This window comes from Papaver somniferum, chromosome 8 (genome assembly GCF_003573695.1).
Source record: "Papaver somniferum cultivar HN1 chromosome 8, ASM357369v1, whole genome shotgun sequence".
Classification (NCBI taxonomy): Eukaryota; Viridiplantae; Streptophyta; class Magnoliopsida; order Ranunculales; family Papaveraceae; genus Papaver; species Papaver somniferum.
Genome location: NC_039365.1, coordinates 113,982,241 through 114,054,329, shown reverse-complemented (window position 1 = coordinate 114,054,329; position 72,089 = coordinate 113,982,241). Strand labels below are relative to the sequence as shown.

General features: G+C 38.3%; 3 protein-coding genes and 3 pseudogenes across 3 annotated transcripts; 3 read left to right on the top strand and 3 right to left on the bottom strand.

The window, feature by feature from the left end:
• The first annotated feature begins 23,249 nt into the window (after positions 1 to 23,249).
• Positions 23,250 to 31,891, top strand: LOC113302687. The gene is made up of 10 exons (XM_026551628.1): positions 23,250 to 23,412; positions 29,352 to 29,380; positions 29,580 to 29,664; positions 29,765 to 29,974; positions 30,317 to 30,442; positions 30,551 to 30,608; positions 30,698 to 30,771; positions 30,947 to 31,035; positions 31,131 to 31,203; positions 31,467 to 31,891. The coding sequence occupies exons 1-9, from the start codon at positions 23,323 to 23,325 to the stop codon at positions 31,198 to 31,200; spliced, it is 831 nt and encodes a 276-aa protein (XP_026407413.1). The 5' UTR covers positions 23,250 to 23,322; the 3' UTR covers positions 31,201 to 31,203; positions 31,467 to 31,891.
• Positions 31,892 to 32,386: 495 nt separating this feature from the next.
• LOC113302686 lies at positions 32,387 to 36,012 on the bottom strand (annotated as a pseudogene).
• A 159-nt stretch (positions 36,013 to 36,171) lies between these two features.
• LOC113302684 lies at positions 36,172 to 43,267 on the top strand (annotated as a pseudogene).
• On the bottom strand, positions 43,066 to 44,155 carry LOC113302685 (annotated as a pseudogene).
• A 9,653-nt stretch (positions 44,156 to 53,808) lies between these two features.
• On the bottom strand, positions 53,809 to 55,896 carry LOC113303050. Its single transcript, XM_026552039.1, has one exon. The coding sequence runs from the start codon at positions 55,642 to 55,644 to the stop codon at positions 55,048 to 55,050; it is 597 nt and encodes a 198-aa protein (XP_026407824.1). The 5' UTR covers positions 55,645 to 55,896; the 3' UTR covers positions 53,809 to 55,047.
• Positions 55,897 to 57,008: 1,112 nt separating this feature from the next.
• LOC113305940 lies at positions 57,009 to 60,471 on the top strand. The gene is made up of 6 exons (XM_026554931.1): positions 57,009 to 57,111; positions 57,290 to 57,447; positions 57,902 to 58,107; positions 58,222 to 58,707; positions 58,997 to 59,216; positions 60,439 to 60,471. Exons 1-6 carry the CDS (start codon positions 57,009 to 57,011, stop codon positions 60,469 to 60,471), a joined length of 1,206 nt encoding a protein of 401 aa, XP_026410716.1.
• The last annotated feature ends 11,618 nt before the right edge of the window (positions 60,472 to 72,089 follow it).

Here is a 72,089-nt window from a genome sequence, read left to right as displayed (position 1 = left end):
ATGCTAGACACACCTCCGCGCCAATGGCATGCCTTGCCAGCCACACCTCCGCGCCAAGGCATGCCAACTATGCCAGCTGCACCACTGCGCCAATGCCATGCCATGCCATCCGCACCTCCGCGCCAAGGCATGCCAACCATGCCAGCCGCACCACATGTGCCAATGACATGCCAACCATGCTAGCCGCACCACTGCGCCAATGGCATACCATGCCATCCGCACCTGCGCGCCAAGGCATGCCAACCATGCCAGCCACACCACATGTGCCAATAGCATGCCAGCCACCTTGCTGCGCCATACCATGTCGGCCTTCCCTATGCGGCTACCAAAACGAAGGTGTGCGATGATCAACGGCAAACCTTCTATCTTAGATGCAAATCTTAGCCGTCCAAGGTCGCCAAACAACGCATGGTAACCTTTAGCCTAAAACCCTAGCTTTGGCCACGCCAAACCGCGCCAAGGCATGCCATGCCACATGTGTCAATGGCATGCCAACCACCATGCCGCGCCATACCATGCCGGCCTTCCCTATGCGGCTACCAAAACGAAGGTGTGAGATGATCAACGACCACCCTTCCATCTTAGATGCAAATCTTAGCCATCCAAGTTCGCCAAACGACGCATGGTTACCTTTGGCCCAAAACCGTAGTTTTGGCCACGCCAAACCGCGCCAAGGCATTCCACGCCACATGTGCCAATGGCATGCCAACCACCTTGCAGCGCCATACCATACCGGACTTCCCTATGCGGCTAGCAAAATGAAGGCGTGCGATGATCAACGGCCACCCTTCCATCTAAGATGCAAATCTTAGCCGTCCAAGGTTGCCAAACAACGCATGGTAACCTTTGGCACAAAAACCTAGTTTTGGCCACGCCAAACCGCGCCAAGGCATGACATGCCACATGTGCCAATGGCATGCCAACCACCTTGCCGCGCCATACCATTCCGACCTTCCCTATGCGGCTACCAAAATAAAGGCCTGCAACAATCAACGACCAATTTTTCATCTAAGATGCAGATCTTAGTCGTCCAAGGTTACCAGCTAACGCATGGCAACCTTTGTCCCTAGTTTGGTCGCGCCTAAACAAAGCCAAAATCCTAACTTTTGGCCGCTCCTAAACTAGGCCATATTAAAGCCATACTGATCATGCTTTCATGCCACTGGATACCAAAACGAAGCCATGCAACAATCAACGGCCACTTTTTCATCTAAGATGCAGATCTTAGCCGTCCAAGGTTACCAGCTAACGCATGACAACCTTTGTCCCTAGTTTGGTCGCGCCTAAACAAAGCCAAAACCCTAACTTTTGGCCGCGCCTAAATTAGGCCATATTAAAGCCATACTGATCATGCTTTCATGCCACTGGCTACCAAACGAAGGGTTACAATAATCAACGACTACCTTTCCTCTTAAGATATAAAATCTCGACCGTCGAAGGTCACCACCGAGTTGGCAATTCTCCCAAGCTCAACTTGCCAGACAACAACAACATGCTACATGTTTTCCACGAAAACGCTCGAGACATCAACACATGTCACAAACTGGGAGATGTTAATTGGGTATTGGTTTGGCGGTTTACAGCGTGCGGCGTACACTACGCCCGTTATAAGACATTGTCATAAGGATGAGGCGGTTAGTAAATACACGGAGTAATGGTGAAACGCTTTCTTTGATGGAACATCAGGCGTTACCGGTTACCACCTCCTCCCATTTACTCACCCGTTTTCCATTTCTTAATGAGACCAGAGTACGTTTCACTTCGACTGGTATAAATAGGCATTACCTATTTCCACCGAAAAACAAGTTCAGGTCAGGAGGATACAACACTCAGAAAATATTTGCTAGCTTTCCATCTGTTATCTTTCCACTTTCTGATACAAGTCGTGAAACAACTACTCTTTCAAAATCAACTATTCTGGTCTCAACACTCTCTTCGCTTCCCTACTAGAAACAAACCCTTCTCCTTCACTTTGCGACCGAAGCAAGTCTGGAACGTCCATTTCTTGGTTTAGGCCGGATTTATACAGATTGATCTCTCGAATATAAAGTACTCCCTTGCAATACATTGTATAGTGTTCAAACTCGTTTCTCACCGACACACCCGAAATTACCAAAATCAGCAGAAATCGTTTTCACCCTCAAACAAATGGCGACCACAGTGGGAGATCAATCTCTCGGTTGCAATATCAACTTCCAAATTTCCGATATCACCTATCACTTATAACTCCAACATGGTGGAACTCAGATCAGGATCAGCCGCCGAGAACACCAACGCAGAATCTGTCCCTGGTGTTAACACTACTTCCAACGGCATCACTAGGCCGCCTACTGACCCCAGCAGAACCGAAAGCACCCCTTCAGATGTAACACCACCAATCACCAGGGCCAGAGACGTTGCCGCCTCTAATATTCCTGCGCAACTTGCTAATCCTGGCAGTACTGAGAGCGCTCCTTCAGGCGTTACGCCGCCAATCAACAGGGCCAGAGATGCCGCTGCCGCTACCGCTCCTAACGCTTCGTCAAGCATGGCACCTCCAACCGCCACTAAGACTCTGATTATCCCACCAACGGGATGAGAAACCGGAGGAACTAGAGGAAGCCGACCCTATATCACCATCGCTGATTTGATGGAACGGCAGGAAGTTCTCGCTAGAGCCCAGATGGACATGGTCTCGACACAGAAAGAAGTACTTGTTTTTCTTAAATCCCTGACAGAACGGCCGTCGTAGGAGTGACGCCCTCCATAGCCAATAAGAGACGCCTCCAACACCCCTGGCGCTAGCACATCGACGGAACGCATCTCCACGGACGAGGAGATTCGTGCCAGAACCCCATTGGAAAGAAATCAGCCGTCCAATTTTGTCACACGAGAGGATCTGGAGCAACTTCTCCGGAATTGAATCAAGAATGATGAAATAGACATGCATCAGCATCAACCTCCTTACCCACCTGAAATACAAAGAATTCCTCTTCCAAGAGGATAATCCTCTCCTCAATTCACCCTGTACGATGGCACCGGAAATGCACATGAGCATGTCTCTCGATTCTTGGAGTCCCTAGGCGAACATGAATACAATCATGTTCTTCGTCTGAGGGAGTTTTTGAAATCGCTTACCGGAAGAGCATACACATGGTACAACAACATCGCGCCAAACAACATCCCCAACTGGGGTGGCATGGTTACCGCATTTTACAAAAAGTACTTCTTTGTGTCTGAACAAGTTACCTTCTCGGACCTAGGAAGGATGTACCAACGGGACAACGAACATCCAAATGATTTTGTCAAGAGATTCAGGGTTCAAGCACTAGACTGTCATGACCCAAACGTGACCGAACAACAGCTGGTTAATTCATGCATCAATGGTATGGCTCCCATTTACCACGCCTTGCTATAGAACCTGCATTTCCAGACATTCTCTGAGCTCCATGAAGATGCTAGGCGATCACCAATGACATCACCAACATTATTAGAAAGAGCTAGACCAACCAGAGCCGAAGACGTGCGTGAAACTCGTGGTAATAGACGTCTCACCAACAAGCGTTACAACGCTGGTCCCTCCTCTGTGAGCGTAGTAAACGAGTGAGGAAAAAGGAAGGCCCCAGCTGCAGACCAGCAGCATAAACGTGAAGTACCAGTACGACGAGCAACTCCGCCACGAAAGGCCGCCGCTAAAGCTCCCATGCGTCATCACGAAGCTGAAGGAAATTCCCTGGATTTCCCGTTTCCATTGAGCAGGTGATCGATATATTAGAAGCATGGATTCAAGATGATGTTATCAGACTACCATCTCCAAAACGCCCACCTACTGAGGCCGAGATGGCAAACCCCAAATACTGCCACTACCACAGATTTGTTCATCACCCAACCAGTGATTGCAACAGACTAAAACATATTTCCGAAGAAAAGATAGAGTCAGGGGAACTTCAGCTAGGAAACGAGGGAGTACATCGAGACCCACTTCCGGTGAGGAATTGTGGAGTCTCTGGGGAATCCGTGCACGAGATTATACGATCCATGATGCAGCAATTGTGCAAAATTATCTACCTTTCTAAGGTACAGCGCCAAGATATCTTCACGGCTCTCAATCGTGTCGTGTCGGGCAAACGGCTTTATGAAAGCCACGCCAAGAGCCCAAGCTCTCTCAGGAAGCGGAATCGAAAAAGACAACTGGGGACTGCTGACCACGTCATATTTAAGAGGTATTGAATTCGATGACACGCTAATCGACGTGGCCTCTGACTTCAACATTGTTACCTTCAAGACTCTGAAAGCTGCGGGATTTACGAAACAAGAGGTTACCCATTACCCATCCATGATTGAGAGCCCGGGAGGGGAAGCCTTGAACGCATACGGCTACATTAACCTCGAGATCAGGATGGGAGACGCTATAACGCATAGAAAATTCTACATTGTCAAAGAACTAGGTTACGACATGATATTGGGGCACTTGTGGGTACTCGACAACAAGACAAAATTGGGAACATCCCCTCTACCGATGTTAATGCCCGAAAGAATCTTCAACAAACCGTCTCACCTGCTGCCGCATCGACGAGCTACCGATGGAACTCGGTCACCTGGAGAAGACCCGTTGGCACTAATTCATAGGTTCCAAACGCAAGTAAGTTTGGCCGAACGATCTTCTTTACAACCAGTCATTTCTTCTCCTATTCCGTCATGGGGACTCAGCGCGATTACCGGCGCGGACGCTCTCAAGAGATGTGAGTGGGGCACTGGGCCATTCAAACGCTTTGCAAAGAATTTGGAAGCTGCAATCGAAACCGACGAGACCAGGATTCAAGCGGTTACATAACACCCGAACTCGTTTCAAATCGGAGATATGGTGGTTAAAGCGAACTCGTTTCAAGTCGGGAAGATGACGATGAAGATACCTGTTTGTACCGATTCACCCAAGGGAAAAGAAGACGAGCCATATCTGGTGGTAGACGTCCTTCTGAGGGGTTACTGCAAGCTCACCAATACAGACAAGCTGGGAGGTGTGATAATTCACTCATGATGGCTCAAACCCTCCAATCCCTAAAAAAATGTGATACTCTCTTCCAGCACTCTCCCTTTAATATTTTCTTCAGCAATTTCTCCTTCCGCTTGATATTTGTATTTCCCCGAGATGAATGAACCGTTTGTATTCTTCATTAGGGTTTCATTTTTATTTAAAAGCATACCTTTCTTTCCGAATGAGTTTTCCGAATTTCAGAAAAAAAAACATACACCAAATAAATCCCAAATCATGGAGAAGCCATTAACCATCCAATCACAACCAGAAACATCAACCCATTCTAATGGACTTGGGTCTTTCAAGATGAGAAGTTTTATCAAAGATAGAAACCGCAAGGGGGATGCTAATTGAAGAAACCCTAACTTCGCCACGAATACAAGGAAGGTAAAAAAAATAAGTCTGCAAAACATCAGGACAACTAAGCGACGAATAGAAATAATAAAAAGGGAGAAACTAGTCATTGAAAGTTAATGCGCGAATTGCCAATGCGTCGGTCAGAGCTCTTTCAATCAATTTTTCCAACAGTCTTTCGGGCAGCGAAGATTCCATCCGGAAGCCACATCAACAATAGAAGCCTCAACATCCCACCTGGAAGTCGTCTCAGCAGCAACAACATCCGTCTCTTTACCGACATCCGCATCAATAACCGACCCAGCATATGCCACCACGACTTCCCCAATGTCACAAACAACAGTTTCGTCGTCTACTCCGAAAGTTGTTTCAGTTTCATCGACCGCAGCATCATCATCTTCCTCGGAAGTCTTCTCAGCGACCTTTCGAGGAGAATTTTCCGATTCATTTACATTAGAACCAAGGGTTATGACACCGTCCTGGACAAGGAAGCTACATTTATTTTTCCCTAAAAATTTCACAAACTCGGTCTTTCGCCGTTTCAACTGAGAAGCAAACTGTCCCGCCCTAACAGTGGGTTGTGAAGAGGTTTTGTTGCACCAAAGCCTCCCAACGCACTGGGATGCTTCGCCGCCTTCTCGTTATTCCTCCAAAGATATGTCCCGAATAATTTCTCCAGCTTCATGAAACAGAGATTCAATTATATTCAACGCCTCCCCATGAGAAGATGACTAGTTTTCGCCGATTCCAAAGTTTATCCCCAAAGAGTTGAAGGCACATCTGTCACTAGAAGATCCTATTATGCGCTACAAAACCAGAGAAAGGATAGAGGATAGACACGACTTTAGGACAACCTGTGCGAATGAAGAATTCAAGATCATCTCTTATATCCAGTAGAGCGATGAGGTCCCGAAAAGGAAAGCCTCCTACTAGCCGCGGATTGAGGCGTGACATCACATTCTAATGAAACCGTTTTCTACCAACGAACATGAGGAAATGCATGGACGTGAGGTGAATTAGGGTTTGGTGAAAAAACGTGGAAGTACATGTTTAAGACACGCTTGCCCACGTTGTTACTTCTCTGCCGCCAGCACCGAGACTTGAAAAAACAAAACCGACAAGGTGACATGAAGAGAAGGAATAACGCTCCATTTCTACGGGCAAAACACTTGCGGGGTTTTGAATAAGGAAAGGAATTCCTATGTGAGTCAAATAAGGAAAGGAGGCAACCATGCCCGCAAAAACAAGCCACCACTGTGCCAAGACGTCTGCGCCATGCTTGCCTTACCAAACCGCGTCATGCCTTGCACCATCGTCCGCGCCATGCTTGCCTTGCCAGAACCGCGCTATTGGCCCCACCATGCCAAGTCGTCCGCGCATGCCTTGCACCACCGTCCACATCATGCTTGCCACGCCAAGCCATCAACCAAGCCCATTCCCACACTTGCGCCGTACCGAGCCCAAGCCAACGCAATGCCTGCGGGCCCCTTTCAAACCGCACCAACACCAACAACTCGCCAAGCCAGCGTCTCGATGTTTTCCATCCCAGCCAAGGTGATGCATGGCCAGACCAAGCCGACGATCTTCATATCACCACTTCACGGTCTACACCACAAATAGAATCTATGCAAGGACGCCAAACACGAGGATCATGAACTCTCCTTACCTCTTGAAAAAAGGTTAGTCGGAACTTTTTGACCATCTTTTCACGACCTATCGTTTCGATTTTTGTCCCTGCTTGTCACCATCTTATACTTACCTCGCAACAATACTCATGTTCCGAGCTAAGCAGAGGACTTAATGTTGATGATGGTTTTTAGATTAGGGTCAAAATCGTAAAATTGTATATCTGAAATGACGTCACTATGATCATTAGCACATTTATTGAATCAATCAGCATGCCTACGTAAGAATTACCGGGGTACCCTTTTTTTTTACATGGGTCATGTTCCATGGCAGAATCATTAACACTAACTGACATCATCTATGCCAAACCCTAATTCTCATGCTACCGCGCCAAGGCATGCCAACCATGCCATCCACATCTCCGTGCCAAGGCATGCCAACCATGTCAGCCACACCTCCGCGCCATGGCATGCCAACCGCACCATTGCGCCAATGGCATGCCATACCAGCCGCACCTCCGGTGTCAAGGCACGCCAACCATGCCAGCTGCACCATTATGCCAATGACATGCCATTCCAACCGCACCTCCACGCCAAGGCATGCCAACCATGCCAGCCGCACCACTGCGCCAATGGAATGCCATGCCAGCCGCACCTCCGCGCCAAGGCATGCCAACCATGCCAGCCGGACCACATGTGCCAATGACATGCCAACCATGCTAGCCGCACCACTGCGCCAATGGCATGCCATGCCAGCCACACCTCCGTGCCAAGGCATGCCAACCATGTCAGCCGCACCGCTGCGCCAATGGCATGCCATGCCAGCCGCACCACATGTGCCAATGGCATGCCAACCACCTTGTCGCGCTATACCATGCCGACCTTCCCTATGCGGCTACCAAAACGAAGTCGTGCGATGATCAACGACCACCCTTCCATCTTAGATGCAAATCTTAGCCATCCAAGGTCGCCAAGCATGGTAACCTTTGGCCCAAAACCCTAGTTTTGGCCACGCCAAACCGCACCAAGGCATGCCATGCCATATGTGCCAATGGCATGCCAACCACCTTGTCGCACCATACCATGCCGGCCTTCCATATGCGGCTACCAAAACGAAGGCGTGCGATGAACAACATCCACCCTTCCATCTTAGATGCAAATCTTAGCCGTTCAAGGTCGCCAAACAACGCAGGGTAACCTTTGGCCCAAAACACTAGTTTTGGCCACGCCAAACCGCGCCAAGGCATGCCATGCCAAATGTGTCAATGGCATGCCAACCACCTTGTCGCGCCATACTATGCCGGACTTCCCTATGCGGCTACCAAAACGAAGGCGTGCGATGATCAACGACCACCCTTCCATCTTAGATGCAAATCTTAGCCGCCCAAGGTCGCCAAACAACTCATGGTAACCTTTTCCCCAACACCCTAGTTTTGGCCACGCCAAACCGCGCCAAGGCATGCCATGCCACATGTGCCAATGGCATGCCAACCACCTTGCCGCGCCATACCATGCCGACCTTCCTTATGCGGCTACCAAAACGAAGGCGTGCGATGATCAACGACTTCCCTTCCATCTTAGATGCAAATCTTAGCCGTCCAAGGTCGCCAAACAACGCAAGGTAACCTTTGTCCCAAAACCCTAGTCTTGGCCACGCCAAACCGCGCCAAGGCATGCCATGTCACATGTGCCAATGACATGCCAACCACCTTGCCGCGCCATACCATGCCGACCTTCCCTATGCGGCTACCAAAACGAAGGCGTGCGATGATCAACGGCCACCCTTCTATCTTGGATGCAAATCTTAACCGTCCAAGGTCGCCAAACAACGCATGGTAACCTTTGGCCCAAAATCCTAGTTTTGGCCACGCCAGCATGCCATGCCACATGTGTCAATGGCATGCCAACAACTTGTCGCGCCATACCATGTCGGCCTTCCCTATGCGGCTACCAAAACGAAGGCGTGCGATGATCAACGACCACCCTTCCATCTTAGATGCAAATCTTAGCCGTCCAAGGTAGCCAAACAACACATGTTAACCTTTTGCCCAAAACCTTAGTTTTTGGCCACGCCAAACCGCGCCAAGGCATGCCATGACACATGTGCCAATGGCATGCCAACCACCTTTCCGCGCCATACCATGTCGGCCTTCCCTATGCGACTACCAAAACGAAGGCGTGCGATGATCAACGGGCACCCTTCCATCTTAGATGCAAATCTTAGTCGTCCAAGGTCGCCAAACAACGCATGGTAACCTTTGGCCCAAAACCCTAGTTTTGGCCACGCCAAACCGCGCCAAGGCATGCCAATGGCATGCCAACCACCTTGCCGCGCCATACCATGCCGGCCTTCCCTATGCGTCTACCAAAACGAAGGACTGCAACAATCAACGACCAATTTTTCATCTAAGATGCAGATCTTAGCCGTCCAAGGTTACCAGCTAATGCATGGCAACCTTTGGCCCTAGTTTGGTCGCGCCTAAACAAAGCCAAACCCTAACTTTTGGCCTCTCCTAAACTAGGCCATATTAAAGCCATACTGATCATGCTTTCATGCCACTGGATACCAAAACGAAGGCCTGCAACAATCAACGACCACTTTTTCATCTAAGATGCAGATCTTAGCCGTCCAAGGTTACCAGCTAACGCATGGCAACCTTTGGCCCTAGTTTGGTCGCGCCTAAACAAATCCAAAACCCTAAATTTTTGGCCGCGCCTAAACTAGGCCATATTAAAGCCATATTGATCATGCTTTCATGCCACTAGCTACCAAACGAAGGGTTACAATAATCAACGGCTACCTTTCCTCTTAAGATGCAAAATCTCGACCGTCGAAGTTCACCACCGAGTCGGCAAGTCTCCCAAGCTCAACTTTCCAGACAACAACAACATGCTACATGTTTTCCACGAAAACGCTCGAGACATCAACACATGTCACAAACTGGGGGATGTTCACTGGGTATTGGTTTGACGGTTTACAGCTTCCGGCGTACACTACGCCCGTTATAAGACAGTGTCATAAGGATGAGGCGGTTAGTAAATACAGGGAGTAATGTTGAAACGCTTTCTTTTATGGAACATCAATTCCAGGGTTACCGGTTACCACCCCTCCCATTTACTCACCTGTTTTCCATTTCTTAATGAGACCAGAGTACGTTTCACTTCGAATGGTATAAATAGGCATTACCTATTTCCACCGAACAACAAGTTCATGTCAGGAGGATACAACACTCAGAAAATATTTGCTAGATTTCCATCTGTTAGCTTCCCACTTTCTGATACAAGTCGTGAAACAACTACTCTTCCAGAATCAATTATTCTGGTCTCCACACTCTCTTCGCTTCCCTCCCCAAAACCAACATTTCTCCTTCACTTTGCGACCGAAGAAAGTTTAGAACGACCATTTCTTGGTTTAAGCCAAATTTGTACAGATTGATCTCTCGAATCTAAAGTACTCCCTTGTAGTACATTGTTTAGGGTTTAAACTCGTTTCTCACCCACACACCCGAAATTACCAAAATCAGCGGAAATCGTTTTCACCCTCAAACAGCTATATAGAATTACTATCCAAGGAACTGAGAATTAACAATTAAAACTATGTAGTTAAAGTTTTTAATAATCAAACGTATAATACTATTATAATCTAAGATCTCACGTGGTTTTGAAACTCTTTATAATACCATTATAACCAAAAGATCTCATAAATTAATAGTACTATGCAACTTAAAAATAAAAAAGGAAAATCATAGTAATATTCTACCTCAAAACCCCAATAAAGATTTCCAGTAGCGCCATATCCATTCTGTACTTCACCCGCTATACACTCGCCACATTCCTTACATACAATCTCATATATTTGCGTTAAGAACCAAGTGCCCAACTCAACTTCTCCTTCAGGCTCCAACTCCTTATAATAAAATAAAAAATCACGCTTACTATATAGTTGTATAAATATTTGATATTAGAGACATTATATATATACATATATATAATAGATTGTGAACTCCAAATAGTGCAAACCATATGAAGTGCTTCCCGTCGAAGATGATGTAATTAAGGAAATGCAATGATATATCTTTGTTTGGAAATCATACTTAAAACTCAAGCGGCCAACTCAATTCCTATTCCAGGCTCCAACTCCCTATAATTAAATGAAAAATCACAATCACTATGTAGTTGTACCAATATCTGAAATTAGAGACACTAAAAAGAAACATAATATATTAATATAAAATAGATTGCCAACTTTAAATATTACAAAGTGTACGAAGTGCTTCCCGTCGAAGATGATGTAATCAAGGAAATGCATGCACATATATATATATATATATATATATCTTCAGAAATCATATACTTGTGTTAAGAATCAGTTGCCAATCTAACCGCTCTTCCAGGTTCAAGTCCCATTATAATAACATTATAACCAAAAGATCTCAGAAATTAATAGTACTATGCAACTTAAAAATAAAAAAGGAAAATCATAGTAATATTCTACCTCAAAACCCCAATAAAGATTTCCAGTAGCGCCATATCCATTCTGTACTTCACCCGCTATACACTCGCCACATTCCTTAAATACAATCTCATATATTTGCGTTAAGAACCAAGTGCCCAACTCAACTTCTCCTTCAGGCTCCAACTCCTTATAATAAAATAAAAAATCACGCTTACTATATAGTTGTATAAATATTTGATATTAGAGACATTATATATATACATATATATAATAGATTGTGAACTCCAAATAGTGCAAACCATATGAAGTGCTTCCCGTCGAAGATGATGTAATTAAGGAAATGCAATGATATATCTTTGTTTGGAAATCATACTTAAAACTCAAGCGGCCAACTCAATTCCTATTCCAGGCTCCAACTCCCTATAATTAAATGAAAAATCACAATCACTATGTAGTTGTACCAATATCTGAAATTAGAGACACTAAAAAGAAACATAATATATTAATATAAAATAGATTGCCAACTTTAAATATTACAAAGTGTACGAAGTGCTTCCCGTCGAAGATGATGTAATCAAGGAAATGCATGCACATATATATATATATATATATATCTTCAGAAATCATATACTTGTGTTAAGAATCAGTTGCCAATCTAACCGCTCTTCCAGGTTCAAGTCCCATTATAATAACATTATAACCAAAAGATCTCAGAAATTAATAGTACTATGCAACTTAAAAATAAAAAAGGAAAATCATAGTAATATTCTACCTCAAAACCCCAATAAAGATTTCCAGTAGCGCCATATCCATTATGTACTTCACCCACTATACACTCGCCACATTCCTTACATATAATCTCATATATTTGCGTTAAGAACCAAGTGCCCAACTCAACTTCTCCTTCAGGCTCCAACTCCTTATAATAAAATAAAAAATCCCGCTTATTATATAGTTGTATAAATATTTGATATTAGAGACATTATATATATATATATACATATATATAATAGATTGTGAACTCCAAATAGTGCAAATCATATGAAGTGCTTCCCGTCGAAGATGATGTAATTAAGGAAATGCAATGATATATCTTTGTTCGGAAATCATACTTAAAACTCAAGCGGCCAATTCAATTCCTATTCCAGGCTCCAACTCCCTATAATTAAATGAAAAATCACAATCACTATATAGTTGTACCAATATCTGAAATTAGAGACACTAAAAAGAAACATAATATATTAATATAAAATAGATTGCCAACTTTAAATATTACAAAGTGTACGAAGTGCTTCCAGTCGAAGATGATGTAATCAAGGAAATGCATGCATATATATATATATATATATATCTTCAGAAATCATATACTTGTGTTAAGAATCAGTTGCCAATCTAACCGCTCTTCCAGGTTCAAGTCCCTCTGGTTAAACGAAAAATCACATATTCATTATATAGTTGTATCAATATTTGATATCAGAGACACTAAAAAAATGATATTAATATAAAATTGATTGTAAACTCCAGTGTAAAACATATGAAGTGCTTCCCATGACATATCTTTCTTCAGAAATCAGATACCTGTGTTACGAATCAAGCAGCCAACTCAACCGCTCTTCCAAACTCAAACTTTCAGTAGTTAAATGGAAAATCACACTCATTATATAGTTGTATCAATATTTCATATTATAGGTACTAAACAATTTATGATATTAATATAAAATATATGGCAAATTAACTTTAAATAGCGCAAAGCATATGAAGTGCTTTCCGTCAAAGATGATGTAATCAAGGAAATGCCCAGAAATATCTTTCTTCGGAAATCATATATATGAGTTAAAAATCAAAGATCATCTCAACTTCTCCTTTAGGCTCCAACTTCCTGTAGTTAAATTATAGTTGTATCAATGTCTGATATTAGAGACACTAAAAAAATGGTATTATTATAATAAGAAAAATGAATAGGTGGAGGTGAACTATTGCTAATCGACAGATAGTTTCAAGACGCATGTTCACCGAATTCTCAAAAAACACTTGCAAACTACTGGAAGATTTGAAACAATTAAATATCTACAAAGATAAGCTTTTACTGAATGAAACTTCGGCAGAACAAACTTGCCTGTTACTTTCAAACTTCAGTTTTACCTGGTGATTTCTCTTGGAATCATGGTCATGATTCCATTTTGTATAGTTATCCTTGTTGTCCCTGTCTTGGTAATATATAGTAGATTTCATAAAGTTAATGCTTCAAAAAAAATATATATCATAAGGTTACGTTACAATAGAAAAATGCAGTTCAATTGCTACAACAAATTACACAGATTAGTCTACTTAATTAACATGAACCTATGTATCCCGACAATAATTTTTCTTTGAAGCTCAATTTTTCTCTACGAGCCATAAAACACTCTAATCGTCTCGGCGAAGGTATCACAAACGTGACTCAATACGCTTCTCCCTTAGTAAGCTGCTTCAAACTATGTAAGGTTCAATACGGCTCATTAGAGGCTCAGCTTCTGCCGTAGACTATTAATTTCTTCTTTTGTTATGGACCTCGATGAATATTACATAGAGAGAGAGGTATGATCCATTATAAGAACATAAAAATACGAGCATTTGATATTGAGTTGTTATCCACAAAAAATAAGAGAACACATTTGGATCAACTCATCCACTTAACTGAAAAGCTTTAACTTGTAAACAATAATCACTACAAAATGAACACAACTTCTAACCATAAACACATTTGATACTTTCACAATAGGAAACCCATGTTTCTACATAAAAATATGAACTGATGGCATCTATTTATTATTATTGCTGCTATTAAATGAGAGATCGATACATCCAGTTGATGTCCATGTTTATCTCAATGCTGAAAGATACAGGGCTAAAATGCAGACTCTTATAAATATGTTTATGGTCAGAGTTATTGTCTCTCCCCAATGGTAAACCCACAACAATATACTCTTATAAATCCATCTCCGGCGAAGCCATTATATATCATGTATTTCTCACACCCAAGCCATTATATTACAACCATGTACCTCCCACTATCATTGCTAAGCCACCATCGCATACTCGCGTAGTCATATACCTCACAATCTTGTTATGCTAAGCATAATCTTGTGCCTCTCACTACTGTTATGCTAAGCCAGTAAGCCACATTCGTATACCCCTTTACCTTCCTTGGCCAAAATATATATTCCTGAAGCATAAGAAAATCATTAAAAAAAATCCAAATCAGATGAGTGTGGAACTTCTCCCAATAAACGACTCATTTTCCTGGAACTTCTCCCGAAACTTCCAAAGGCTGAACTTTCCTGTCAATAGATTACTAAAGTGTGCATCATTTATAGGACTGAACTGAAAAAATACAACAAATTAAGAATCTGAAAAACGCAGAAAAAAATATTCTCCGGAAATATGTAGAAAAAAATCATGGTCAAAATAGAGGTGATGCTAAGCCTTTGAATTGAATATACATGTCTCTCCAAAAATTTCCCTTCAAATGGACCTTGATGACTATTACTTAAACAACTATTTGAAGAGATTGTATTGCTTGTCCTAAATCTTGAGAGATAAATCCTTTATAAGTATTGTCGAATCCTTATTTTCCAGCCGAAGCTGTAAAAAAAAGAAAAAACTTCAGAGATAAAATTCCAAATATAGTCCCGGTAATTAAAAATAAATAAATTTGTAGATATTAAATATTTGTGTACTCTGCAATTGAAAAAACTACAGAGAGAAAATATAATTAAAATCAAAACTATGATATTTACCTTCTTTTCTAGCCGAAAAATAATAATCAAAATCAACAAAAACCAATAAGAAAATTTAAAAAGGATATAATGGTAATATCAAAATAACTATATTAATCTTTCAAAGGATAATCAATGAAAATAATGAACAATTATTAATATTACCTTGTTAATATGATCATCCGAAACCACAACAAAATAAAGAAGAAGAAAATCAAAATTAATGTCACTTCTATTATCATGGCGAGAGATCCAGGGATGTATGTGAAACAAACAACACCAACATTAAACTCCACCTGCTAAAACAAATGGTGCTAAATGATCACACTTCGAAGGAAATACAAAACGAAAAACAATAACAACAAAAAAAAAAGATTAGATACAATAAATGACTAAGCTGCAAGAAACATAAGTATAAGAAAACTTAATGGGAAACCATGATGCTCGTGTGTTATAGACTAATCAAAAGAAGGTAAGAGGTCATACCATTGTAACACTTGTCCTTTTTTTTGTGGGCACTTCCATCTGTAATTGTTGTTTTTCTGCAACAGATTAATCAAAACACATATTTAATTATTAACACTAAACCAAAGAGGGAGGATTACCGAAGTTGTTGTCAAAGAGAGAGGTAGCGTCGTTTGCACTTCTTGTGATGATCTGCCGAAAGAAAAGAAAAAGATAGCACAACCATGGATCAACCAATAAAACTAATATCATATGTTTGGAGAAGACAAAGCCGTAAAAATTTATAAAAAACAAAAATTTCAACTTGTTCTTCAAGGAGAAAAGTATTTCGGATATATATTATAAATCCTGGCTTGATTGGGGTATACACAAATCAATTGGGGTATACTTAATGAGATAAAATCTTGTCATTCTGAGGTAAAACCAAGTCACCCCTTAACCTTGTATTTTCTAAATGGCTAATATGCCCTTGTTTAATTAACACTAAAAATTCTGATTAGGTTAATTAATTGAGTTTAGATTAAAATTTTATAATTATGAATTCAATAGATTAAACCTTTCATCTGTCTTATGATTTCGATTTCGATCAAAAAATTTGGTTTTGAAAATGCACAAGGTCGGCAAGGTCAAGGTTTGAATAAGGTGTCGACCGGTGGTAGCCGGCAAGGTCTACTTTGAATAAGCTGTCGACTAAGAAGAGCCGACATGGTCCTCGGATGAAGAACACGCCGACTATCTTGGGCCATATGATATCCGGCATGTAAATATTTCTTATAATGCCGGCTATCATATGGTCGGCATGCACATAATTTTTAACACTGCCGGCTGACCTGTGGTCGGCATGCTAAGGATTTCTAACCTTGCCGGCATATACTGATACCAAACAGAAAACAAAATATGGGAAGATGTAATTCATTTTATTCATGCAATTTTGGTTACTACATTGATTGAAACATGAAATAAAACTCCTTGTCGACGGAAAAACGAATGCACTTAGCATGTGCATCAAGCCTTTAAACCCCTAGGTGACCCTGGTGGACGAGTTATAGTTTCGTGAGGGTTTACATAGAGGTCTACCCACAAAACCTATACAAAAACTTCTAAAGCCATCAATTTTCCTCCTCCGAAGATGATACAACATCCAAGTAGTCCGGGTTATCCTCCGGGATTCTATCTGCTAATAAGTGATAGCTTGCATCAAAGGCGAATGCTTCCCCCTTTACTTCCAAGTAGCGCGCTTTCACGACTTCGTGCTACAAAAACACAAAAACAAGTTTACATTTGTTAGTGGTGTTTCGTTGGAAGATAACACAACATTGGGTACGTAAAAAAACCCACAAAATTACTTACAAATTGTGCAATGCAAAAAGTGAAGGGGCGAGTGTTAAAAATCCGAGATTGGAGAGCTAAAAAAGAAAGTATCGCATTTTCAATGACTAGGTGCCTATCATGGAGTTGTTGGATACTTCTTGCATTAGGATTTCCAAATTCTTGGCTAAATTTGTTGTGTAATTTATCCCAAAAGGTTGTTGAATCCTCCCTTTCGGATGATTGACGTCTAAGTCGTTTTTCCGCATACCAAGCTTTGGTGATTGCCAAATCTTCATTAGAATCAAATGAAGCCATTGTTATATGTAGAGAGATATTGGGTGAGTTAGATGGAGTGTATGATGATGATATGAGCTTTGGAGAGTATATGGAACTATTTGTATGTTGTTTTGTATAGAGAAGTAGTGTATTTATAGGATGGTGGCCAAATTTGGCCGTTATAGTGCCCGAGTACAAGTCAATCAATGAAATTGTACTTGCCAAAAATTTGAATTTTGAATTCACCGGCGAGGTTTGTTTTCCCTAATATGCCGACTACAATTGGCCGGCAGGGTGGGAAGTTTCTTATCATGCCGTCCTTATGACTTTTAGGCATCAGGAGAACATTTTCTTCTGTGTATCCGCCGGCAATGTATTTGATGATTTGCATTCCGGCATCTCTATGGACGACAAGGTAAAAAATTTGTTACCATGCCGACCTTATGACTTTTAGGCATCAGTAGTTCATGCAATTTTCTGTTAAACCGTCGAAACGGTATTTGTTCCCTAGCATGCCGGCTGTAATGTGCTCGGCAAGGATCATAATTTAGAACCATGTCGGCCTTATGATGATTTTAGGCATCAGGAGAAGGTTTTTTCTGCAACAAATAGCCGGCAGGGTCGATAAGATAAAATCCTGGCGGCGGTATAAAAGTCGGCTTGGTATTGATCTGATGACCTTGCCGACCCTGGTATTCAAGCATTTTCTGCTGTCAGGGACGGCAGACTGACAGTTCAAAACCTTGCCGGCCCTGGGGTGGTCGGCACTGTAACTTAAAAACAGCATGCCGGCATAAGCATTGAAACTTTACATAGCTAAAAAAACCATTCATTCAACAACTAGAAATCCAACACTTGTTGTCCGAAATACGAAAACATGTCCCATAAACCTTAAAAAAACATTTGTCCAACACAACATAAAGAAATAAACTAGGAAAGCATTCATTCACGACCACGACCACGACTCCATTTAGAAACACCACCACTACTGCTACCTTCACCACCACGACCACTACTACTACCTTCACCACCACTAGCACTACGAGCCCTCTTTTTATCAGCATTCATCTTTGCTTGTGCTTCTCTCCTGGATCTTTCTTCCCTATTTACTTCAACATCAAGTTGCTTGAACAATTTATGGACTTCCTCATTGTCAATATTGCAAGAATAGTCAATGTGCTTGCTTTGATCTTCAATCGACAGAGGCTCTCCTCTGTCTTTCGCACAACACAATACCTTCACAAAGGTCTTCAATTGCTCCTTCTATTTTCAATTAAACAACAAACAATTAATAGAATGATTCGATAATGTAATCTTAAAATAGTGAAAGCAACTCTAAAATACTTACAAAGAACTTAAGTATTATTGTTGGGTCTTTCGATGCCATCTTCCTCTTACCTGGAAGAGACATATGTTTCCGTTAACTTGCTTGGTGAGTGCCCTAGAACCCTTTGTCAACTCATTTTTCAAGAAGGGGACCACCGCAGTACCCCAAGAATACTCACGCACCTTATCTAAGGGATTCATTAGTTGCAAGTAACTGGCGTCGACCAAGCTTCCAGAACTGTCGGGGAAGATACATTTGCCTAGGACGTAAAGAAAATAAGCTGACGCGGTAGCATTGATTCACACCGGGTGCACCCTTCCTTCCTCATCAAATATTTTCTTAGTCCCAGATAATGTGTCCCTCAACAACTTCAGATTAAACTTCTTGGTTAGATGACCTTCTTTCTTCTCAAGCATAGACTCCGTCTCAATCTGATTACAACCGAACATTTTCTGGCTCAATTTGTAAATATCCTTGAAAGAAAAATCATAATTGAATCCCTCACACACTGCTTTTCCCTCAACCTCGAGGCCTAGAATTTGATGAGCATCATCGGGAATTATCGTCATCTCACCGAATGGGAATAACATTGTATCAGTCTCTCCGTAGAATCTCTCATAGAATGCAGATACGGTAACTCTATCATGCTCAATATTCGAACTCTCCACCGCAGGCCACAACCCGGAGTTCTTGACAATCACTTTCACCTCCTCACATTCTAGATCAATATCCCAAGTCTTAGTCACTGAACACGAAGTTTGGCGCCTCAAGATACGGACGGCATACCTGTGATCCTAAATACAAAAAAAAACAAAATGAAAATAAATACAGACACTTGACGCAAATTTAAGATAAATACATACTTGAATAAAAAACAAAGACGGATTGAGAGTACTTACGATAGTATTATGGATTGTACATGCCCAAGAGTCTTTGTATCCAAAAAGAACTTCTCCGCCATCTCTTGGGGTCCCCCTTGGACGCTCACCTTTTTTCAGTGTAACCATCAAGTGAAGGGCAGGCATGTGGGAATTAGATGGTTTAGTGATCACCCTCTTCTTCTTTCCGGTTTCAGTTGAAGCTTGGGTTTGTTCAACATTAGCTTCAGTTTGTTCTCCATCACCTTCTTCTTCTTCTTCTTTTTGCTCCTCTTCCTCTTCAACAATTTCATCTTGGATATTCTTACCTTTATCTCCATGACCATCATCATCATTACCTCCTCCAACATCAGGCATGTCTTGATCACCATCATCATCATCATTGTTACCTCATCCAGCAGCCGGAGTTCCTTCATCAAAATCATCATCATCAGCTCTTCTACCAGATGGAATTGATTGGTCTTCATCTGGAGTATCGTCTGAATCACTGGGTTCCGATGGTGGTTGAGAATCATTCGGTACATAGATATTGAGCGTTCCCGGCACAACGTATGCCCCTCGATGTGTTAAAGTAAAGAGTTTATTACCAACACGAGGAGGTCTTGAAGGAGGACTAAGAGCTTTCATAGCTTTCTTCTTTTCCTTTTCCAACCTGAACAAGAACAATAACAATTAAGAAAAAAAAAATTACAGGTCGGCAGGGTCAACAAATATAACCCATCCGGCGGAATAATGGCCGGAAGGGTCAACTAAAACATATATGCCGGCTAAACTATAGTCGACAGGGTATCATTCAAATAACCTGCCGACTTATAAAAAATATGAACACATGAGATACAAGGATTTTCCACATTACAAGTCGGCAAGGTCCATTACCCATACTTTGCCGGCTTACAAACAGCCGGCATGGTTTTATCCAAATACCATTCCGGTTTTAAAAATTCAAGGCATCAGGAGACACAAAAAACTTGAAATACAGTCGGCAAGGTAAAAAATAATAACCAACCCGACTAAAAAAAAGGCCGCTACCAGGGTCTGAGGTTGAATAACTTGTCGGCCCTGCAAGTACCAGTTACAGGTATTCAATAGCCGGCACGATCTTCAACCAAAGAGCCTGCCGGCCAAACCTTAACTATGAAAAGCCGGCAAGGTCGATAACATAATACCTTGCCGGCGATAATAACTGAAAATCAAAGATTGGATTTTTCTGACCTAATTTGACATGCAAACATAAAATTGAAGTACTGGAGTGAGTTTAAGTAGGCCCTTACTTTATTAATCGCACCATTTCTTCTCTTTGAGCGGGTTCAATTTCTTCTTCTTCAACCGTTTTTTCCTTCACTTTATTTTGAACCAAACTTGCAATTCCAGGGTTATACTCATTCGGTTTTCGATTAGCGCCTTTCATACGAGTTCCCTTCCGCCGTGGTGGATCCATTGATGAAGATTAATCTGAGTTTTCGAATCGACGATTTCAATGAATTAATCGACGAGTTTTGATTGTGATGGGGGTGATGGAGCCGGTATGGTTGTGGAGGAGAAGAAGAAGAGAAGAATAAGATGAAATGAAAAGATTAAAACTGATTTAGGGTAATAGGTTTTTAAAGGGTAAGGGTAGTTTTGTAACTTACCCATTAGGACTCCCCCTAAAACCCTTAAAAAGAGTCCCTTTAAAACTGGGTATACCCCAATTAATCTGGGTATACCCCAATCAATCCAGGTTATAAATCCATATATAAAAATATATAGAGTTTCTTATTTTTGGCCCGTATACATAGTAGTATTTTGCAAGTTGAAGCCATATTTTGGAATTGGAAAAATATATATGACGCATTATAAATTTTAAAAAAAATTATTGATGCATATCCAAACTGTGACACTTGAATGAGTTTACATATCATGGAAATCAACTGCCATTGCTCCCTCTTCGATGTGATTTTCTTCAAAAGTCATAGTCGATATCTCCTGTTCGCTACCTCTTTTTTTACAGAAACTGAAAGTACGTGGGTTTGTGTAGGGCTGAAGAATGATTTGTATCACATATGTTGAAAACTTGGCTCTAAAGAAAACCTTTACAACTGATATGGAATTAATTCATGTTATATGGAAATATAAATAAATATAACGCATAAATATGGTGGCAATATAAATAAATATAACACATAAATATGGTTTTAATTAATTTGACTTGAACAATGGTTACAAACTTTACCATACACAGCATTGGCTTTGTTTATATTAGTAAATTAACTGTATTAGTGGAATCCGTAAGATTGTGTTCAGGTAAATAATTAGATTTTTTCAAATACTCTAAACATAAATATTAATTTAACTTTACCATATTAACCATTGACTTTGTTTATATTAGTAAATTAACTGTATTAATGGAACCCGTAAGATTGTGCTCAGGTAAATAATTAGATTTTTTCAGATACTCTAAACATAAATATTAATTTAACTTTACCATATTAACCATTGTCTTTGTTTATATTAGTAAATTAACTGTATTAATGGAACCCATAAGATTGTGTTCAGGTAAATAATTAGATTTTTTCAGATACTATAAACATAAATATTAATTTAAAATATCAACTAATATAGTAATTTTTAGATGTTGCTAGTAATTTTTTCATATGTTTATCATTAATATTAAAAATTAGTATAGTCATTTCTAGATTTTTTTCCTTTTAAAAGATTCAACAAATACAAATCTTATTATTTTATTTCACAAATATGTTGAATTAATTTTTTTTATTATAATCATAATTGTCAAAATTAATAGTAGTTTTCTTTACGATTTCCGTAATTTTTTTCCTTATAAAAGATTTTATAAATTAATACTTATTATTTTATTCCATAAATATGTTGAGTTGATTTTTTTATTTCAGTCATAAATATACGAAATTTATATAGTATTTTTATTATTTTCTGGATTTTTTTATAATAACTACATGAAATTACAAAAGATTAATATCATAATCTTTTTGTCATATCTATACTTTTTTTCTTTTTTTTTTCCTTACAAAAGATTTTAAAAATATATATATCATTAATTTATCCATAAATACGTTGAATTGATTTCTTATTTTATTTTATTCATAAGCGTAAGAATTAATATACTATTTTTTATATTTTTTGGATTTTCTATAATAAATATATGAAATTATAAAAGATTCAAAAAATGTAAATTATATTATTTTATTTAATAAATATGTTGAATTGATTTTTTTTTATTTTAATCATAAATTTCCGAAATTAATATAGTAGTTTTCTTTATTTTCTGGATTTTCACAATAAATGCACGAAATTAATATAACAATTTTTCTAAATAATGAGGGTCATCCATCGCGTGTGTCCCAACAATCCACCCAATCTACACTGCAAATTGTCAGATCAATGCACCATATCTAACGAAATTTCATCTGATAACACGAATGGTTTCTCAATTAGTTAATGAGAACGCGAGGTTACGCTCATCAACCAATAGAAGAGAGGGTAAACTCCACCAATGCTACTTTTATTCTGGTGTGAGGGATGGTATTGGGTTTTTAGGTTGTTGATATTGTTGTTTGTACTCATTGTGTACGTATGAGGGATGCTCCACCAATCACTTTAAGATCTTTCCAATGAGATCTATCACCGGACGGTACAGATGAAACACGTTTTAAAGATGTAGGGTTTTAAGATGAAGAAGTACATGACTAACATAATAAAGAGATACACTGAAACAATTTCTACAGAAAATTTGTAAGATGGAAACAGGAATAATAAAGAATTTATTTAGACATCGAAAATCGAAAAGAAGAAGAAAATACTACAGAAAGAGAAAGCTGAAGAGATTTTGATTTGTACAGAGAGATGGGAAGACCGATCGGAATCGGTTTTCTCCTTGTTCTCTCTCTATTCTTCTTCACTCTATTGATTTCAACAGGAAAATCTTCTTCTCAGGTATTTTCCGAACCAAATATCACTTGTTTTGGATCTCTACAGCTTCATTTTTCTTGTTTTGACCTAGAAATTTGTAAATTATGAACCTGGCAAAGTGAATTACGGTTTGCTTAAGGTTACTGAGGATTCTGTTTCATCACCTATATTGAAATATAGATTTCTCGAACTCATGTTATTGGCACAAACAGTAGACAAGTAGGTAGGATACAACTAGTAACCACTGCTACTTATAAGTTTTGACCTACTTGTGAATGTGCGGAAGCAAATTTCAAGCGACAATGTAGTGAATTGGAAGAAATTGTGGTAAAATTGGATGAAGCTCCAGTCTTACTCGTTGCATTGGGCACACTTTTTTGTCACTGATATTGATGAAGTTAGGCTAGCAACATAGGGCATAAACTAACAATACACAGAAAATAGAAGAATAGAACGATAGAATTTCAACAAGACGGTGATAAATTGAGTCTAGGGATAGCAGCCAAATTACTCATTGATAATCTAACGATTATTTTCATATAAAATCAATAATAAAGTCTGCCTCCCACAGAAGTCCTAATAACCTATTTATACTAGCAAAGGAAACCTAAACAGAGAAAACCCTACACTAACGGACGCAAACACCCTTTCTTGAGAGATAATCTAGCAAACATATTCCTAAATAGAGAAACTCTAAAGTGACACATTATGCCCCTGCATCAACCACCCCAGGTTGAAGAAATCTCAGCTCCGATGAGATGCTTTATGATTTTATGCATACATCTTTGATGTCTTTTCTACCTCCCCCCGATCAAACACGAACCTATAGCTGACAATGACATATCCTGAAACGCATTAAGCAAGAAATGTTTTCTGTATCATAGGATATTCCTGCTACTTTCCCACGGTCGAACACGAAACCCAAATCCTCATTTCTGATTATTGACTTGGGTATGCCAGTACCAAGAATTAATTTCATCATTAAGTCTTTAAATTCAGAGCTCACTAATCTCTGGTCACCATCTACTCTTTGGGAAGAGAGACCGCCAAATCTTGCTTCGACTTTCCTCGATCAAAAACAAAACCCATAGCCTTGGAGATCCTAAACGACAATGAACAAGAAATGTTATCTGATGTATCATGGCATATTCCCACAGCTTTCCCACGATCAAATACGAAATCAGAACCTTCATTTCCGATTCCAGTTGCAATATCATCAATTCCAGAATTGCATATTGATATTCAGAACATGCTAATTTTTGGTCCACGCGAGTCTTCGAATCACGTCTAGCAAGCAACGAAGTTCTTCCAGGTTTTCCTTGTAATCTTATATGCCATCTATTGGCATGTGCTGCTACTGTATACATCCCACAAATCGTATTAATAATCTCATCCAAAACAGTTACTTGACCTAGCTTGTCATCTTTGCTGGTCACCAGTACTTCCTCCACACAGCAACCTCTTTGAATGACTTTTGAAGATTTACTAGCTAGGACAGAGATATACCCTGCTGTTGACGCCAAACAAGTGACCATTATGTTTTGTACTCCACCTTCAACTTCGATCAGAATGATGCCTTTGGTAATAAGATAATCCAGTTTGACGTATCTAAGCAAAGCATGATATCGAAATTGTTCCATTTGAATCAGCTGACTTGTATGATTAGAAAGTAGCTCATTTTTAAGCTTCTTTAGTAATCGCTTCTCATTGTATAGGTTCTGGAGACGAACAACTTGGTTGTTATTCATTTTCGAGCAATCCTTGCCCCTTAACATGTAATCTAAACATAACTCTGCTAGAATCCAATTGGAAGTTTTTCGAGAACAGTCCTTAATCCCTTCTCGATCTTGATCAACAAATTTCTGTGTAGCAAACGAAAGCACGCACCCTAATATAGATAGAGCCACAACAAGCACCTTGATAGCTGAATTTGCATAATAGCACGTGCACCAATAAACTGACATCATCCAAGAGATCAGTTTCTCAAGAACACAACTAAAGGACTTAGGCTCGCCATTTCTGTCAAATCCTTTTTCCAACAACAGACTTTGCTTACCAACAATTTCAACGTGTCGGCAGCAATAACACCATTGTCGAGAGCATATGAGTAATTCCAATCAGTAACGGATTCAGCACTTGATGCTCCTTCTGGTTGTGATGGCAACTCCTCAACTAGTTGCAGATTAAACCCCTTTGAATGCACCATATAGGGAGACTCCTTGTGAGAGTTAGATACCACAGTACTTTTTCCATCTCAACTCCAAGTGTTTCCAGTAGATATACTTCCATAACGTTTCTACCAGTCTTGGATAAAATCTGTCGGATTTTACTCATGTGATTTTCTGCATATCCTTCATCACGATGGATAATCTTTGCCCATCTCATACTTGTTGCAGGCCATTGCATACAAAGTTCTTCTATTCGAATATTAGTATTGGGATCTGCTGCACTTGTACTTGAATAGTACATACTATTCAGATTTTTAAATAACTTTTCATCTATGGATTTTCTACCAGTGCTTGAGCTAATTATGACTGTAATAGGCAGTCCCAAGCTGGTTCGATTCTCCTTGGCTAACATCAAATTGATTGCCACCAGTTCCATCTTCTTACTGGGTAGGTAATGGGGATGAACAACTCTGTTGTTATTCACTCTCAAGCGCTCCTCGGCCGTTAACATGTAATCTAGATGTGAGTCTTCTAGAGTCCAATTAGAAGACTCATAAGAGTTGTTCTCATAATATTCCGTATACCTTATTCCAATCTCAAAGAAAACATCTAACACATTCTTCATTACCTCAATGGTCAGATCTCTTAGAACAATTGAGAATATTTCCTCTGCCACCCTTTTCTTCTTGTTGCTGATTGCGTACACCTTGTGATGGGTATGTCTTATGTCATCAGCATAAGCTTCTCCGTGCTTGCCAATTTGCTGGTCCAAAGAGAGTGCTACCGAATCAGCGTCATGTTGCGGATGATATTTGTACGCAGCATTACATAGCTTATCAATAACAGTGCACCCCTGAATCTCACTTACAGGCACCGACTGATAGCAAGTCATTACACAGTCACTTGAGTAATGCATGTTCCTTACAAGAGAATCTTCAATCAATGTATTCTTCCCAACTTTCGATAAAATTCGACCACGAAATCTACTTTTGTGGTTTTCTCCACATATTTCCTTATGACGACAGAAATAGTTTTCTAAAACTACTGCCATAGCATCCCTCCTGCTGTTAGAAAATCTGACCAAGAAGTTCGCTGGTATCATTCTCTCTACAAATTTCTTCATGACTAAATTCTTCCTTGTAACAATCTGATCTCAACTTAAGACTGTCTACTTCATATAAAGCTTGACTACTGTAATCAGAACGACATTGATTTACTGGAATACTTACAAACCTTGTGTCTTCCCTGACAAAAGCATCAACACCAGCAGATGTAAGAACAATCTCTTCCTCAACTTCTGGGTAGCTGTCTTCCAGATCAATACTCGCATAAGTAAGCAAAACTTTGTCTTCAACTTCTGGATAACTATCGTAGACTGGTGGTAAGTCCCAATCCACAACAACTCCATCTTCTTCACTCTCACACAATGAGAATGGTGTTTTCTCACGAACCACAACAAGTTCGTCTTCACTCTCACACACTTAGAATGGTGTTTCCTCACGAACTACAAGTTCGTCTTCACCCCCACTTGCAGAGAATGGTGTTTCCTCATGGAAAGCAGGTCTATGAAAAAGATTTTCATAGACTACTGCATCTTCATGTTGATATACTTTAGAAACTCCTTCCGGTGAATCTAAAGGTTTGCGTCGGCCTTCCGGTATCCCCATAAGGGCTTCCGCACGTCTCTGTTGCTCTAGTCTTTCCAACTGTCGCAACAAGTTGTCAACTATAACTCTAATCTCTTTAGACTCTGCTTCAGAAGTTTGAGTACCTCTTCCACCACCACCTCTAACTCTTCCTGCCATTATAGCTACCTAGGGTTTGTGGGTTTTGTTCTAAGGCGAGCAACATAGGGCATAAACTAACAATAGACAGAAAATAGAAGAATAGAACGATAGAAATTCAACAAGACGGTGATAAATTGAGTCTAGGGCTAGCAGCCAAATTACTCATTGATAATCTAACGATTATTTTCATATAAAATCAATAATAAAGTCTGCCTCCTAAAGAAGTCCTAATAACCTATTTATACTAGCAAAGGAAACCTAAACAGAGAAAACCCTACACTAACGGACACAAACGCCCTTTCTTGAGAGATAATTTAGCAAACATATTCCTAAATAGAGAAACTCTAAAGTGACACATTATGCCCCTGCATCAGATATGAGCCACTTTTAGTCACCCCAAGAGGGCCTCCTACGGTCCTACCTCGGCTATTTACCATTTGTGCATCATTTTTAGAAGTTTATTTTTCTTTCAACTCAAAAAAATTAAAAAATAGGATGTTGAAGAAAGCTACATAAAGAGATTATGTTTCTTTGTTAGGCTGAGGTTGTACTTGTTGTCTTCTGGACGCATGATCTTTGAAGCTCATATAGGATATTCGTCTTTTGAAACTCTCCCGTTGATATTCTCTTTTGTTTGAAAAATGTTGTGTATAAATATATATAAGGATCAGAGTTTTGTTGTAAAAGTAGAGAACAATAGTAGATGAGAGGACCAGATGAAATATATGGTTGCAATTTTCTAGCATACAGATCCGGCAATCTTTAGAGTATAGGATATTTTGGTCTAAGTTGCTAGAAACCACAAATATTATAGGCAGAAGGTAGAAATGAACACACCACTATCGTTTTTCAATGAAGAGTAGTTATTGAAAACTTACCACGATTATAGGCAGAAAGTAGAAATGAGCGCACCACTATCATTTTTCAATGAAGGGTAGTTATAGAAAACTTACCACGAATTAGCAATTATACTGATTATTCTTGAATCTCAAAATATCCAAAATCCTCTTTAACGCCTTTCACCTTTTCGTCTGATTATTCTTGAACCAGTAGCTTTTAACGATCGTTGACATGCTAACTTTACTTGTATTTGTAGTATTTTACCATGATCTAGGATATTGGATAAAAATATGGCAAGCTAATTGCATGCTCTAATAGCGTGGATATGTCTATTTTGCTTAGTAAGCTTTAATTGAGTATTTTGAGCAATCAATTGTTGGTAAAAGCTTACAATGTTGGGTATGAATTCAGATTATATGGGTTACTGTTTTGCAGATTCTAGGATCAAAAGTTGTATTACCATGCTTACTATTGAGGTTATCAAAATTTACCAAGTACATACAATAGTAAATTGTGATTTCGTTTCCAGTAAGAAATTTAAAGGTGGTGAGCCACCTCATCCAGTTAGAGAGAAGGAAAGTCTAAGCTGTTTAGTTATAAGTGCAACTATAGAGGAAATTGTTGTGAACTGCGGATTAGGACCCGGTATTACCTCATAGATTTTTAGAACTCATTAGGAACTTAGGATCCTTATCTGACTTTCAAAATTACTGAATATCACCGAGCTGCATTACGACATGTTTAGTTAGAAAGTCAGAAGTAGCGTTTTAACATTGAATGGTGTTGGTGATAACATTCTAGTTACACAAACAAGTTGGAGAAACAGGCAGGTAGCATATAAGATGTGGGAAAAGCTTCTTTGGTTTACCCTGTGTTATATCTCTTTCTATTCGTTTGGCCTGCTCTGTTTGGGAGCTATTTGTAGGTCTGATTGTTTTTTATCTTTTTGGTTGCTGTCTCTTTCTATGTTTATGGAATAAATTTGACCTATTGCAGAAAAGAAAAACAAACAAATACATACTGATAATTTCGTACACAGTAGCAGTACTTTAGTATACTGTTCCTTACTTTAGATCTTCGGTAACAGTATCTTCTGTCTTCGTTTACAGCTTCTAGTTTCCGTACTCTGGTGTTAATCGTATTTTTATCTTCGGTGTGCTTATTTCAGGAGTTTGAAGAAGGTGCTGCTGCTGCAAGGTAACATCCTCCGTACTTGGATATGAACCTTCCTAGAAATTTCTGACATTCAGAGATAAGTTACAAAAACATTTGCTGGTTTATCTAACACCACATATATAACAACTGAGAAACTTTACGGGAAACTCCATGTCAGCAGAATTTTGCCTTGGGCAGCTGCATCTGTTCTGCAATAACTGTACGCTGTTATAATTTTCAGAACTCTTGCTGAAGAAGATGAGCATGCTCATAAAGTGCACTGTTCCAGAGAACGGAGTAGGGCAGCCTGGAAAATTATTGATGAGGTATCAGCAAAATATCTGATTGGAGAAACTAGCCTTTTCAAAATACTTATTTTCTGTTCTGTCGATTTCCATTAATAAATGCTCTACCTGATCGGTGTAGTATTTGATGCCGTTTGTGGAGCAAGAGCAGTATCAAATTTCAACTAGATGTAGGCTTCATCCTGATAATGACCTGTTTAGAGATCAGGAGCAGCACAAGATTCACATGGATATAAATGAATGGAAGTGCGGATATTGCAAGAAAAGTTTCCGTGCTGAGAAGTTTATTGACCAGCATTTTGAGAACAGACACTACAATTTGCTGAATGTTGTATGTGCACTCTGCTTCTATCTTTCACTTCCCACTGTTTTCATATTTTACGTCATCTTTGATGTCTCCATTTCGAAATAGCATTCAAAACAGTGTTCATATATGAGATACCTTAGATGGATTTACAATTAAAATAAGAGATGAAGATTGGCATTTTAGCCAAACTTGTCTGCGAGGTGAAGAACAGTTCAGTCATGCTTTAATTTACTTGTGGATTGCTAATAGTGCAGGCTAATCTTGTTTAAAAGAACAGAAAAATGGATTTGACTTGATATATTGTCATCATATAAATACTGGACATTTGAGCTTTGTTGACTAACAAGAAACTGTTGCTTGATCCAGAGCCATAGCAAGTGCTTGGCAGATTTATGCGGGGCTCTACATTGTGATCATGTAATGGAGTTCAAACAGAGTAAAAAGACTAAATGCAACCCTGCAGCTGCTTCAAGAAATCAACATCTTTGTGAGGTTGCTTCTGAATTATAATTACTAGATCCCATGTGCTATAATTTTTTTTTTTTTTGGCACATATGTGCTATAAAGTTATATCTCTTATATCCTGTTGTTTTGATGCAGAGCCTTGCCAATAACTGTTTTCCCACAAATGCAGGTCCTTCAGCCAGCCGTCTTCATGGTATTGTTTTACCTAATATCCATCATTTATAACAATAAAATGTAAATTATCCTTATATATGGTAACTTTTGATGATATTGTGTTGGCAGAATTGTTTTTACGCCAATTCTGTGATGCCCATACCTGCACTGGAGGGGTGAAACCTTTTGCCAGAGGGCGCAAAGTAAGTTTAACTACATGTACTTCAATTCTTGGGTGCACCTTAACTGGTGTTGTTTGAATATGCAATTGGGTTTTGGTTTTGCCATTCTCTAGTAATATTCTCTAGCAATGTTCTTGGCTTTTAAAATTGGTTCTTAGTCGTTAATTGTGCACCCCATTATACTTGATTTTTGCAGAAGAGTGCAGGCATATTTTACATAGCCCTTTCGATATTGACTTTGATGCTGCTGCCTTTGTTTTACGTTATTGTCTATCTGTATCATAGGTATCCGTCTCCACCATTTACTTTTGTCAGTCAAAATTTGGTTCATTCCGTACCTTTGGTTGGTCATTGACATTCGTGCTTGATAAAAATTACAGGGAAATGAAAACGGGTATTCAAGACCTGAACCGTATCTCAAAAATTAAGCAGAAGACAAAGCCTTCTTAGTTGGTTGGTTTTTTTTTATCTATTTCTATTTAACTAATTTAACCTTGTAGAACAGCATTGTCCCTTCTGATTCCTCTTGTACATCTGCTTAAGACACTAACCTGGATAAATATAGATTTCAGAATTTTTAGCTGGAGATTTTTGTACACCTTTCTTTGTTCTTTGAAATTAAAAATTTGTAGGAAAATATGAAATTTAAAGTGCCTCTTGAAGGGAAAACCTGGTACATCATGCTCATTAACAAAGGAAGAATTTGTCTGATGCAGGTAAAATTTTGGAACCAGTGACATCTGCACGAGAAGAATTATGTTTTGGAGGCTATGGAGGATTGCGATATCACAAGCTAGTGTCAAGCTTGAAAATTGCTTGTTTGGGGCTGAAAAAGCATTTTAATTCTTTCTAAGCACTGGTCTTTCATTTGAAAGATAGGCTTCAAAATGTATCTCTGTAAAATCAAATATCAAAATTCAGTTGAGTCGGTTCCTTGACTTCAGCAGAATCAAGAAGAATCCCAAAGATGTATACTAACACTGAACAATGATGTTTCAAATCTCCATCACTTGTAATAGAGTTTACTTTTAGAAGCTTAAATGTGAAATGAAGATGCACTGAACTGTATTTGAATATATTTGAATAAACAGTTCACAAGTTCCTCAATTGTATCGTCTTCTAATTACTGAAGATTTAAGGTCAAGTTCCTGTTAGCAAGTCTTGTACTATTGAAGCATTTTTGTAGATCAACTATGTGAGATTCATTTGAATAATGCCGAGCTGAGGAAAAGAAAGTGGACCCAATTATGGTGCATGAAATGTACTTCAAATGTGTAACACTTTGTATGGATGCTCTCTCATTGTAAGCTCTAGCTAACGCTATCATGAGGCCTTTACATTATTGATTTAACCTTTTATGCGAGTCTCCACTCTCCACATGAAATTATAAATGATAGAAAGACTTGTTCTTTCTAATGGTCCTCTTGTTACTCCTCTGTGGGGTAAATTCTCCATGGCAATCAAGGCACTGCTACAGACGACAAGCACCTATATCCATCACGAGGAAGTTCATATTGTACGTGGAAGCCTCCAGAGAAACATTGTTTTAAACTCGATATACATCAACGGTTTGTAATGTAGCAAGGTGGATCTCTTGTGGCCTGTACAAGACTGGTCTACAACTTAAGGGCACGAATATCCAAAAAATGTGGAAATACTGTATACATTTATATATCCCATTTATATCTCTTTAATAATCCTACAGGAACTTACACAGTTTTGATTCGTACCTTCTCACAAAACTCTCACAAAACTAATCTTAAAACATTCTCTGATTTGAAAATCTTAAGGTTACAAAATTGTAAGCTGTTACATGAGATGCATTAAGCTATTACACGAGATATTTGACCATGTAAGGACCTTCAAGTTCGTAGCCCAACTTTCTGTAGTAGTGGCGGGTTCCAACACCAGAAATTACTCCCATTTTTGTTGATCTGTGCTCCCTCCCGGGAAATTCGCTCAGCCTCTTCCATCAATAGAGTCCCATAACCCTACATGAATAAAAAAAATGCATATTAAATTTCAAGAGTGATTATAGAAACAATTAGCACTGGGAATCAGTATCAAGTATTAACTACATACGTCTGAGTAAAACTTTGAGGTAACAGATCCTGAGAGTAACAACTCTGGTTCTTACGCACGGTCTGTCATGTTCAATGTTCAAAGTGGATCTCAAATTACTACAAGTTTCGACATAAAAGTCTACAATACCTGGTGCTGCAGCTTATCTGAATCCCGCCCATGCACTGGAACTGCAGTTCCATAAACATGAAGTTCACGGACAACTGAACACCTCCCAGTGAGTTCTGGGCATGTAACGTTCTGACCACATTTACGCAAGCGCAGCAACCCAACAAGAATGTCCTGTGTCCACAAGTACAAACTAAGTAATTAACTAATTAATTTTACTATTCAGTATTCAAAACGTGGCTCGTTCTAGATGGATAAGACCTGAAAACAAAAAATCAGGAAAGTAATGAGATTAGGAGGGCCTTTGTTATGTACCTGCCGTGTATCTTCATATGAAAGGAAGGTTTCCCAACCCCCGTTAGCAGTGTAATCCCTTCGAACGAGCTCTACTTCATCTGGCCTTATTTTGTGATGAATGTCCTGAAAAGAATTTCCACCACGGTGTAAGATATCAAATAATCGAAATCTTTTCAAGCTGTAAATAACTCAAAGATAGTAGCCGTATGAGCTACCTGAATTCCAGCTTCCCGTGTTCTAACATCACGGCATTTCAGGCCCAGGTCATCCATTCGAGCCAAAGCCAACTCCCGTAGGTTTCCCTTCTCGACTCCAGAAGTGACCAAAGGCATAGGGATGTCTCTCTGAACTCTATAAACACGTGTCCATGGAGGTACCATTGATAGGATTCTTGCAATTATGTCGACGAGTCTCTCTGGTGGGTAATTTCTATACCTGCAATTGAAGTGATTTTTGACAGATAAATGTTAATCGTACAAACACTACAATTGTGTTGGTACATCAAAATGTGGTGCGGTTTTGGCAGCTCAAGTAACATGACTTAGTCTGTGGTTATCTAAAACTGAAACTTGCAAAACTGAAACTTAGGAAGGAAATTGTACCTGCCCGTTTTCCAAAGTTCATAAAGTCCAGTTCCACGGATTACAAGTGTAGGGTATATTTTAAGACCATCCGCTCTAAAAGATGGGCTCTCAAAAAAATCACGGAAACTTTCCATATCCCTCTCAACACCGACATTTGGAAGATCAGGCATCATATGAGCAACAACCTAGAGCAACAATGCAGCAGCAAAATAAATTAAAAAAAAAAACACAAGTAAGATTACCATACTCAAAAGGTAAGACATGATTGGCAAGTAAAGTTACAAACCTTAAACCCAGCATCTTTTGCTAAGCAAAAACAATCGGCTACGGCGGCTACAGTGTGACCTCTATTAGTATCACGAGCGACATCCTCATAGGTGCTTTGAACTCCTATCTCGAGTCGTGTACAACCATAAATAAGCATTTGTCGTAGATGAGGTCCAAGGCAATAATCCGGCCTCCTGTTAATAAAAGATAAAAAAGCATAAGCTGATTGATGTTGAAGTTCGGCAGAACATATCCACTAGGTCATTCATGGAGTGAAAATGAAGTAGGTCAGTCCCAGCAACTGGAGAAGGGAATCCAGAATGCATGTATCACATCCGTATGGTACAGGAGAAGGGAAGATGCAAAGTTCAAAAAAATCCAAAATAGACAAGATTTGTTCAACTTCAAAAGTGACTTACGTTTCAATAGTCATGCCGATACACTTCACTGCACTATGCTCAGAGTAAGAGACAGACTCCTCAACATTAGCAGAAGTTTGTCCTGATAGTGCATCATGAAGATTTCTTATAAAATAGTCCCGGTAATCAGCTGGCAGTGACATGAAAGTACCACCCATTAAGATGAATTCAATCTGCAAAATGTCCAATACTTATATCAGTTCATTCCTTAAAAATATATTCTGCCTTCCAGACTAACTGTGAACACTCATAGAGCCAAGCATAGCCAAACCTTATCAGCACTGTGGCCAAGTCGCTTCAGCTGATCAATTCTACCTCTAGCTTGAACGTATGGGTTGTATCTGAAACAGCGAAACAAACAACAATCAGAAACTATCAACAGAAAGATAACCCAACACAGCACAAGGAGTCCTTTTATCTCTTTAAAAATAAATGTAACACAGAAATATACACATTGATTCAACTCTTACAAATCAAAACAGTCATCAACTGAAACACTCCCAATCCCAATCAAGTCAAACAACTGAATAAGCCCTTTTCCGTACAACCTTAAATTACAATCATCAATATATAACTCAAATCAACACATTCTTTCAGTGCCATACCCTAAACCAAACGCAACTTCATTTTCTCTTCTACCTAAAACACATCAAAGTACATGTAAACAGCACTGTGTACTCATAAACTAGATGTGATCTTGGTGTTATATATATATAGGGTTTATTAGGTGAGTTAATTGGGTCATGATCAGAGAATCCTATACTAAGGAGAAACCAAGTCTGAACGAGGCAGCTAATGGTGAATTCTAACTTTTCTACTCATACCAATCAAAAACCTCAAATTAATACCAACCCAACAAAAATTAACCTAAAACCCATGACCAAAAATACATAAAAACCTAATCTCTTCGACTCAAAACAATCAATTCATCTAAAAAAAATGACAAAACCAACAAAATTAATCCAGAAACAACAAAGAGGGGGTTTTGGAAATTTTACCTGGCACGAATAGCTCTCATACTCGTAGGTTCATACCCAGTATAAGATTGAGTACTATACTCAAAATCAGAATCAGGACCACCAGGACAATAAACACAAATATTCCCTGTAGTAGCAATATGTGGACATCTATGAGGTTTAGACATAACAGCAACAACAGCAATACCAGAAGCTGTACGTACTGGTTTAGCTTTTAATCTTGGTAATAATGATTCACGTTCTGATTCTGGTAACGCTGCTATCATTTCAACAAGTTTTGGTGCTCTTGACAATCCATATTTTCTACACGCTGCTGATTTTAATGAATTTAGGTCTACATTTTCACCTCTTTTTGATTTCTCAATCATTCCATTTACAATTTCTGTTATTGCTTTAACTCTTGCTTCTTCTTCGGTTAACCCATGTCCTTCGTATCCTCCTTTGCCTGGTCGCGGATTCTTCTTACCTTCCACAGTCGCCATAACTCAGAAACTAGAGACGGAGTACGGAGAGAGTATTCTGCAAATTTCGAGATTCTTTGCCGACTCCTCCTTAGAAGTATTGGGTATGCAGTTGATATTTCCACCCCACGGATTCTACTAGACCCGCCCAAACCCGTCCATAAAAAATTAAAACCCAAGTTTGTTTTTATTTTCCGTTTCTTCTGTTTTTTGCTTGAAGATTTTGTCTCAGGAGGAAAAATGGAGGAGAAAACTGAACGAAGAAGAAAAGCAGAAACTGAAATACTTGAAAAAGTTAGGGTCACGATTTCTTCCATTAATGAATCAAAGCACGTTGATGAAGTTATCGTCGCTCTTCATTCTATAGCTGTTCTTCTTTTTCCAATTGATTCATCTCTTCTTGCTGGTTAGTCATCAAATATTCTACTGCTTTGAACTTCTTTTTTCTAGTTCTAGGGTCTTAGGAAATACTGATTAAGTACTTATTTTGAATTGCAGGAAGCATTGGTAACCGTTTCAGAGATAAGGTTAGTGAATTTCTTTCTGATTCTAGTACTAGCACTGAGATTGTCATAGTTTGATGCTTAATTAAGCTTACTTTATGACAAATTGCGCTTTCTCTCTAGGTTATTGAGGTTGGAGCTTCTTATCCTACGGGGAATGATGAATTGAAGGACGCTTTTTATCATGGAGCTGCATTTCCCTCCTTAGCTAGGGTTTTGATACACAGTGAGTTCCTTAATTACATTTTTAATTGCCTAATTTGGTGATCCCCATGGAATATGGATGAACTGAAGAATACATTGATGCAAACAACCTTTTGATACCTTTTATCAGTAAATTTAGTTCATCTTTGAGTTTATAGTAATCTTTGCTGTATAATTCACGAGTTCAGTTCTCATTCTGACCATTTGAGAAATTGTGAGACCAAAATGTCTGTTTGGAATAAATATAGAACAGACGTAAAACAGTTCATTTACAAAACTTAAACTAGTCAAGTACTTTGAGGTCTTCTTGGTCAGATTGGTAGATGATATTGTGTAAGAAGTTCAATCAGTGAACTAGTGCATATCTCTTAGTTGTGGACGCGGGTCGGTCAGCGAGAGTTTATCACTTAAGGTTTTCCGAGAAGTGTAGAGAGAGAGAGAGAGAGAAACGGATGCACATATATGCTACACTGGTATTTGTTTGTGCTAAATAGTACTCCATGATGCACTAGTTGTCTGTGTAACTGTATTTTTTCACGTAACAACGGTCTTTTTTGTGTGCGTTTTGTGGCTGAGTCTGGATTTTTTAGATAAATGCAAAATTCATTAAGCAAACATGCATGGAGAAGGTGTTCTTCTGCAAATATTCCACCCGCAGACAATGCCACACTCCTCAAAGAGGATCATAAGCCACTACAAAATTGAAAATCCCAAAGCCATGGCTAATTGGAAATCCACCATCCCCACCAAAATCGTAGATCAGCAAGCTTACCACCACCACCACCACCACCCCCCCCCCCCCCCCCCCCCCCCCCACCCCCCCACCCCCCACCCCTCTTACTAATTGCAGGCTTAGTTTCCCCTCCCATTACTACATTATCCACTAAGTTTAATTGCTACTATTTATGCAGATCTTTCTGCGAATTGGCTGGCCTGTTTCCCGATTTCCGCAAGGAACATAGTTTATGATTCCTTCTTTGTTAATGGACCCCCAGTTGAGGTTTTTCAAGCCGTGGTTCCTGGCTTATTGCAGAACAAAAATGAAGATACTGACTTCAATACCGTTTGCTCAAACGCAGAAAGGTACATACTATAAATAACCTAACTCTCCTTGTTACGCAGATAATTGTTTGAACTCGTGATAAACTATAAATTGCTGCTCTATGTGATTTTGCGTAAGTATTATCGATATGCTACTCATAAAGATTGTCGCATCTGATGCGCGAAGTTTGGTCTACAACATTTTATCCTGCACAAGTGAATGATTTTTAACGTTCTTTTTTTTAGTATTCTATATACTGCGTCAAAGCACCATCTATATAGAGTTGCATTTAATCACTATTTTTCTGTGTGACATGATTGCAGGATACTGGTACTGTGTTTGCTTGAAAGGCGTGGAGTACTACAAATGGCTAGAGAATTTGGTCATGCTCTCAGATCTGAAGGATTTTCCGGTGAGCGCCGGCCAGATATATGTAGAGTTGCGCAGTTAATTGCATCTATTCCTGATAAAGCACATCTCAATTCCCGAGGTCCACTTTCTTCACAGTATCCTCAAATGCTAATCAACATAGAAAACTGCCCAAGTCTTATCACATTTATGAATATGACAATCTGCTTGATGGCATATTAACCCTTCAAATTTGTTGGGTTTTGCCATTGATTAAAGGCATCTAACAATCCATCCTTTTTGATGTTATCCTTCACAGAACATTTTTAGCTTTTTCTTCAAACAGGTTGCGATTCAACTTCTTGATGGAATAGAAGAGAGAGGACATGAAATTTCTTACAAATCATATGGTTTGGGTAGCAATGTCGTCGACGGCACTTTCCTATTTGTCGGGGAAACATTTGCTCGCATTTCCCGACGTGGTTCTACAGGTACTTAACTTTTCATGTTTTCTTAGCTAGGATACGAAGGTAGTGGAGAAATTACTTCTCATTGTAGTTTTCAACATGTAGGCTAGTTTTAACATTAGGTAGATAGGTTTCAGTTCCAAACTTCGGTATCGTTCTGGCCCTGCCTAGAAGAAACAGAACCCCTATAACCCAAACCAGTTGTAATTCATGAATATATAAGAGGTAGTGAGGTACATGAGGTTAAGCCACAAGTACCACCTCTCTCTTTGATTCTTGTGTTTCACTATTAATTTGGAAAAGGTTTTGTTAGGCGAAGAATCACTTGGCAGTTTGCACTTTCATCTGGAAATGGTTAGGTGAAGTATAATCTCGCAGTTAATGAATCATTCAATCAAAAAAGTTGATTCTTGATTGCTGTACCGACAGTGATCTTTTGACTCATATCTCCAGATATTTTGTTGGCTGAAATGACCCCTCGAATTCTTAATCATGTCCGGAGCTGCTTACAATCCAATGACAACTTTGTTGATCTCCATTTGGTGGTGTCAAAACACAAGTTACACTTCTGGCCGCAGATGATGGTGGCGATAAGAGACCCCTATGCCACTGAAAAATTGTCAGAGCAGTTATTGCGTATGTTGGCTGCTGAACGTTCAAGCGACATTGAATCTTATTGGGTTCTCTGGATTTTGTTCCATCAAGCTTTTGAGAACCAACCATCTATAAGGTTAGTCAAGTTGTTTTCTGAGTATTCCTTCATTTCAGTAGATAAATGGTTTAAGAATATGTGATCATCAGTTGGCCAACCTTTTTCTCTTAGATACAGTGTGTATTCATTTTGGTGAGTTTTTTTTTCATTAAGTTTTGATTTTATATGTTTTTGTTTCTTTGATTTGTTTGATTGGGTGTTATGATTATTATTTTCTAAACTGTTTACCTTTCCTAGTAAAAAAGATATTTTGTTTGTGCCATATATCCTCTCAATTTATTTTGATATTTCGTTTTGATTATGTATCTACATCCCTTCATTGTTAGATATATGATATCCAATTCAGCCTGTATGAATATCCATATTTGAAGGGTATTTTCCTGTCTTAGACCTCTCTCTGTTTTTCCTGGTAAATTTAGATGTTTGTAGTGTCTCTGTGTGTGATGGCATCAATAAATATGAATCCTTATGGAAAAGCATAAGCATCATTCTGTGAATTTTCTGTCAGATTGTTGCATGCAATCTGGTATTTTGGTATTTCTATTTTGTGTCTCCTCTCCCTCCTGTAGCTCTTCCAATGGAGTGTCCAGCATGTACACATAGTACTTACACTGTGTGATTTTTCTCTCACTTCATTTGCTCAGGTCTCTTTTTATCGACAAGTTTTTACTTTGGAAAGTTTTTCCTGCCTGTTGCCTGAGATGGATTCTTCAGTTTGCCGTTCTTAAGTGCCCACCGTGTTCTGTTGGGCTGACAAGGGGTGAGAATACTCAAGGACTTACAGAGCGGGTGCAGTGCCTTGTTAGAGTATGGTCCAAGCGTGAGTTTGTACAAACAACTTCAGTGGAGCAGCAAGCTTGTATCCTTTTACTTGTATAAATATATCATCCATCCAAACATCTTCAGATTGGTAGGTGCTTTACTCTTTTTTTTGTTCTTGTTTTTAAACTTCTTTTATAAGAAGAGGCCTACTACCTACAAGCTCAGGTAGCTAGGCGAAGGAAGAAAGAAAAATCCCCCACCCGCCAGACCTCTTGATACAACCACCAAGTGTCTTTGCGACTCAACTGTTGGATACCTACTATAGGTGCTTTACTTAAACCTAGCCGCAGCATCTATAACTGCATGACTACTGTGTCAATGCATTACGTTTCATTTTCCCATATTATGTGTCTCCTTCATGGAAGTAACAGATATAACTGCGGCAGTAGGCCTTTCCTTGGAAAAGATGTCTAGAGAAGAACTGGAATTAACGAAGGATGTGATGCAGTCTATACTTGAAGGAGTTAGCTGTAAAATTCCTTCCACTATAAAATCTGTATTGCATCTTGTTTGAGTGTGATTATTTTATATGTTGTACCTTATTCTCTATTGGTGGCAGGTAGGTTGGAGAGTCCAGTTACTTTAGTGCGAAAGATGGCTAGTTGTGTTGCTCTAGTGTTCTCCAAAGTGGTTGATCCAAAAAATCCTCTATACCTTGATGACAGTTGCAGCGGAGATACTATTGATTGGGAATTCGGGTTCGCCATAAAGGAAAAAGAATTTTCATCTTCCCTGAATAATTTGGACAAGGTCGAAGAAAAGGTAGAAATACCTTCTCTGTCTGATCCAGATAAGGCTGTCACTAATGTAGCACGTGTCAAAAGTCAAAATAGTGCAAAGATTACAAACAAGAAAATAGCAAGCATCAAGTTGATTGACCCAGATGAGATTATTGATCCAGCGGCACTAAACTTTGAACAAGCATCTGATGGAGAAGATGATGCAGATAACACAAGCAAGAATTCCGGAACTGCTAGTGACTCGTCTTTACAGCCATATGACATGTCAGATGATGATGTAGACTTAAAAAAACCCATCTCACAGCTTATTGACATAGTTGGAGCATTAAGTAAAACTGATGATCTGGATGGAGTAAGTTAATTTGGCAGTCATTGATGATCTAACTTCTATGATATACGTATACTGGCATATTGGTTGCCACTTGCCATAGAAGTTCCGAGGAAATTTTATTTGAAACTCAAATGGTTGAAGAATCTTTATTTAATATTTCTCAACTGTAAATATGCTCTTCATTTCGCAGGTAGAAAGAGCTTTGGATGTTGCCGAAAAGCTAATAAGACCATCGCCTGATGAGCTTCAGCATATTTCAGGGGAGCTCGTCAGAGCATTTATGCGCGTTCGTTGCTCAGATTTAACTATTGAAGGAGAGGTAGAGTCAGCAGAAGGAAAGAGGCAAAAGGCGCTAGTTGCATTGCTTGTCATGAGTCCGTTAGAATCTTTGGGTGTCCTACACAAACAACTATACTCGCCTAACGTGGATGTCAGTCAACGTATTCTTGTACTTGATGTTATGACAGACGCAGCAGAGGAGCTCTCAAATGCTCGAAGCATGAGAAAAAAACATCCAGAATTCCCTAATATCAACCATTTCAGATACCCAGCCGTGGTACTTACCTAGTGACAGAGGACCTTCTGGAGCTGGTCTCTGGAAGGAGGTCCCAGAAACAGAAACTCCATTAAGCTGGTCATACCGTTATGAAAGAGAACTCCCATTGAAGCCTAGTCAGACCAAGGTTGGCAAATCACGCAGGTGGAGCCTCCGCTCAACACCGGAAAACCAGGTTGAGTGGTCAAAAAATAAATTTCCAGTACATGCGGCTGCTTTTATGCTCCCAGCAATGCAAGGCTTTGATAAGAGAAGGCATGGTGTTGACTTACTTGGTGGGGATTTTGTTGTCCTGGGCAAAATTATCTACATGCTTGGTGTTTGTATGAAATGCACAGCCATGCACCCCGAAGCTTCAGCATTGGCCCCTGCCCTCTTAGACATGTTGAGCTCTAGGTACTGAAGCACCGTGACTATGCTAGAATTTCATTGATGGATACTCAAAGTTTATTTAGATGTTTGATTTAGATTTTATGAAGTTTTTTATGTTGTCGAATGTTGTCACCTGCAGACAAGTGTCACACCACGCAGAAGCGTATGTCAGAAGATCTGTCCTCTTTGCAGCTTCATGCACAATGATTGCACTTCACCCCTCATCCATAGCATCAGCTTTGGTTGAAGGCAATACAGGAATTTGTCAAGGGCTTGAGTGGATACGCACGTGGTCCCTACACGTTGCAGAATCTGATACAGACACTGAGTGCTCAACTGTAAGAGTTTATTTAATCTCAGCTCATAATTAGATACACGTTTCCTGCACAATTGCTTTTCTGTTCTATTAAATTTCTTGCAGGACCTGGCATCATTTGCATAAGCTTTAGAAAACATAAAATTGCGGGTTCCATCTTTTCATCCTTTTACTATCTGCTGCAGTATATGTTCCAAAGCACACTGTGAATACATACTCCTGACAATATACAGTTTGCCGGCCCTTATTTGAACCTCTTACTAACCATCATATAGACAGTTTCACATTTTCTATGGGATTATTTTCCTACTAATATTATGTCAATTAGATGCCTCTCTTTACATGTTTCCTTATATATGCATCTTTCTACATGTTCAGATGGCAATGGGATGTCTCAAACTTCATGCTGAAATGGCACTACAAGCCTCTCGTGCTCTCGAGTCAACTGATTATACATTCAAGACGAGCGCCAGTATCTCATCAGATATAATGAAAGGCGTTATCAAACTGCCCACCTCTGGAATGCAGTTTTGATTGGGTAAATTTGCAGCCATTGCTGATCGTCATCTATTTACTCAAGGTTACAGCAAAGTATGGTTACGGCCAAGCAAACAAATGTAGCGGCCATACTTGTAGATTTCCACATATATATGAATATTTGTTTGAACAGAAATTTGTTTGTTGGGATCATACGCAGTGTAGGGGTGTTGAGCTTAGAAAAAAACAATACTTGCATTGAAAGAATTTCTTTTTTGCATTTTTTGGTATTACCACATCTATTCCTTGCTAAACCGAGGAACTTAGTTACATAAACAAGACACTATTGAACATTAATATCCAGTACTTGGTTGGAAGTACTGGCCTTAGGAATGGTTATATATAGAACTCCATCTTTCACTTCTGCCTTTATATTCTCATATTCCATTCTCTGGCAATGCGATTCTGCAGCTGTACTTTCCATAGCCATTTGCAGGCCAAGCTTCTTCAGCATCAGCTTCTCCTTGTTCAGTATCTTCTTTCTTTTTCGACACCTTTTCACCCTTCACTACCAGCATTTTCTCTTCCACCCAAACTTTAACATCACTCTTCGTCATACCAGGCATGTCAAATCTCAGCTTATAGCCGTTCTCGCCTTCTATTATATCCCAAGGTGTCCTTCCTCTGCTGTAACCACTATTACCATTTTCCCTTTGCAATGGTGCAGAACTGTAAGATGGGTCTTCCATGATTCTCTCCATTGTATCCATCATTTGTTGAACTGTTCTTGCTGTTGGATATCTATCCCATAACCCTGCAAAGCAAAATAAAAATTAGCTAATTCCCACTTACTATATATATATAGTCAAGCAAAACATTAACAGAACCCTTATCATCTGATCTCGAATGACTTACCTATAGGGGCTGTAACTCGTGCAATTCTCTTTGGTTGAGCAGGTTGAGGTTTGCTTTGTTTCTGCAAGTGGTCAAGGTTGCCTTGTCTTTCTCCACCTGTAATGGATTTGATCCTAACAGAGTTATTCCCTCCAGCCCCAACCGGTCTGAACCTAATAGAACTTGGTGATTTAGAAAACGAAGCATTTCTCTTACATGAGAAAGGAACAGAAACACTGATGAGGTTTGATACTGATGAAGTAGACATTATGCTATATTTTTCTAATACTTATCGAAGATTTTGCTAATGAATTGGTTTGGAGCTAGTTATTTACTTGATTGATGGAGCCTGGAGGCTAGACTTTACTGTGGTATTTAAGTCGATGGTTAGAGATTTCTGGAAGGATCTATGGAGAAGCTAGAATGGCTGGGAATCTTCGAAGTATGGAAGGTAAATTACAACAAAACAAGCTGTGATTTCTTTTCTAGACACTTCTGGAGAAAGATGAAGTTCTTTATTTCCACCCAAAATGGTGTCCAAGGAAATGAGCATTTTCTTTCTCCACCCAGACACTTCTGGAGGGAAAGTCTTTTTATTTCCACCCAAAATGGTGTCCAAGGAAATAAGCCTTTTCTTTCTCCACCCAGACATTTCTGGAGAGGAAGTTCAAATAGATTCCATAGAAGGTTCTCACTGGAGCTAAGATCCAAGAGGACTACCATACCCAAGTTGAAACAGAATTGGCATAAGATCTAAGAGGACTTCTATACCAAAAAAATCCGGACTTGATTATATCAAGAACTATGATAGAAATACTATTATATTATATCTCTTAAGTTATCCAATGATAATTGGTCTGAGGATATGAATCAACTTGAATACCTTTTAACCATTCATTTCAAAAATATCAGTACTACTACGAACGCTCTTTGCAATATTAGGAGAATAGACACCTGTAATACTAGGAGGACAATGATACTTTGTTGAGTCCCATTATTTTGCAGGAAGTAAGAGAGAGTATTAATCCGATATAATTTTGATATGCACCCGAACCAGATGGTTTCCTCCCAAGATTCCTTGAGACTGATGTTTTGAACATTGTTAACTCTTTTTTTGATTCAAATCACCTTCTCAAAGAAATGAATCATACTTTCCTCTCTCTTATTCCTAAGGTCAATAATCCTGTTACTCCAGCGGGCTTCAGACCAATCTATCAATGTGACACAAGTTATAAAATTATTTCTAATATTCTTGTTATTAGAATGAAACCATTGCTAGGAAATAGTCCATTTCAATCTGCTTATATTCCGAATATAAATATATAGAATAATGTGAGAATAGCCCATGAGCTAGTTCATTCTATGAAAAAGAAAAAGGATAAGGCAGGAATCATAGGTCTCAAACTTGACATGTCAAAAGTTTTTGACAGGGTTGAGTGGGCCTTCTTAATTGATTTCCTTAAGAGATTTGGTTTCTCTGATCATTGGTGGGAGCTCATTTTCCAATGTATCAGCACCACTAGCATATCTGTTTACTCAATGAATCTCCATGTAAAGTTTATAAGCCCACTCGTGACTTAAGAGAAGGAGATCCACTGTCCCTGTATCTTTTTATTATTACATGCATCAAATCTTTTTCTAGGTACCTCATGCATGCTGAGTCCAACCAAATCATCCATGGCATGAAAGTTACCAAAGATGCTCCGAGTATTAATCATCCTTTGTTTGTTGACAATTACCTCTTATTCACCAAGGCTAGTCATCCTGAAGCGAATAATCTCATGTCCATGATTAAATATTTTGTCTTATCTGAACAAAAAATATGAGAGTTTAAACTTTCTGAACAAGTAACAATAAATATGCAAATGTGAAATTATTTTAAATCTAAATACTCGGTTATTAAAAGAGATTTTATGAAATATACATGAGCAGAATCTCAAGAACTCATAGTTATGGTTGTTGTTTTTTTTGATCAAACATAGTTATGGGGTTAGATGTACTTGTTCCTGAGTTGTTTTGCTGTTCCATTCTTGTAGTGCTAGGATTTTCTAAGGCATTGGATGGTTGGACATGGATGTTGTGTGGGTTCATAGATGGTGCTTGATTAAGCTCAGAGTTTCTCATTCTTTTGTCGTTTCTTTGCTCATCATCTACCTCTTCAACTTCCATCCCCTCGTAGAAAGAATTATTTGGATCTCTCTCATCATTCCCTTGATAAAACTAAGCTTCTTCTCTCAAATAAGCATCATATTCATCATGTGACAGGCTATCCAGATATAAGAGATATGGAATGTGTGCACAAGTCTCATCAATGTGATCCACAACAAAGCATTTGTCACGTATATTTTTTGGTTGCAACTCCCATCGGTATTTAATCCATACATCATCTCCAGATATGGTTTTCCACCACCCTCCTCGATGCAATGGTTTTTTCAGATCCATTTTGATTATTGCTTTGACGGTATTTCCATATCTTGGCATGAAGTTCTTGATCTATGTAGAAATCTTCTTCCTCATGAATTCAATAGCTTCATGCACTACCACTGCATTCATTTTCTCCAACTTCAAGTATTTGAAATGCAACGTGAACTCTTGATGTGTAAAGATCCTTTAAAGAAATATTTGAGTAATATTTGTGGATAACAAAAAGAGCACCACCAATAACCCACGGTCCTTCTTTGATAACTTCTTTTTTTTTCTTCTCATTGCTCAGCTTCACCAACATAAGATTGTGACCCATAATCCTGATTTCTTTCTTCTTATACTTTTCCTCATAAAGAGTTGATTTCTCCTCTAATAACACTCATCTTTATTTTTCCTTTTGACCTAAGTTTTCCCAGCATCCCATGAGACCATTCCTCTACTGCTTGGTCAATGGTTTGAGAGGTTCCTACAGTTCTTCTATGATTTGCTGGTATTTCAAGAGCAGCATTTCTCAATTGCCTTGGGAGTTGATTGATCTTGTTTTCAGAGTTTGAAGACATTTTTCTAGAATTAGGGTTGACATATGGCTGCAGTTGTCTGTATCTCTCAAAAACAAAGTTTTGAAGGATTGAAGTTTGGGATATTGTAGCAGAGATTGATATATGTATACCAAGAATAAAGGATGGTATTTTTGATTGATTGTTTTAAAAGGAAAGATTTTATTTCGAGAAACATGAGTCGAATATGGTTGTTGCATGTAACTTAATAGGTGGTAATATTCCGGATACAAAACTGCGTCTGTTTAGGAGGCAATTTTTTTTTTTTGAAATTTGAATTTTTGAGCAGATCTGAGATGAGGTTTGTGATGTTGATGACGATTATATTGGACTTTCCCATGATGATGATGGATTATTTCTTGATGGTAACAATGTGTTTCTGGAAGATTATAATAGGTTTGAGTGAAGAGATTCTCTACTATTGATCTACATGTATGGACCATCATGCAAGTAATGATGGTGAGCACCACTGTCTGTAACACCACAATTTTATATTCAGAAGCATGCATCATTCTGAATCCCACCACTGGATACCCCACAAACTATAAGTCTAAGGCCTATTCCTATGCACATGCCAAAATCTGATATTTGGCATATATGCACCCACTATGGGTATGCCAAACTGCTAAACCTATATGCCTATATGTCAGGAATATAACATATAGGCATACACGATGGAGTGTCCAGCGAGCAATAGAGAGTCCATCGCTATATGGTCTTAAAAACGCTCGCTGGTCACTCCAACGCCAACGATGGTCTCTATGTCACTCGCTGACATGAGCATCACTCATCAGTTCCTCATCCAATGCCTATCATTTTTCCCCATTATAAATACCCAATTTCAAACTCATTTCAACTCACACAAGAATTTCTAAATATCTCTCAATCTTATTCAAATCTAAAACAATTGCACTTTCTCTACAATTCTTTATTTCTTGTAATATGGATTCACCATCTCAAAGTCAAGGAAAATGCAAAGGTAAAAAAACCAAAGTCCGTGGTGCAAAATACAACATGATAGAAGATTAATGCATTTTTTGTAATTATGCTTTTTTTACCCAAGATTATATCGATGGTGCACAACAACATGGTAACACCATTTGGGAAAATATATTTCGTAAATATGAAGAACAAACCATGAACATCAATGGTCGTGATGCAAAGGATTGGCAGAACACTTCATTGTAATCAACAGGGAAGTAGCCTCTTATGTTTCATTGATAATGCAAGCCAAGAGAGGAGGCAAGGAGAGTGGTCCGGTGGATGTTGAATTTGAAAGACAGGTTCGTACAGATTGGCAACGAAACATAGCAAACAGTTCGCTTACGAAAGTTGTTATCATATTTTAAAGGTGTTGAACAAATATAATCCAGATTTCTTAGCAAGTAATCAACAAGTACCTGAAAAGTCAACATATGATTTTTCTCCCTCAACACCAAATTCTTCACCATTTTCACCAGATAATGCAAGAAACCCAAATGGTAACTTAGTTTTTAAATAATTATGATGATGGTAAGAGAAAACTTTCAGGGAGTAACAATGCAAGACTGGCTAGAAAATTAGCTCAAGAAGGAGGGAGTTCTCGTGGATTTAACATGGCGGAGTTTATGGAACTTCAAAAGACCGTCGAGAAGCAAAAGAGCAGTTGATAGGAAATTTCAAAACAGGGAGAGTAAAAAAAGTCGTCTTTCTCAAGAAAAATTTGGGTTTGGCTATGACAAGCATAACATTCTTCAAGCTAACACTTCAATTATGAACGCCCAGCAAAAACATGTGTGGCAAATTGAATTTGAGAGGATTCAAGCACAGATTGAACAACAAGACTGGAAATCGAGTTTGATGTAATAGTTCATCTAGATGATTGATGCATTAATTTAAGTTTTAATTTGAAGTATTGTATTTTAATTTGATATGTTGTTGTTGCATTCTACTTAATATTAGTTTGAAATGAAAGGTTGATTAATTTGAAATGTTGTTGCTCATTAACTTAAATAAGTTTATTGCTCATTAATGTAAAACAAAATACATAACTTAATAAACTACATAACTTAATCATTGTCTTCCATGTTCTGCCCAAAGATTCAATCTCAGATCATCTCTTAAACTGTCATACAAATTTCGGTTCTGAATGTAATTGGTCATTTGAGCATAATTCCTTGAAGGAACGCCTCTTTCTGGTTGAATCTCCGTCCTCAAATCCTCATCTTCATAGTTAGTCCACTCTGAATCACGACGGGTTTCCTGAATTACCATGTTATGAAGAATTATGCAAGTGATCATAGTCTTGTGCATTTCATGAGGACTCAACCACGATATAAGCCACAAATGATAGCGAACTTCCTCTTCAAAATTCCAAAAGCGCGTTCCACATCCTTCCTCAATGTCATTTGGGCATCGCTAAAATGCCAGTATGAACGGCCCAATGCACCGGCAGGAGGCTGACGGTAGCATTTGTAGCGCCCCCTAAGCTAGCAGCTGACTAATCCAAGAGATTAACTAAATAAAGAGGCACTAAGAATCTAAATCATTTATTTAAACATTCAATTAAGAAATCTGTTACAAAACTTAACCCAAAACTAGCCCCGCTCAGAAATATATATACAAGAACTCCTCTCAAATGATACATAACAATATTCATCTGGTTTACAAATAAAATATACAACATAATAAACATAATCGAAGTTAATCAACTAGCGAACTCAACCCCTGAAGCATTCGCCGCGCAACTTTGATTTGTCTCTGAAACTGAAAGTGGGAATGGGTGAGCACATCATCCCTAAAAGGGGTGCCCCGTAGGAATAAATATGTAACTTTCATGCAATCATTGAAAATGATTTGAAAACAATTCATGTTTTCCCTAAACGTTAAAGCGCAATCAATTTCACATAGGTAAACAATCCTGTATATGGAACTAACTCCTTCCAAACAATATATAATAATGGTGACTCGTCCCGCACCTAGATAGCTATATGGTGACTCGTCCCGCACCTAGTGATTGCATAAAAGCTTCGAATTCATGTAGATATTAATGAAGGAGCAGTATCCTATATACCACAGATGGAAATTCTCATTTCCCAAACAATTCATAAAGACAAACAAAGCATTACAATTCCTTTCCAAGCAATGGAAAGATTAAAAGAAATAACAGAACTTTCGTAATTCAAAGTTAAACAAATGCATGGAAAGCACAACCAAACAATGCATGAGTTTGTTAAACATAAACTTTTGTAAAGGAAAACAACAATAATCACAATAGAGTTAAATATAAATTCCCACTACTGCCAAAGACTCTCATATACACCACTGACATTACAGCATCACTACTCAATCTCAAATTCGTTAAGCCAACTGTGAATCTACAATCTATTCCCCCAATTCAACATCACCAACAAAACTCCATTCCATCTCCCATAACATCAATATCACTTCATCTCATTCACCCTCCAACAGCAACACAGGAACAGCACATAACATCATACGCACACAACTGATTCAACCACAGTTTCATTACTATTTCTAAATCCAGTTCCATACACACACACACCTCAATAGATCCAGTTCCATACACACGCCTCAATAACTCTGCACCTCCACCAATCACTAATGTCCCCTATAGCTTCAACATCACAGACAACATCACTACTCTTAGATACCACCTTCCATTACCTAGCATTCATCTAAAAACTTTGTACATTCAAGACAACTTCGCCTTCATCTCCCAATATCCAATTTTCCTAAAACCAACACAAATTTGCACAACATCTACATCTCCAGTCCATACCCATCATACTCATTTTCCATTAACCACTTCATGCATTCAAACAGCAACATAATCACAAATTATAACCATCTACACATACCCCTGCACCTTACAGCACTATCACGTAACCATTTCAATCCATAAAGCTCAACAATTCTATCAAAACCATTCCTCAATACAACATCGTCGGCTAAACAATTTCATCTTCTCCATATACCCCATTCATCTAACACAATTCTGAAAAGTCACCACATGAACTGTTGTAATTCAGTTAACTTGAATACCATCAACTCCAGCTCAATTAAATACAAACAATTAACAACACCACTATACCCATGCATCCACAATAATTCATCTCGAGTCTCAAGAACAGAAATAATAACTCTTCCAAATTAACAGATGAAGACAATTACCTCAAATCAGCGCTGCTCAGGTAACTGAGGTCGAATTTTTCCTTCCTTTGCCTGAATTGAACATTCATCTCAAACTACAAACCTCCAACAGCCTTCATCACCATTTTTGTTTTACAGAGAAACCCTAATTCTCCGATTCTTCATCAACAACAGCTACCACTGATAAATTAACACAAAACCCATATCTAACTCAATCTGTATCTTCCATATCAAACCCCTCTTCTAAAACTACAATTGATTCAATCATGGAAGAACCCTAGTTCTTCAATTCAATCGTCAGAACAACTCTATAGCTGCAATTAACATCGACCCTCTTAATCCTCATCCACAAATAGCCCGATTAACTCATCAATTTGCCTCTGACCTCAAATTAATCTCAAAACCCTAATCTTTGATTTACAGCATCACCAGTTTTCTTCTTCTCCCGAGCTCAATTAATAACACCACCACCACCACCAGACAACTCTTACAGTTTACCCCTAAGTTTATCTTCAATAACATGGTCTCATAACCTCAGAACTCTCACACGAAATCAGCAGAGGTGAAGAACAGATCGCAGAGAAGAGAAAGAAGAAGAGAGAAGGAAAAGAAAAGAAATCAGAATTATCTTCTCGGTTTGGTGAAGATAAGGCAGAGGACAAATGATACAGGTACCACACAGATGATATCGGGAGCCCAGGTCGGCTGAGTCAAAATAACTATTTTTCCCTTTAAAAAAATCTGATGATATCTTCTTCGCCGGTATCCGAATGACAAGTTTAAGTAGTCCATTCCGCATAATTTCTCGAGCTCTATCTAACGGTATTAGTTTCGTATCTAGATCGTTGTTAGATTAATTTTTATTAATTAATGTCTGTGTTAAACTAATCGAGTTATTAGCGAAAAAGACGAGTTTAAGGGTCCTTACAACATTGAACCAAGGTGGACCATTTTGGGTAGATACCATCCGCAAGATAATAGCCATAAATGTATTGATGGACGTTCATCATGAAACGGACTTGGGAAAAATTCCATGCTTCATATCTTTAAACAAATGCGACTTGTTCAAAACATTAATATCATTTTGTGAACCCGGAAGACCAAAAAAAGGGTGCCATATCCAACAATCATAAGAAGCAGCAGCTTCAAGAATAACTGTTGGTTTTGGATAATGACCCTTATATTGACCGACCCAATAAACATGGCATCCTTTCCATACCGAATGCATACAATCGAGACTACCTAGCATTCCTAGGAATCCCCTTTACTCATTATCCCTCAATATTTGTATAACATCTTCCTCGGTTGGTTTTCGTAAATACGTTGGACCAAAATGATTAATCATTACTTCACAAAACAATGAAAGGTAAGTGAATGAAGTTGTTTTACCCATACGAAGGTACTCATCGTTCGCATCCGCTGGAGTGCCATAACCTAGAATCGTTAAAGCCGAAGTAACTTTGTGTTCAGGACTATGACCTTTAATATTGAGTGCATCAAACTGATAATTAAATTGAGGTTCTACTCGACAAAGCTCTTCAATAATCTTTATCACCAGATGACGAGGCATACAGAATCGACCTTGAAAATTTTGATCAGAGCACACACGATTGGGAAGAAATAATCGTGCATCAACTTCTGATGGTAAAATTCCCTCCCTCGATACGTATACCTTCTTGAGAATACTTCTTGTGGCTCTGGAACTCTAGCCATTTGGCCCGTATGTACAAGCATCAAAATGTCGATTAGTTTATTATCTTTATCTTCCTCATCATCAAGTTGTTGCAACCTCCTTAGATGCATTTCTTGTTGCAAACTAAACCGACTCATAATAACATTCCCCTCTCATTGGATCTCGCCGTTGATGATTATGAAATTTAAAATGAGAATAGAGATAGAGAAATTGGTGAAATATAGGTAGAAGTAGGTGTGAGTAACTTGGAGAAATACAAGGGCGTATATATAAGAACCAGTAGGGGGAAATAGCCGTTGCAAAATATCTACTGGTCGATAATCTTAATATCGCCAGCGATACTATTTATATCGCGCGCTGGGATGTATGACACTAGCGATACTCATAATATCGCCAGCGTTCAGGATAATAACGCTCGCTAGAAACTCGATCCCCAGTGGTTTTCCCATAGTGGCGCAATTGGTTTGCCATGCCACCTGGTATGCCAAACAGTTTTTTTTTGTGACATGTGCATAAGAATAGGCCTAAGAAACCTTCAAAAGATTAGAACTCCATTAGAAAACTTTTGAAAGATCTAAAATCAGGAAAAAAAATTGATGACAATAATATAGTTCAGAGACAGCTTGAAAAAATTAGAAAGACTTTAAAGAAAAACTATAAGATAATTCCACAATAATTTTATATTAAAAGATATTATCTCTGGTATTAAACATATAGATGATAGATTATAACATGAAACTTGATTTTGAAAACCGATTTTTTGATATTGAGTCAACTCATAAATTCTCCGATTCACAACGCCTCTCTTCCTCCGATTGTTACCAAAGCACGCCTTACTCTAAAAATTTATCATAATTTATCATAATCAACTAGTATTTTTGTAACAAAATTGAATTGGATTTTTTCTTCTCATGTTCTCTAAACTATCAAGAGAGAGATAGAAGAACAATAGCAGATTAAAAAAAAAAGATCTAGATCATCATTCTTTCCTCTCCTCCTCCAAAATATTTCTCCAAAAGAATCAATTATTTAAAACAAATATTCACAAAAATTTATTATAAAAATGATAGTATCGTAATTGTTTATCGATTTATGATTATCTACGATCATAAATTTTACCAAACAAATCCATTAGTTATCCGGGGGATTTTGCCATCGTTGATCGTTCAACGATGACAATGAAGAACCAAGTTTAATGAGAACCATGTAATCCTCTAATAAGAAACAAAAAAAAAAAAAAACTAAAATTCCATCCAGATCAAGTTTAATTTCTTAACACATATCCACCAGGATTATTACGACAGAAATGAAATTAAAAAAAAAAAACTAAAAAACTAAAATTCTATCCAGATCAAGTTTAATTTCTTAACACATATCCACCAGGACTATGACAATGCAGACTAGAAAGTATTCTACTTTGCTGACAAATTAAGCCAAAAACTGGTCTGTGCGCTTCGAACTTTGACTACATTAAGGAAATCCCCCAATCCTCTCTTCCTATCATAACAGGAGTAACCAGAAAAGCTTGCAATTCTTAGTGCACTCAACAAAACAAATACAACTAGTAAACTTGTTATGAAATGCTACATTTTCCAACTCTTTTGCTCCGGGACGGCTTAGTTTCCCCACCGGCTAAACCCGCGTCTTCCACTTCAGATGACTCATCAACATCGTGAATTGGTGAATCCAAGATGTTTGTTGATCCAGTACTCTTGTTAGCATTATCAAGACCTTTCAGTTTTTTGCATGATGAAAACAATGAATCAGCATCCGCTTTGCGTGTTCCTGCATTTATTTCATCCATCAAATTTTCGAGTTTGGTGAGTTTCCGATCAACTTTGTAATACTGGCGTGGTGGTTTACGAGGATGATGAGATTCAATCTCTTTTGATAGAAGATTCCTCAGGAATAAAAGCTTTCGGTTACCATGCCTTGTGATATTGTGAAAAAATTGATAGAATGCTATTACCGTCGCTCTGTCTAGTTCATCTTCCAATTCTTTGATTTTTCTGGTGCACCTTGAATATGTCTTCGTCATTCTGAACTCCTCCATCGGATAGGTCGAAGTGATTTAGAGAGTTTCGAAAAAGGAAGGAAAAAATATTATGAACCACAACCACAGGGGCTTGAAATATATATATAAAACATCACCCATTAGTCGCAACTTTTGGTTATAGCAGTTACTCTGTCTCTCTACCAAAGCGTCTCCCTTGAAACGTTATTGTTCCAGCCGTCTCTAGTCTGTACTAGTTGTGTCCCTTGAAAGTGGCAACTGGTTGATTGGCTCCACGAATTTGACAATTTTAACACAAACAAAAATACCATAACACTGACTGAATCTGTAAAAGAAAATATTTTGTACGTCATACTCACCAAGCAAATCTACCAAAATGCCTTCTTACTATCTTCCAAAAAACTTGTCAAACCCTGAACCCTGAGGCTCCATCGGACAGCGACAGCAATACAAGACTAGAAAACCATGATTCAGGTCGTTATGAGCGGCGTCTATTATTTTGTTTTTGATCCTTCTTAGCCTTTTTCCCTGCCTTGTGCGACCTGTTGTCCACCCTATAAATAATTCGCCCTTTACTTGAATCATAACGATGATCTACTTCAATCTCAACTTTATCTCCCACTAATATCATAATTTTATTATCTCTGATTTTGGCTGAAATATAACCTAAAATCAAACTTTCGATGTTCTCTATTCTAACTCGGAACATACCATTAGGAAGCGATTCAGTAATCAAACCTTGATGAATGCATTTTCCTTTGTTCATTTTCACTTTCACAACTTCTCCACCACTAGCTTCGATTCCCTTTTCCTCTGCCCAAGCTTTTACATCGGTCTTTGTCAAACCTGGCAACTCAAATTGCTTTGGCTGTTTAGATTTGTTTGATTTGTGGAAGTGATCGATGTTGTTGTTGTCTTTTGTTTGTCCGCCTCCTCTTGTGATTGCTCTGATGGTGTTTGAAATCCTTACAATAGGTCTAAAACTAATAGACCTGGGTGGTGAGTGAATATTAGCATTTCTTTTAGATGATGATGAAAATGGAAGCGATTGGCTGATCAGATTTGCTATAGACATTTCTTTTAATTATAGGTTGAATGATCAAAGACTGGGTCCGTGTATATGAGAGGATTTGATTCTCATGAATCGCATCATAAACTCTCAATCGGAATAGAGGAACCTATTTCAGATCGCGAAATTTAAAGGTAGAAGAAAAGAAAAACTGCCGAGCATCAGAAACCCTAGAGAGAGAGGGAGATTCTGGAACCATTTCTGGCCGTGGATATATCTGAAATCGAACATAACCGTTCCTCTCTTGGCAAAGGTCTTCGGATGTTCCGATGTTCCACCGAATAGAATAGTGCTGAACCTAAACGTAGAACCCTCTGTCTAAGAGCATCTCCAATGGATACTTTGGAGTGCTTCCTACGTGGTTATACCGGGAAAACATCCTTAACACCAAAATCCCATAAGTTTAGGTAGAAATTGACGTTTAGTCCCAAAGTTATTGGGTTTGAGACGTTTTAGTCCTCTCATCTCAGGCCTAGTACTCTCTAGTCCAAAAAATTCCCGTCTCAAACAATTTAATCTAAATATGGACGAGTTAGTCCAAAATTGTGACCGATCCCGATTTTCCTGTATTTCCAATATCCCGTAACTACCCTTGAGACCATTCCATACATAAAACGAGGATTTGAAATCGAAAATTTCAGATCTCAAACATGAGTTCAAAATAGGGAGCCGGACAGAGAAGAAATTCGTAGGCGATTTAACAGTTTCAGAGAGAAATTTGGTTGCGATTCAACTTCAGATTACTGGTAAAGTGTAGTTGCGGGATTATTTTTGGACTAGAGATTTGAATTCACGTCAGATTTCAGAGATAGATCGATCCAGAATTCAACTTTACAAGTAACAACGATTTAACAGTTTCATAGAGATTATGTTGGATTTCACGAATTCCTGATATTTAACGGAATTCAAATTCAGGTTTGTTCTGTTTTTGCTTCATCGTTGAATCTCTTTTCTGACATTTAGTTTTTTTTTTTGATTTTATCAGTTGATGACATGAATTCAATCTGTTACATCTTATTGTTTGTATGTTATTGATTTGATTTTTGGTGTATTTTAGCTTTTGATTTTCGGGGAATGATTTTGATTACTGTTTTTTGGTGTTTGGTGTTTGGTGTTATGATACATGATATGAAATCGAACTGATATTAGATCATATGCTTTTGGTTTATTCAATTATGTGTTCTAGTAAGATTCTGAAGCTTTTGTTATATCTTCGATTAATCGATGGAATATTTTTGATTTGAAGTTTACTGTTATTTGATTTTTGCCTTCGATTAAATGTGTACTTTCCTGTACACTCTTCAAGTTTTTTAGGTTATGCGAATCTGAAACTATTATTATATCTTTTGTTATATGTAGGTGTATCAAATATGTCTGAGAAGTTTGTTCATGCTGTTTTGAATCACGGTGAACATTCTTCTGCGTTTCGTGTTAATACTTTAATCATCGTTGATGAATTGAAGCATTTTTCCTGTAAGCAGTGGAGGTCTTTGTCCCCTTTGAGTATACGTTTTTCCTATATGGATACTAATCAAGTAGTTTTTATACAAGGTGATATACAACTTCAAGGTTTAGTTGCTCTTGTTATTCAGATGAACAATGAAGATTTCTATTTGAATGTTGATGTGATTCCGAAGCATACTGGTTATAGCACTAGTTCAAGGTCTTTGTCACTCTTGTGTAAGTGAAAGTCCTAAGCTTGTAAGGGTGGTCGATCATGACGCGGACAAGGCCAAGCCTCTCAGTATCGATGAATGGCGTTATGTTTTTGACAATATTGGTAGAGAATTTGTGGGTGGTGTTAAAGCTGTAAGGATTGTTGTCGATCAATACAAGATGTGTACCGGTTACAAGATTCTTATTCTTAAAAACGACAAGACTCATTTTACTGCGAAGTGCGAAGAAGATGGTTGTGGTTGGAGGATTCACTTTGGGCCTGTGAATAGTGACATTTCTCGGTTTGTGCTGAAAGATTCTAACGTTATTCACAGGTTAGTGGTGTTCACTTGTTTTTTTTTATCCATGCTATTGATTTTTAGGTTTTAATATGTAGACTTGTTTTAGGTGTACATTGTGGTGCACATTACTTATTGTAGGATTTTTGGGTGGCACTTGTGGTGTAAATTTCATATTCTTGCTTGGTATGTGCTTTCTTTTTGCATGTGTGTTGTTTTTTTTGAGATTTTATTAAGTGTACAGTGTGGTGCACATTACTTATTCCAGATTTTTTTTTTGTAGCTGTGGTGTTGGTTTGAGGTTGAAGAGTCCTGTGGTGACAACCAAGTTATTTAAGCATTTGATCGCTGATAGTATACATGGTGATCCCACTTTAAAACCCAAACAGATCATGTCACTCTTTAAGAAGACTTATGGGTCCAATATTAAGTATCACCATGCCCGTAGAGGGAAAGAAGCTGTATTTGAAGATCAATATGGTGACGACGAGAAGTCGTATAGCGATTTAAATTGGTATGTGAAAGCCATTGAGCAAACTAATCCTGATAGCTTTGTGAAACTTGAAGTTGATGAAGAAACTGGAAGATTTAAGCGGATTTTCATCTGTTTCGGTGCTTGCAAGCATAGCTATAGGTATCTCAGGCCCATGATTTACTTGGACGCTACTTTCCTCATTGGTAGATTCAGGGGTACTTTGATGGCTGCAACATGTGTCAATGGAAATGATGGTTTTTACCCATATGCCTTTGCTATTGTTTTATCTGAAAACAAAGACAATTGGTTTTGGTTTCTGGATAATCTTCAACAAGTGGTCGATGATCGTCCGATTGTTTTCCTTAGTGATCGTCACGAAGGACTTCTGCAGGGCATTCCAAGAGCATTTCCTGGTTCATATCACAGCTATTGCTTTTACCACATCAAGTGCAATCTCCCTATTGGAAAAGGTGATGCGAATTACAATGTCGTTATTGATTTGTTTTACAAAGCTGCTTACTCTTACACATCAGCGAACTTTGAAGAAGCTTTGCGGGGCATGCATGCAATTGGTTGTGGACATGTTGCTAATTATCTCAGGACCATTCCAAAGGAGAAATGGGCAAATGCATTTTTCCTGTATGCAGATATGCTGCTCACTCTTCATCTATTGCCGAGTCATTCAATAACTGGATTCTTGAGTTCAAAAAGCTGCTGCTTTTGCTCTTCTCGATGCGATGGTGAGTTTTATGTTTAGTGTTTCATTCATTTTTTTTTACTGTCGCACACATGGATTTGCTTGATGTGTACATACTTGTACACATGTTATATCTGTGATTCTGCAACTGTGTGTACATTGTTGTACACATTTTTTTGTATTTATTCTATATCATGTTTTGATTTTATGTTTTTGTTTTTATTATCTTAGTTTGAAGGTTATGCAGATGAATTCTAAGAGAAGGGTAGAAGGTCTTGAAAATTTTAACACTAGGCTCACTCCCGTATACGAGGATTTACTAAACGAGAACATCAACATTGGTCGTACTTGGACTGTTGTTGAGTCTATGGAAAGATTGTATGAAGTCAGGTCTCCCCGCACTCATTCTGTAGATCTGTTGGAGAGAACTTGTACGTGTCACAGGTGGAAAGTAAATGGTTTTCCCTGCGCACATGCTTGTGCTGCCATTCAATCTACAAGGGAGGACATCTATTCATTTGTTGAGCCATACTTCACCACTGAATGGTACAACAGGACATACCAAGAGATCATCTTGCCAATCCCCAATTATGACAAGCCGCAGTCTTATGATCCTAGTGATAGGATTATTGTTCCTATTCCTGTGCCTCCACCCGGTAGACGAAGAGAACATTTCAAGAAGGCTTGGGAGAAGCAAAAGAGGCCTATGATGTGCACAAAGTGCTTCACTCTTGGTCACCACAACAGAGCTACCTCCCCATGCCTTGATGCTTTTTATTATGTTTGATTTGTTTGAAAGATTCTATGTTTTTTGGTTTTTACTTTTGGTAATGTCTTTTCATTTTTCTATTCATGGATAATTAGTGTCAGGATCTGTGTACCATTATGTACACCTTCCTGTGCACTTCACTTTTCTTACCTGTCTTTTTACATGTGTAGCATTATGTACACCTTGTGTACAATGGATGCTACTAGTTTATTTTGTTTAGTAATATTCATTTTTTTTAGTTCTAATGCAGTAATTAGTTTTTATTTTTGCTGTTTAATGATTGATACTAGGTTATTACTTTTTCTATTTTATGTTTCTGTTAGTACATGTGTACCATTATGTACACCTTCTGTACCATTGCCTGTCAGATTTTCTACTCTGTCAGAAACTGTGCACAATCATGTACACCTTAATATTTCCTAACCTGTAATACATACTTTAGTACTGACACAAGTCTATTTTCAAAACATCAATATTGAAACTAATAAAAAACATTAATTCAAGGTCTTTATAATAGTGACAAGTCTTAAACAGAAAGTTGAAAACTTAAATTTGTCTGAAGATTAAAAATGTTTAGAAGAAATTCAGAAAGTGATCTTGAATGAAGATTAAAAACTCTTCTTCCTCTTCAATGGTTGCTTTCCTGTAGTCTTGCGCCACTGATTATGCTCCTCGTCCTTCGCTATATCCCACACCTTTTCATACCATCCGACTTTTGTCAACATCTTGGCCACCAATTTTGATCTCATTTGCTGACAAATGTCTTCGGCCCTCTGCTGACCTTTTTCCATACCTTTTGTTGTCTTCATACTTCGTTTCATAAAGTAACAAGTATATATTAGACAGTCCGGGTTGATTCCTTGTGAAGGGCATGTCATGATGTTTAATTCGTGCTCTTCTATAGGTGGGTGACCCTTCAATGCTCTCTTCTTATTGAGTTCCACTTGTACCACATCTGCTAGTTTCTTTGCATCGTCTTTATATGACTGCTCATTTTCTGAGTGTAACGAGTTATACCATTTCCATTCCTTAGCTTCGAAATCAAAATTCAAAAGCGACCAGTGCAATCCCATCCTCGTTTGATGTAGAGTGATTGATAGGGATTACAAGAACTTCCAGATTCTCAGGCATGTCTCGTATGAAATCAACCACAAGCTTTTGCACCTCGCTGGTGACATTATACTTGACATAGTACTGCAATTAATAATTTGTTAGAAAACAAAATTAATTAGGCTCACCTTAATCAGAAAACTAACAAGCATGTACACTACTACAGAAAACTAACAAATCAAACATTGTAGGCCTGAAAACAGACCGTATATCCATGTATGATATACAGGTGTACACCTATGTACACACCTATATAAATCTAAAATCAAGAATTAGCAGACCATGTGTCAATCATAGATGCATATTGGTGTACATCTATGTACATAGCTAAATAAATCTAACAATCAACACTTAACAGACCTTGTGTCAATCATATATTCATATTGGTGTATATCAATGTACACAGCTAAAGAAATCTAAAAACACATAGAACACGCCATGTCAATTAGGTGTACAACTATGTACACAATATTAAAGTAACTATATATGACATTTCTTATTTGTTTTGAGAAACTTACACATGCAGTAGGACTCATAATTTCACAGCTCAGGTACTTTTTGTCATCTGGATGACGAATGCTATCTCTGACAAGTGCTCTTCTACGTCGATGGATGTAGAACTGGAGTACCTCTTGGTCCAGATATTTGTTGAACATCAGTTCACGAAGTACTCTTCCAACAATCAAAATATCTTCCTTGACTGTTGGATCATCCAGTCTTGTTAGTTGCCAAGCTACAGAGCTGCGGAAACATAAAGGAAATGTTAACATGGTGTATAAAGTTGTGCACATAATTTTTTTTATAAGATTCAATCATGGTGTTTTGTGAACTTACTCCATGCTTGCATAGTCGAAGAATTTTTGTACCCTTTTTTTGTCCTGTCCTGGTTGCATAGCATGGTATAGTGGTGATAGACGAACATCTGGCAATGGATTGTGAGGACGATATACATCTCCCTTTCTTTATTGGGGCAGGATAGCCTGGTTCTTGTCCCACTTTGATCCCCTTGCCTTTTGGATCTGCTTTTATCACAACTCGTTTGGTTTTACCCTCGGCAGTGAATTCAGGATCTAGCTTTCTTTTTGCATTTCTCTTTTGTGGTGTCTTGGACAACTTGCCAGCGGCTTGTGTCTTCAACATCTCTGCTTCCTTCATCCTCCCTGCTCTTGTCCTCACTGGAGTGGTCTTCTCTTCTTCTACCTCTTGGCTGCTAAAAAATTCACTAGGATTTTGTTTAATGAACTGCACTGCTTCTTCAATGATCCTTTCTCGTACATCTTCATTGGATAATGATTTTTGCGACGACTCTTCTTTTGGATCTTCTTGGCTCAATAATGCAAAGCTTGGACAATCGTGGCGGATCAGGGTTGCCATCTTTTCCTTCACTTCAGATGGTGTCGTTCTGTAACAACCTTTTTCAAGCTTTACGAATACAGTTTCAGACAAGTTATCTAGAAGGTCCTCAATTGATGTATAAGTCTCATTCTGTGATTCTTCTCCTTGTGTGAGTAAAAGGACTTCTTTAGGATCCAACTGACATATGGCTTCAGCTGCAATTATAGTAGCTTCATCAATTTCAGCTGTTCGAGTGCCATCCATCACATTCTGGTCATCAAGGTTCACTTGGTCTTGTTTATCTTCATTGATTACACTTGTCTTTGGCATAGAAGTACTGAAAAATGAAATTTTTATGAGAATTTTCAATGGTGTACAGAGTTTTACACCAATGTACAGGTATGTACACAAATTCAGAAGAAGTCATAAAGGTGTACATCCTTGTACACACATACTGAAAACAAAATAAAATAAAATATATAAGCTGAGATCATTTTCTTTATACCTTTGCTTGTTAGCAGCTTCACACCCAGCTACTTTGTCAATTTCATCAGTTTGAGCAGTATCCTGGTCATTAAGGTTCATATGCTCTTCTTGACCTTCAGGGATTTCAACTTCCTTTGGCAGAAGAGTGCTGAAAAAAATGCAATTTTTTTAGAAAATGAGAAATCACTAAGGTGTACATATTGGTACACATATATAGAAAATGAGAAGAAATGCGAGCTACACATATACCTCGGCTTGTTACCAGTTTCAGACTCAACTCCTTGGCTTGTTCCATCCTTGCCATCCTCTTCTTCATTTGCCTCATTGGTCTTTGGTGAAGGAGTGCTAAAAAGATTCAAGTTTTGAGAAAAGGTATTAGCTTTCACACACTGGTGTACGACTATGTACACACATAAAAAAAGAAATGACTTGCAAATTTAAAAAAAGTGATGTTGTACCTTTGCTTTTCAGGAGTTTCGGACGGAATTTCATTCCTTTCAGATTCAGTTCCATGCTCGTCATCACCACCTTTGCTACCCTCTTTGTAATTGTCATGATCATGCATATCACCACCCTTACTACCCTCCTTGTCATTGTCATCACCATCATCATTATAATCATCATTATGATCATGCATATTACCATCTTCATTGTGCTCCTCCTTGTCATTGTCATCACCATCATCATCATCTTCCTTGTGCTCCTCCTCAACCTTGTCATCCTCCTCCTCCTCAATATCATCATCTTCCTTGTGCTCCCCATCATCCTCATCTCCTCCTCCTCCTCCTCCTCCTCCTCAATCTCCTCATCCTCCTCAGTTTCAAGCCGTATTTCCTTTGCACATTTAAAGATTTCATGCAAAGTGTAATTACGGAAATCATTAGCTTCTCTTTCTGTCAAGCTCATTAGACCAACTTCATTAACTTTTAGTCTTTTCTCTTCAATGAAACTAAGAAGCCTTTCTTGCCTATCCAGAACTTCAGTAAGCTCCTCATCCAACTCCTTTCTTCGCATATCTGAAATGCGCAGCTTTTTTTCACAACATCTATGTTATTTTCTTGTTTCTGCCTCCGGTACTCATCCAAAAGCAATCGCTCTTCATCAGTATAAGCCTTCACCCATCCTGGTTGCATCTGAAAACATGCCAAAGTATCAACATTGATCACAGGTGTACAATTTTTTACACATGTTGTAAGAGTGTACATTGTTGTACACAAGACAAATTTCTTAAAATCTATCAACAATGTACAATCCTGTACACCTTATTAAAGGTGTATATCAATGTACATATACTATTCTAAGAAAGTTTTTTGAGATACCTTTTTCATGGCATCATTCAGGTCTTTCTCGATTGTATTACTGACGTCGCTGATGATCCACCTAAGAAGCCTTGGCACTTCCTCATTGCTTGGCTTCATGATTTTGTTGTGTTCAGCAAACCAATGCTGCATTAACAAATAGGTGAATAGTTGGAAATGTAAGAGAAAGGAACAAACACAATGAACAAATTATTTAAAATGGTGAATGGATATATCAGGTGTACAACTGTGAACTCACCAACAGATAAAGCACACAACCATTAACTTTAAGTGGTGAATCCTGATGTTTCTTAATGCTCGCCATGAGATACTCATGTATATGAACTGGCCAGCAAGTTCTCTTCATCCTATCCAAAGACTCAAAAAAGTGTGCAAACTGGTTCTTGCTAATCATACTTCCGTTTGCCTGGGTAAAAAAGACCGTGATACACAAGTACATAGTAAACAACACCACTAAGTCTTCACATTTCTTTCAATCTCCATTTTCGACTTTGGTTTTAGCTTCATGATACGTACGATTTCCTCCTCCACATCTTTTTTTCCCAGCTCAGTTCGTTTCTTAAGAGTCAATCTGTTTATCAGCGGACCGTATTTATTTTCAGCTGCAGTTTTTACATCTTCCCCTTTTTCAACTTCCATTGGCACCATCTTAATCCCATAAAATAGAAACAAATCCTCAGGTTCACTCTTTACTGCCACTTGCTTGTTCTTCTTGGTAGTATCAAACATGAAATAATGTCCCCCTGAGTCACAAATTTCATGGCGGTACTGTCTCACAATTTTCAGAATTGAGTTTGGGTTCTTAGTCCATATATCATCTCTCTTTTTACTTGTATTTTCTCATCTTTCCGGTCTGCTTTTTTGTGGACAAAGATATCTACAACAGGCCAGAATGGTCCTCTTTTTGCTTCTCTAGTTGATAATTGGAGAACCATACTTTTTCTCATCTTTTTGTTTCATCTTCCTCAAGGTTTCTATTCACAAAGTCACTGAAGGCATGGAAACTTGACCTATATGGTTTGTTGGTATCTACGAAAGAACCAAGAAGAATAATACATTCATTATCTCATACAAGTAAAAATCATATCACTGTATGCATAATATGACCATATCATACAGGTGTATAGCTGTGTACACTCTTACAAAAAACTAACTAAAGCAACTTTATTCCCACACAACATGCCATAAATCAATGTGCGTGTACAAAATCTTACACTCATACAAAAATCTATCAAAAAAGCTTTAAAACACACAAAAGGCAAAATAAAGGTGAAATAGCATGCTGTGCAAAGATGTGTACACCAACACCAAAAACGATGGTATAATTGTTGAGAAACATACACATTAGTCCATATGAATATGAAATAGCATGTTGGTTGCAAAGATATGTACACCAGTAAACACAAGTGACGGCACAACAGGTTGACAACACACACAACATCCATATGAGGTGAAATAGCATGCTGGTGCAAAGGTGTGTACACCGGTAAACACAAGTGACGGCACAACACAAACATTAGGCCATATGAATTTGAAATAGCATGCTGGTGTACAACCAGTACACTGCTAACCAGAAACATCTTTAAAACAGACAGAACATGACATGAATCACTGCAACAGCATTGTGGTGTACTAGTATGTACACACCAGCAACAATTCCAACAAAAATTGCTAAAAAAACAGATAGAACTGGAAATGAATCATTGCAACAACATGGCGGTGTACAGATCCATACACAAACCAACAATTCCCACAAAATTGCTCAAAACAAGACAGAACTAGACATAACTGAATCACTGCAACAACATGGCGGTGTACAGATCTATACACATGAACAAGAAATTGAATAAATGTTTGCTCAAAAATAGACATAACTAGACTTGAATTGTTACCTTTTTTGTTTGAGATAACAGATGTTGAAGGCTTTGAAGACTTTGGAGGCTTTGGAGGATTTGACGGCTTGATTTCTTCTTAGCTGGTGATGTTTTTGAAGTTTTTGGTACTGAAATGATGTTGAATCTTCTAATGATCTCTTCAATCTCGTTTTTGGTCATGTTGATTTCCGAATCTCTTCTGCAAGCAACTGATGGAGTTGGGGATGAAATTGGTGTTGAATCTTTTAATGCTGACTTTGATCTCGTTCTTGGTGGGATGTTGATTTTTGAATTCTTCTAGCCTGCTGATGGAATTCTTCTTCAATTGATGTTGAATCTTCCACTGTTGGTGGTGCGTTTTCTTTGAAGCTACTTTTTTCCTTTCAACATGATGTACGATGTTCAACCATTAGTTGTTTTGATAGTAAGATGTTAGAGTTTTTGATTGAAAGTTTCTGTGAATTGAAAATTTTCTAGGGTCCAAAATGTTGAGGTATGAGTAGTTTTGATTTTTTTCTTCTGCTATTCAGTCTTCAAAAGAAAAAGAAGGAATGAATGATTTGTCCGTTACGCCGTTTAATTCAGTTTATAATTCAGGCTTTTTTTTCCAAGCTACGTGTCACAACTACGTTTATGGTGTCAGTTACAAAACTGTATCCATTCACTGCACGTGTGCTTTATTAAAAGCGTGCGAAGGATACAAGCGTCTTTATACATTTTTTGGACTAATTTGTTCCTAGTTGGATCGGAATGGACTAATCTTTTCTTTTTTGTGCGGTTTTGGACTGAACCGTTTTTTCCCCTAAGTTTAGGAGGATAAACAAAGAACGGGATAGTCAAATTAATTAGGGGATATAAATTACTATTTCTATCCTATGAATCCTGCTAAGCGGTGATTTTTGGGTGCAAATTTTACTAAGTTACCTTTACCCCTAATAAAACATAAAATCCAAATATAGAAACTACCATTAACACAAACTAAAGGTTTTCATCCATTCTCAACAAACCTATTCAATTACATGAGATTTTGGTTGAGACGAAATTTGATTTAAATTTGAAAAGTCGGCACTGTCGGCATTATGAAAACCACGCCGACACAAATAATCGGTACTGTCTCCATGTTGAAGACCATGCCGGCACAAACAATCGGTACTGTCTCCATGATGAAGACCATATGCCGTCACCATTGATTTTATCATATCACCATCAAATTTATCATTAAATTTCTGGATTTACTCATCTCTTCTCACCATTTAGATGCCACGTCAGTTAATACACTCATAAAAGATCTCACATACATCCCGTGTCAGCTGCCATATTCCCATGTCATTTGGTAGTTGAGTCGCAAATGCTAGCTAGGTTCTGTTTTGATCAGACTCTGCTTTATGTATGAGCACATGTAATTTGTGGTTTGAAGTTTCTATAATTACAGGGAGTTGAAAAATCATTAGTGGTTTACGTCTCTACATGGAAGGAGTTTTTACCAGCAACCATGCATTGTGGTACTCCAATGGTAAGATTGTACAAACCAGAAATCAGAACACGTTACCCATTAAAGTATCATGTTTTGGTCGAGTACTGCAAAACTAACTTGGGATGAGGTTATATCTTTACTTGTTGTATATGGAGGACGTAAATCACGCTGCTTTGGCAGTTGGATATGGTGTAGAAAACGACACCCCATACTGGCTCATTAAGAACTCATAGAGAGAAACTTGGGTGACAATGGACACTTCAAGATGGAAATGGGAAAGAACATGGGTGGTAAGTTAACTTACCGGAACCCGCATTGAATTCCCTATGAATGTCATGCCGGCAGAGTGTTCCGATATTGTTTCTCAATTTCATATCAATGTCGGTTGTGAGTAGGTAACAAAACGAGATTCTCTGAATTGAATTTTATAATTGTCGGCATTGTTTATGATGAAAAATCAATGCCGGAAGTGTTGCCGGCATGCTATTGTTTTTTCATTCATGCCGTATTTAGTTTGATATATGCAGTGCATACTTTTCAGATACCATAACGGCTACCATTTAACAATGCCGGTATTATATGCAGTCAAATAGTTATCAGTTTCTGGTTATGTTAATGATTCAAATCCGTTCGGTGATTCTAACTTTAATGAGAAGTAAGTTTGTTTGATTGAATTGAATCGAGAAACCTTAAACAAGTGTGTCGTATATTAATAAGTGTAAAATTATCCATAACCATTTAAACTTGGGATAGCTAGAACCATGCCTTATTTACCGAGTACGGCGTTTTCTTTAACGGTGGAACCAAGAATTACTGAAGGTTAAGTTGCACACACACCACGTAAAGTAGACATAGCAATATTACAAAAAGTATAAATGTTCTTCTCGATCATCCCTTAGCTATATTTTAATTAACCACATATATTACTTGAACTGTGGACATGGCAATATTACTCAGAGTCAACAAGGATAAGAATTTTCTTTAAAGCTTAAACAAGTGGATCATATAGGTTGACAATGAACCAAAGGTGTGCAATTAATCATCTGTTTAGGGGACATTGAAGAACCAAACGACTCCTCTCTATCCCTTTCCTGGCAGGCCTATGAGTTATGCTTATGTTGGGTAAATATCTTTGTTACCGATTTTCTAATAATACGACTCGTGTATTATTTACCGATTCGTTACAACTCTTTGTAACATGTATTACGTTTCGTAATACCAACAACAAAACAAGAAAATAAAGATAGAAAAAGATGATCAATCACAAAACTTAAACAAACTTACTTGGGCGCATTGAGGCGAGTAATCTATTTGCTTAAGACATTTGATGCCCTGTATATAATGTTGTTACAGGTTTAGCAGCATATGTCTCCAACATTCAACAATACCTCAGTGTTTTTCACAGCACTTCGATAACACCGAACAGCGAACGCGAATAAATGTAGCACAAACTCTTCTTTAACTCTTGAAGACACATGCAAACTCTTAAATTTCTAGTACTAGTTTTATGACTCTAAAAACACGTGTTTGCAACGGAGAATGTGTGGGGTTTATATAGGTTTAGAAGTCACTCTTGGAGAAATCCTTTCATGAAGAGTCACAACCCTTAGTGGAGAGTCACATCCCTTGGGATAAGACACAACATATTGAAAAGGTTTAAGTGAGTGGACAAATCCATTCACACTAACTAACTCATATTTCTATTCAAAATTCCAACAGTTTATATTGCCCATAGTGTGAGTATGCACTAGCTACATGCACGTTCTTACTTCTTAGTGTCTGCAGCGGATAAATAAAATTAAACGATCCAGCGTACCTACTGTCCAGTTCAAGTAAGACCCATCTGCAGAGCTTTAACGGGGGATGAGTGTGGTTTATTTCATGTCACAGGTAATAGTATATAAAGGTGTGATAATGCAAACAAAACGCTGACAAGCACGACCAATATGCAGAGCTTTGAAGGGGGATGAGTGTGGTTTATTTCTTGTCGTTCTATTCTTCTTTAGTGTGTATTTGTTCTACTTGTATGGTATGTTCAATGTCAGTTGTTTTTTTCTTCAAGTTGATATTGTTGCTAACAAAACTCGTAATATACAAACTACAGTGTAGCTGTCCTGTAGTAGACTATAAATATATTACTTAGATGAAGATCTGGCTTTAGATTTTTCCTAAAAGTTCTATTAAGGAAAGTGGTAATACTTTCCAAGACCGTAGTGGTCAGTCTATGGAAAGTATTGTCCATATCAGTCACGAACTTGAGACTGATAAGGTAAGTGGTATATATTAGGAAAGGATTGTTTATGTAAGTCATGATTGTGAGACTTATAAGGAAAGTCTCAAATCAGTGTCTTAGGTAAGTTTTGAGAACCGTAATGTATAAATATCTATGAAAGTACCATGACAAAACTTTGGTAATTCTTTTCTTAATTTTATTCATGATACTTTCATAGATATTTATACATTACGGTTCTCAAAACTTACCTAAGACACTGATTTGAGACTTTCCTTATAAGTCTCACAATCATGACTTACATAAACAATCCTTTCCTAATATATACCACTTACCTTATCAGTCTCAAGTTCGTGACTGATATGGACAATACTTTCCATATATACCACTTACCTTATCAGTCTCAAGTTCGTGACTGATATGGACAATACTTTCCATAGACTGACCACTACGGTCTTGGAAAGTATTACCACTTTCCTTAATAAGTTCCTTATTATGCGGGCAATGTTGGCTGGGGACCGTGTAAGAGCTGAATTCCAAGACCGATGAATTGGATAGTTTGGTCGGCATTGAAGATCGTAAAATAACTATACCGGAAAAGTATTGCCGGCATGCTCGATATAAAACCTACAATGCCGGGACAAATATAAATAATGTCGGCATACTCGAAAATTTATTTACAATACCGGTATAATAGTTTTGGCATGCTCGACAAGTAATAATTAATGTCAGAAGAACATGAAAAAAAAACTTAAATTCTGGCCAATTTATAACACTTATCGACATTGTTTTGTTCACCATCATTCAATGTCGGCGGTATACACAATCTAGTGAAGATGAATCAATTGACTGAGTTTGTGTTTGTGGTGTGATTTTTGGGTTGGTTTATGAAAGATCAAGGTTCTTAACAACTTAATTTATTAGAAGACATTTTTATGTTTGTCTTCTCCTTTTAGTGGTGGAATAAAATGAATGAATTGCAAGGGACTTCGATTTATAGTTAATCAGATATAATTGTTTAAGCACCAAAAAATGAAGTTAGACTTAAGAAATGTTCTTGGGACCTGAGGTCCCAGAATGGAATGAGAAGATAGGAGGAAGGAAAATAGAGGAAGAAGTGGAAAGAATTGTAAGGAAGAGTCCTCTCCATGTTGAAATGAGGTGATCTTTTGCTCTGTTTTAGTTTGGAGGATACAATGCACCGACATTGAAAAACTATGAATACTATGCCGGTTTAGGGTGTTCCGGCATGGTATTTATAGTTTTTCCAATGCCGACATTGAGTTTTCCAGGTGTAGCCATGGTGAATCCAAATTTACATCAAGCGAATATTCTACCTAACAGACTTGTTTGTTGATGACGTGAAGACTTAAAGACATCTCTTTGTTCACTATGGTCACTCATTTCAACCAAATTTTTTTAAACCCAACACTCATATTTCTAATCTCTCCAAAATGATAATGATTTATATAAATCATTTTCAAACTAATCAATTAACTTTACTAATTATGATTAGCCACTAAACATGATTAGTGAGGGGTATATTATGAATTATATAAGTTACATGGATAAGGGGTGACTCTGATTTACTATTTAAATCCCGTTTTTATCTTTCTCCTATATCTCCCAATTACGCGTTCTAAACAAAACCATCTCCAATGGAATGTGTTTTCAATTAAATATGGGGTGTATTTGGACAAGTTTGATTGGCTATGTCAATTATTCGGCTAATTGTTTAAACTTAGAATCTGGTTCGCATCCTTTAGATGAACCTCTGAAACAAGAGGATCCCGTAAAGGATGTCTTCCTAACGACCGGTCACATCACCCTCACATCCCCTCTCGACATTTCCATTGAAGACTAATTATTCCTAAAAACTTAATAAATCCTAGGTGGCCACTAAAATATGAGGTTTAAGATATCCCGTTGGAGATGTTCTAAGATTAAGATTGGCCAGGCCACGTACGTTTTGTACGTGGATGCTCTTTATTTACTAGTGTAAAACACCAAGATGACCAAATTTGGAGTACAAAAACTCCATTCAAATGTTGGGATTAGGGCTGCACATGGGACAGGACGGTACGGGTTTTTGCGTAGCTCAGTACCTGTACCTCCCTATGGCCGGTACCTGTAGCTTGTACTTGTACCTGTACCCGTGTAGTACGGGACGTGACGGGTCTTGTACCTGTTTAACTCGGTACGGGACGGGACGGGACCGGTTCTTTACCTGTACCATATGTTAAAAAAAATCCACTTTTTCCTAATAAGCTAGATATTGAACGCATTGTAAGAATTTGAATTCACATTTTACCTCAAAAACATTGGAAAGCTTGCAAAGAAATAAATTGCGTAAGACAAGCATCCCACTTTGTACATTGACGCCCGGTCGGCAAACTCATAGTACGGGAACTGCACATATTTTGGAAAAGAAACACTAAAATTAGTTAGCTGGAGACAACGAAGGCATTGCAAAGCTACATTAACAAAATACTAATATTCACAAGAAACAAAGTAACAACGGTAAAAGGGTACTTAAGCAACCACGTACACTGACGATGGCTACATTCTCGAGATATGCTATGAAATAAGAAAGAGCTAGAATCCAAACAGGCTCAGTAACCTGTCGAATTGAGTCTGGTAGGTCAGCAATAGAATGGCGGTAGTCGGTGAAGCGTCATAATTGACACCACATGGTAAAACAAGAAGCAAACGTGAGTGAGGAGGAAA

Coding starts and splice junctions, on each gene's coding strand:
- LOC113302687 (XM_026551628.1), top strand. CDS start 23,323: ATGGGAAGACCGATCGGAATCGGTTTTCTCCTTGTTCTCTCTCTATTC. Junction 29,665..29,764: donor CCTGGAAAATTATTGATGAG/GTATCAGCAAAA, acceptor TGATCGGTGTAG/TATTTGATGCCGTTTGTGGA. Junction 30,443..30,550: donor GAAATCAACATCTTTGTGAG/GTTGCTTCTGAA, acceptor GTTTTGATGCAG/AGCCTTGCCAATAACTGTTT.
- LOC113303050 (XM_026552039.1), bottom strand. CDS start 55,644: ATGTCTATAGCAAATCTGATCAGCCAATCGCTTCCATTTTCATCATCA.
- LOC113305940 (XM_026554931.1), top strand. CDS start 57,009: ATGTCTGAGAAGTTTGTTCATGCTGTTTTGAATCACGGTGAACATTCT. Junction 57,112..57,289: donor TGAATTGAAGCATTTTTCCT/GTAAGCAGTGGA, acceptor TACTGGTTATAG/CACTAGTTCAAGGTCTTTGT. Junction 58,708..58,996: donor TGGGCAAATGCATTTTTCCT/GTATGCAGATAT, acceptor TTATTATCTTAG/TTTGAAGGTTATGCAGATGA.